Below are 60,948 nucleotides of genomic sequence, written 5' to 3' on the forward strand. Positions count from 1 at the left end.
AATTAAAGATGCATTTTTTTTATTAAAAGGTCCTTGGGGGTAGTGTGAATGTAATTTGCGAAAAAGTATGTTTCTCAGTGTCTAACTGTCAATGGAAAAACATAGTATTATTTAGTCATACCAAACGAGAAAGAACGTGTTGAGTCCTCCATAAGGACTTTTCCATTGGCAGCTGAGAAACAAATGAGAATTCATGGGTGGGTCTCTAAACGTTCTTTGAAGTTGGACTGTGGAGGGTTACCTTTCAAAGAATGTTTGACTGCAGATGAGCCTCTTTTCTGATTGGTCGATTCATGTATGTTAGATTTTATTTGGATTCTGCTCATAAGATAAATATATTTTTGAATTGACTAAAAGTAATGGGGGAAGACCTAACATATTGAATTGACATAATTTGAGACTATTTGAATTGTTTAAAGGAAAGAAATGAGTAAGCAGCTAATTTTTTAGAAAACCACCGTATTTAGAACCTTTGGTACTATGTTGGTTCTACCGTATTCAGAACCCCTTGATACCACTATTGGGTTATCACGAGAGGGTAGCCGAGGATCATCCATATTGGGCTCAAGAACAATACAAGTGAGTCTGACACCACATATTAATCCAAAACCTTAAGGTGTTAAGTTTATGTGTCAACCTCCAATTTCTGCTTTTTTGCTTCAAATTCTTGACAGCCTGTTGTTAAACCTTCACCATGGGTTTTCACCTTATTAATTCATATCTTTGACAACCTGTAATTCTTAACAAGATTATATCCAAGATCTGGAAGTCCCCATTTTTTTTTTCTTCTCATTCCCCCATTCTGAAATCTGAAATTTATTTATATTAAAGTTGTATTGAAAAGTTGAAATCTAACTTTTGTTAAAGGACAGTACAGGTTAAGATCGGTGAAACTAAAATATCTAATGGTAAATAATTGTATTTCATTATGCACTACTTGTTCCACTTGTGGACAGTAGCATTCGCCATGTTCCATAATTATTAATATGAAAAGTTGATGAAGTTTAGTGCACGTTTGAATTTAACTTATTTAACTTATATGTTAATTTTATCAAACATAGTCTAAATCATAGATCTTTATTTTATAGGTAATACTAAAAGATGCCTCCGAGACAATGGTTAAGTAAACATAAATGGTATAATATACTCCTTCTGTCCCAAAATAAATGATCTAGTTGACCACTTTCACGTTTGCCAATGCATAACTTTAATCATTAATATATTAAATTATCTATTATTAAAAATTATAAAAATTATATATTTTGAAAACTCCTCGAAACAAATCAAACATCTCATATGCTAATACTTGCATATACATATTAGTAGAAAAATATAGTCAAAGGAGATCATATGAATAGTAGACAGTTAAAAATAGGTCATTTATTTTGGGACGGATGGAGTAATTTTGAAAGTAACGCATTCAATGCATTAAAATTATAAAACGAAAGGCAAGAATAAATCATGACCCTTGCATTAATATCCCAAACCAAACATGTAATTCTTGTGTTTCGTTTACAAACCCGATAAATGGCATAGTTGTTTACCAATTGAGCTAGTACTTGTGGATTACCATAATACTTATATATTACATGTTCTAAATATATATGTCATGTGTCCCATAAGTCCTAGTTCAATTGGCAAAAAATGCCGAAATTATTAGGCCGGACTTTGTGACCTGGAATCTCACAATCATGTGAGGTTTAATTTCAATGAATTATCACTTCATCTAAGACAAAGAAATATAGCATTACCATATATATATATATATATATATATATATATATATATATATATATATATATATATATATATATATATATATATATATATATATATATATATATATATAGGGGAGGGATCAAATTACACCGGTGTAACATTTGAGTAATGTTACACCGCTCAATAACGCTTTAACGAATATAAATTTTACAAAATCCACCGTTGGATTGAAAGCTTATATCGTATAGATCATCTATGTGTTGAATTGTATAAAAATCTAAAATCGTTTGATATGTTTTTGAAATAGATCAAGATTAACGGTATTCAATAAAAACGCATAAACCATTAATCTTCATCGGTCTCAATAACATATCAAACGATTTTAGATTTTTGTAAAATTTAACATGGATGATCTATACGATATAAACTTTCAATCAAACGGTGGATTTTGTAAAATTTGTATTCGTTAAAGCGTTATTGAGCGGTGTAACATTACTCAAATATTACACCGGTGTAATTTGATCCCTCCCCATATATATATATATATATGTGTGTGTGTGTGTGTGTGTGATGTAAAACTTAGTTTATTACTTATATAATTACTTTATTTAATCTAAAATATGTTCTATTTTATTAAATAAGATACTAATTACATTTTATAATATTTTCGTTTAGATTCATTAGAAACTTAAACAAAAGTCAAAGAACAACAAAATGATCACTTTCACTAGCCAGTGGTCACTATGTACCCATAGAATCTATAGTTGAGTTAAAAAATTTGGTCCGAGGTTTTCGTTTTCTTGAATGCAAACATCACATTGACTTTAGAATAATTTGAATTTAGGGTGGTACTGTAATTGTAGACGTGTGAACTTTTCTAAAATAATATTGTAATAAAATAATTGCATGTAGATGGCTTGACCGGAATGAAACGACAAAGTTGATCCCCACAACACGATTTCTCACTAGTTCACACTTGCTTTTTTTTGTTGGATTCATACTATGATACTAACAATTACCAACCTTCGATTTGTTTGTTTTTGGAAACTTTAAATCGGTTAAAGAAACATGTTAAACGGTGCACTCGTTAAACATACTAAAAATAGAAATAAAACATAAAGTTAATGTTGATGAAAACAACTTTTTACACTTTCAATGCATTGAATGCAAGAGTTTTAAGATAAAATTTTCTTATTTATGTGTTTAACTAGTGCACCGGATGCACTATTTAACATTTTCCCTCATTTTTATACATTTTGAATTCACTGTTTTCAAATTTTTATAGCTAGAAGGTTGGTTATGGTTAGGGATGGTAATACGGGTGTTGGGTATAAATTTGGTATTTATCAATTAAATATAATTGGTGAGTCCAATATTTATTTGAAGGTTATGTTGCTAAATAAAGCTTTCAAATATTGTGTCGAACACTCAAACATTTTTCTAAGTAAACAAAACACAAAATTGTCCTGAGATTTACTAGTTGATCTCGCGAGTTTAAATACTTCAACTAGCGGTTGTTTACCAAATTCCTACGTAAACAACGGGCTGGGGTCAAATCCGTCGAATTGACATGTTTAATCCGTCATTTTTTACAGATTGAACTGATATTTTAGGTTTACTATCTTAAGTTGGTCAGTCCGGCTTAACCCGCATAAAAATGAGATGGGGTTGGATGGGCCGGGTTTTAAAACTGTTATTTATTTATTTTTCTAGACATGGGATAAATTTTTTTTTGAGAAATAATATAAATTTCAGGGTGAGTTTAAACCAATTATTTGTTCTCTTTTATTTTTTTAGAACTAAAAAATGAAATGGTTAAATTTAATTTCACTTGTTTTGCTTTCTTTTCAATCTTATTTGTTTTGCTTCTCAGTTGTAAATTTCACCGGAGAGAAAGTATTGTAAATTTCAACCCTTAAAACTCAATTTTTCAATATTTTTTAGTTTCTAATTTTTCAAAGGCCTAGATTCTACTAGATGGACATTTTAATGGAGAAGATCCATTCCCATTTGAATCCTATATAATAAGTAGAACTCAGAGTAAAGAAATGAGATATTTGTGCTTATGTGTATGTTTTGTACAAGAATCTATGGAGAGAGAGGGCACATGATTGGAATTGGCTTAGAGCATCTTCAATGGTGGTACTTATTATTTTAGTACTATTATTTAATATGTATTCTCATTGGACCAAAACACAAAGAGTACCTAATAGGTACCGGTTCTACAATAAAAAATGATACCTATATTATTTTTGTGAGATTTGTTTATAATGATGTAGAGTTATTGGTGAAATGTATTATTGGTGGACCTATTTAGAACTTTTTAAGAGATGCTGTGTTGGAGGGATGAAGTACTTATTAAGTACTATTATTAAAAGATTATAAATGAGTGATGTGTATACGTGTAGCTCAGTTAAGTGCTAAAAAATGAGTAGCTCTATTGTTGATGCTATTAGTAACTTTTTGACACAAACAATAAAGTCTAGTGTTCATGTGCACGGCCATGAATGGTGGATCTAAGTCTAACGATATATTTTTGAATGTAAACTTGGCTTGAAAAAGAGAAGCATTTGCATTTGCATTTGCTATATGATTAGTAGGGGAGGAGTGTTAAGAACTCTCTCTCTCTTAACGCTAAGTTTAATCTAATGATAGAAAATAGATTTTGAATTTAAGAGATTATCATGAGTTTAAGTTCCATTAATATTTTTTAAATATTTTTTTTAAGTATTTATCGAATTCTAAGATCTTTTCGATCTTAACTTGAGATACCATCCCTTTATCTTAAATTTTAAATTTATTTCCATACAAAAAATACTTTCTTTTCAAATCTCTTTCTCGTATAAATTCTTTACAACTCTCTCCAACACTCACATTTTTTAGGACAAACATAGAGTTACATTATTTCATTCATTAACTTTGGAAAATACAAGTTATTAACAAATCGAAAGCACAATAACTAGTGTATAAACCTCTCTTTGCTGCTGTACTTTGGAGTATTTGGCGAGCACATAATGAATGCATTTTGAAAAATATACAAGTGAATTCGGTTGCTACATGTAGGCTTAATTCTGACTTGATCCAAGACTTTAATTGGTGCCGCAATATGCTAAATGCGGACCCTAAGCCTACTCACGTGCTTACTTGGGAGAAACCTTCTGCAAATTGGTGGAAGTGTAATGTTGATATAGCTATTTTCATGACAGAAAGAAAATTCGGTATCGATATATGCTTTCGTGATAGCTCAGATTCCTTTGTCCAAGCACATACTATGATCTTTCCCTTTGTAGCTAGTGCTGCTAAATGTGAAGTACTACAATGAAGCATGCTCTCATGCTCGCTTTGTCTAATGGCTTTGAGAGAGTAATTTTGGAAATGGCTTTGTCTAAGTGACTGTCAACAAGTTGTGAATGCTTTGCGTAATGACTTTTTGTATGAAAATGAGCTTGATACATTGCTCTCAACTTGTAGTTCCGTTCTCAGTTCTAATGCTAATTACAACATAGCTTATTTAGGAGGCAAATCAATAGAGTCACTCACAATCTTGTTAGAGCGTATTTATTTCAGTCTTGCCCTGGTGTTCATCACTACTATCCTCCTGGTTGTTTATCTTCTATTATATTAAATGAAATGCAACGAGATTATTTTGCTTAAAAAAAAAGAACTTTGATGCCCTTACTAGTGTTTGAGCAATAACATTTGTTGTCTCTAACAATTTGTTTGGATGAGAAGAGAAAGTGAAAGGAAAGAAAGTAACAGAGCAAAAAATGTTAAGGGAAAGAAAGTGGATAGAAAGTGAATAGAAAATAAGATAATTTTTAGGTTGTTTGGTTGGAGTGAAAGTGAAAGGAAAGATAGGTTTAATTGATAAAAATAATTGTAAATATTTTTCAAATAACTTAAATACCCTTATGTATATTTATGTATTTAAGTAGTAGTTTTTTTTTTGTCAAAAAAAAAGTAGTAGTTTTTTTTTTTGTCAAAAAAAGATTAGTAGGTTTTATTAATAATTTTTTAATTATATATTTTATATCTCAAATCATCACATGCGTGTACACTGTACACCATTATGTGCAAGAGAAAGTCTTACTTGGACGCAACCCCAAATAAAAATATTTAGGCGCACTCACATAATTGAGTAAAAATAAAAGCTAAATAATTAAGTCACAACATCTAATAATAAATCATTAATTTTTTTTTTTTTTTTTTTACTTCATGTATGTGTGTCTAAAGATATGCGACTATGGCGTCCTATGTGCAATGTGCAATTTTCTTAAACAAAATGTATTTGCAACATGTAATATATATAAGTTATAGAGGGCAGTTCTGTCATTTATCAAAAAGTTCGAGTGTTTCTTCTCTTTCCGCCCATTATAGAGAGGAAAACATTTCACGGTGGATCCCACCTCAAACTTTCTTTCCTCTCCTTTTTTGAAGAATTACCAAACAATAGAAACTCAATCTTTCCACCATCTTTTTCTCCTTATTCTTTCTTTCCTACTATTTTCTGTTAAACCAAACGCAGTGTAAAGGCTTGTAAGAATTGATTTGCCCGATCACTTGCTCCAGTCTTTGGGGCCTTTGATGGGAAAAGCCACAAATGAGCGTATGTTGTTTTTTCAATGTGTCGGCAAAGGAGACTTAACCAATCTATTTATAAGATTAAAATCCTATAGCACCACCAATCATAAGCCCTAGAGGTTGGGCCTATAATTTGTTCTACATAAATCTAAATCAGTGTCCAAAACTCATTATTACTGATCACGTTTTTCGAGCTTATAAGCATCGTCAAATGGATCACATTAAATTTTATCAAACCCGTTTTTCATAAAACCAAAACTATAATTGATTGTACCCCATAAAATATTAGAATAAATTTTTAACAATATCAACAAAATGCATCTTGTTTTTTTTAGTCCATTTCTTAAGAATTCCACAATTAGGCATGTTGACTTGAAGCCCTTTTTGAATGACTAACCATTTAGAAAATTCCCAAAAAACATGTGGAAATAAACTTAAGACACTTGTTTTGTTTTGAATGTTACATCTCCTAACATAACTTATATCCTAAATTTGGAGGGTTGGCTAGAAGCCTCTTACGTACAATAATTCACAACATGACCAAACTAGGATTGATCATTACAACTATAAATCAACTATGTTGTCTACTACTAGTTTATAATAATCTCGTTCGATAAACACATTCAATTTTCCTAATTCACCAAGCCACTGGATAACCTCTTTTAATCCCAAAGCTTCCACATCTATTGGTGTTGGTACTCTATTATGCTGTTGTATTTGTCTTGATATAAAGTCCCACAATGCTTTGATAAATCAGATCTGGTGTCTTTGTAGATGCATTTTTCCATTTAAAGAATGGTTAGAGACGTGAAGATTAAAGCATAAAATGTGGTCGGGGATTACACCATCAACACTAGTGATCAACTCCATTGGTTCATACAAGAACAATTTGAATAAATGATCAATGATCATTACATCATATGAAAAATTATTAGATAATTAAGTTATCAATGAATTTCACTTACGATTTACGAACCATTTGTTTAGAAGAATTCCAGATCCAATATTGACTAGAACAATTATTTAGTCATACTTTACTTATCTTTCGATCAAATTCTTGATTAATTGTTAATATATATTTTTTTTATTTTAAAAATTGATGACTAAAAACATGAAAATTATTAAGGGTGAATTGGTTTGATATATGGAAGAAACATAATAATTAGGATTATTATTATTAGAATACTCTGCTATTCATTTTATGTGAATATGCATGTACTAGTACGTCGCTAAGGTAGACACTTATGATAGATCCATAAATAGTGTTTATATCAAATATTATTTGTTGACCTATCATAATTGTCTACCTATATATTTAAATAAAATTTGTACAGAAAATTCACCATATTATTATTGTTATTATTTTCTATAATTAAGAGTATATTTAAAAAGTCACATTAATTAATTAGATCATATTTTAATTTTTTTTTTGGGTCAAGGATCACATTTTAAACTTTATCTCTTCTTGATTGAAATTTTTTATCTCTTCTTTGGTATCACATGTGTATGTGTACAGGGAAGATAACCAATGTGCAGATGGTTTGACAATCATTGGTCTGACCATTGGTAGACTTACTATATGGAATGAGCTCCCTCGGCAGATTAGTAATTTTTTTTTTGTTGATAATAGATTGGGTAAGCCCCGTTTTAGGCTTATTCGTGCGTAAGGAGGTTTTGGTCTAGTCCCCTCTTTTTTTTCTCTCTCTTTTATGATATATATATTTTGAGGCCGTAGCACTTTGCTACTCCTATTTTGAGAAAATTTTTATTTTTTTTATCTCTTCCAAGTTCTAAATTCTAATATAGTACTTTGTATTTTTCTTAATTATTTATTTATAAATAAATATCAGATAGATGCCCTCCATTTTGATCCTTATCCAAGCATACCGTGAAGCACCCAACCTTTTTTAAACGACCCTTTTCTTGTCTCTACATCAAATTTTTTTATTTTAAGACCTGTCTTTACATCAATGGTTCTTCTATATTGCATAAAATCCCATGCCAGGGATAAAACAGTCATTTACATCACCCCAGCTAAGCCATTGGCGTCTATCACTCCCCAATGCCCAATCAAAATACGCCACATGTCACATGACGTACCTTACTACGCCATGAGGAAACGTCACCACGCCTCCGTAAGTTCAATTTCCCACGCGCAATCCTCAAATCCACAACTCTACGCGCCAATCTCAAGCTATACGCGTTACACGTAAAATATCATCCACCGGTGTGTGTTACACCGTTTTGTCCCTGCGCGTGTGCATTTTATAGCATATTAAAAGGTTGGAATTTTCATACCAAGGTTCCTCTTAATTACGAAGCATGTGCAAAAATAACAACAACTTTAGTTTCTCATTTATTTTTTTATCATAATAAAAAAATCTAAAAACACACTAAACTATAACACTCTATCTATCTACCCTATATATTATAAGAGCTCAGTCTTATGCGTATATTTTGAGATAGAAGAAAAAAAATAGTGTGACAAAAAAAAAAAAAAAACACCAAAATCTTCCTAAGATTTTATTACCAAAAATGGAAAATATTGAAAATCTAGCTCATGGTCGTGGAAAAGTAATTGATGAGTTGTTAAGGGGTCGTGAATTAGCAAATCAACTTAGACATCTTCTCAATGAAAGTGGTGATATTGATCATAATAATAATGATTCAACAACACCATTTGCTGAAAATCTTTTGAAGGAAGTGCTTATGACTTTTACAAATTCACTCTTGTTCTTGAACAATAATAATCTTACTTCAGATGTTTCTGATGCTCAACTCACCAAATCTGAGGATTCTTTGGAGAGTAATTGCAAGAGTACATCCATTGTTAAGGAACGAAGAGGTTGTTACAAAAGAAGGTAATTAATTAATTTTTTTATTTCTAGTTACTATTTTCATTTATACAATTTTTTTTTTCTGGTTACATCTAAGATCTATTTAAGAAGTTGACCTATTCAATCTCTGATAATATATCTATATCTATCTTTTTTACATCTACAATTTAAACATAACTTTTTTGTTCTTCCTTTTCTTAAGAAAATATTTTGAATGATTTTTTATTTTATTTTTCTTCTCTTATTTTTTGACTTATATAATTTCACTTATCTTTGAACTTTTAGCTAGTTAGATGAGGTAATGTATACTTTGTTATTCATAAATTTGATCAGTGACTATAAGCTAATGAATACTTTTGTTCTTTTTTGTCCTTTACATATGTGTAATATTGGACCTTATCAATTATTATTGTTCATCATAATATATCCACCACATGTCATGAAAAAGGACTATATTGTAATTAGGCATGCCCTTTTTCAATATTTTTTTTTTGTTTCTTCTTATTTTGGTTTTGGTTAATTTTGTCACAGTAAAATTATGGGATTTGAGTAACTTATATGAATATTGTACAAAACAAAAAGAGAAACTTATATGAATATGCAATCTTGTTTGCAGAAAAGTTTCACAAACATGGGAGAAGGAATCTGAACAACCAGAGGAAGATGGTCATCAATGGAGAAAGTATGGCCAAAAAAAGATCCTCCACAATGATTTCCCAAGGTATATATATTTAATTATTCATACATGTTTAATATTATTTTTTTACTCAATATTTTGCAAATTAACCACTTTTGTATTTAATTATCCAATAAAATTTTACTATTTGAAAAGTTGGCATGTTAATTAATTTTTAAAATAGTTAATTTATGTTATGATAAACTTATAAAGTTGATTTAATGATAGTGTAAAAATGATTTATAATTAATATTAATTAGTGTATATATGTTAAATTCTGTTTATATTCTAGATAAATGAAGTTAAATTCTTTGTTTATATATGTATATGAAATTATGAATTAATTTCTTTATTTTAAATTTAGAGGTTAAGTAGATCATTTTTTTTTTGAATGGCAAGTTAAGTAGGTCATTTGATTCGAGTCAATGATTAAATGGTTGAAAGAGCCTCTGAATTCTGTTAAATGAAAAAATACTAACATGATATCAATATTTTTTCTATTTCAAGAAAAAATTCCTCTATTTCTCTTTTTTTGTCAATTTTTCTTCCATATGCTATGAGCCTAAATGAATGTATATATTTATGTGATTTTCAGGAACTACTATAGGTGCACTCACAAATATGAACAAGGTTGCAAAGCAACAAAACAAGTGCAAAAAATTCAAGAAGATCCACTTCTTCACAAAACAACCTATTATGGCCATCACACTTGTAGACTCATACAAAACCCTGAAATCATAGTAGATTCACTTTCTCCTGCTCATCACTCTTCCATGTTCCTTAGCTTTGACAACTCTTTCCCAACACCAACAAAACAAGATTGCCCTTTTCTCTCAACTTCTTCTCATCCATCATCAACATCATCATCAGTGAAAAAAGAGGAGTGCAAGGAAGAGATTGTTAATCCTCCTCCTCCTCCTCCTCCCCCTCCTTCATCTTCCCACAATGATTACCTTTCTGGACTCACTTTCGATGATTCCGATAGACATGTGACACTATCATCAACACTTGATTCTCATGATCACCTTGGTGTCAATATTTCTGATATTTTGTATGATGATGTCCTCAATTGGCCTCTTTCTTGAAATTTTATGGTTAACTATGTATTTTTCAATGAACTATCATCCTTTGTCTTCTTTAGAGTGTGTATTTCCAATATGAGTTTTAGTCTAGAAAAAGTAGTGCAACTTGTATAACAATGTTATGTTGGCCCGAATGGAACTGAACTTCTTATACAAGGTTTCAAGTTCGAATATGATGGATGAAAAATATGGTTGGAATTTGAAAGAGAAAACTCTGGTCAGTCAGATTTTGCGGCAGAGATTAGTCATTGACAAATTCACTAAATAGTTCGCACCGACACATGGTTAAAAAAAATTGTGCAAGAAGCAGTATGAGAGGTTACATAAATATGGTAGTAATGTAAAATATGTACTGTATTTATCCATTTTCAATAAATGAGATGAAAACGTGACATGATATTATCAACAAAAAAATGTGTCATATTCATATATAGTAATTTTTGCTTGAGATTGTATGATGGAAAAAATAGGTCTTTAAATTAATGCAAACGTGTAGTTGAGAATAATAAAAGCAACGTGCAGAGTTATTATGTGTATATAGTACAATCCTACATGGATGATTCACTAAGAGATGAGTTTATAAGGGTAGCTAGGTTCAATGTTTCCTTCACCTTGCATGAAATATAAGGTATTGGAGTTTTCATGTTTTGTTGTGTTGGGGTGAGTGGGCTATATAGTACATACAATCAGAAAAAAGGTGATATAGTTAATTTGTTTGTGAATGCATGTGTATGAATGGCCACACACTCCTGATCCTGATCCTTCATCAATAATCATTACTTGGCTTTATGTAGAAAGAATAAAAGGAGATATAGTATCAATTTTTTTATCATTAATTTTTTTTTTATAAAACTTGTGTATTTTAAATAGGGAAGATCATATCTAACGCAAAAATGTTATTCAAACACAATTGTCTAACAAATATATAAGAATTACTAAATATTTTCTGATTTTTTAAATATTATTTGCATGTATCGGATTCGGTGCTTGTGAGTGGAAAGAGATGTTAATTTTTGTCCCAAAATATGATGTTCAAATAGCATATCTAGATGCATCAAAAGAGAAAATAGCATATCTGGATTGATTGAGTGAGTCAATATATAATGGGGATACCCGAATCCTGTTTGGATTTGGGTATGGGCCTGAAGTACTAGTTTTCATTTTCGTTGAAAATTGAGACGGGTACGTAGATACCCGAACTTTATGGGTTTGAGACGGGCAAAATTCGGCTATGCCGGTTTTCAAGTTATGAGTAGGAGAGGTGAAATATATTATGTGTTTGTTGTTGAAGGTTCGGCTGGCCTGCTCTTGTTGCTTAGTTCAATGGTGGTTTTTGGTTTCTCCCACTCTACATGGTAGGCTTGTGGCTTTGTTGTGTTTATTTTTCTCCTTGTTTTTGCTTAGTGGTGTCACTGGTGTGTGTGTTTAGAGTGCATTTGTTTTAGCCTTTTTTAAAAATAATTTTATCAAAAAACTTTTTTATAAAAGCTTTAAATGAAATTAAATATAACTTCTCTTAAAATGGCATTTTAAGTATTTCATCGTTTTATTATTAATTATTTGGGATAATAAAGTTTCATTTTTTTTTTCTTCTAAAAACAACCTATTTAAAATAGTTTTTCCTAAAAGTATTTTTTTTAAAGACGAAATTGTTTTTATGGTAATGTTGGAAAAATATAAGAATATTATTGGGCCGTGAGTGAGAGTCTCACCGGATAAGTGACTTTGACACCATATAAGTGATTTTAACACATTGAGCATTGAACAACCTTATAAGTGACTTTAATATCACATATTCATCCAAAACTTTAAGTTATTGAATTTATGGATCCTCTCACTTATAAATGGTTTAATCTCAACTCTTCTAACCAATTTGAGGCTTTTTACTCACACTTGAATATCTCAACATCTATTTTCAAGTGCGAGTCTCTCTGTGTCCGCGATCCTTTGCCACTCACTTATTACTCTCCCAACTAGGCTCTAATACCACCGTTCGGCCGTGAGGGGGAAGCCTCAATGGATTGGATCGACACATTGGACAGTGAGTAACCTTATAGTGGCTCTAACACCACAAATTCACCCAAAAACTTCAGGAATTGAATTTATGGATGCTTTCACTTATAACGGCTAATCTCAACTCTTCCAACCAATGTGAAACTTCACGCACACTTGATATATCTTATCACACATTAAATATATTAAATTAACCAACTCATAATGAAAGTCTTCCCGCTATTCAATCATATGGTCTCTACATATATGGCATTGTAATGTATAGTGTCTACATCATCAAGAATTTAGAGTGCATTTTCTCTTCAAATCTATTATTAAAAAAAAATGCAGTTTCTCATAGTAATGGCGCTATCGTATTTATATATCTACTCACATATCAATACTATATTCAAGAGAAAGTAAGAGGAAAAACATCATGATATCATATAATAAAGAGGTAGAAAAAATTGCACCACAAATCTTCGTCATGAAACCATCCAAATTATTACAAACTTTATATTGCTTAGAATCTATGTTGCCTAGGTACGGGTACGGTACCGGTATCCGATACCGGTACTGGTACGCGGTACGACATTTTTAGAAAATTTAAGGTACGGGTACGTTAGTATAAAATATTAGTAAAATTATTTTTAAGTGAATTATTATCATCATGTTTTGGATATTTAATTTTTTCTGTCTATCGTCTCAACTATTTTCATAAAAAATGAGAGATAATTGAAATATAATAAAAAATTATAATATTTTAAGAGATTTTTCAACATCCAATATGTTTTTTCCGTATTCATCATCCTAAATCAACCAAATAAAAATGGGTACGGAATCGGTGCGTACCATACGAGTACCATGGAGTATCCGGTACTGATACGTACCCGGTACGGGTACTTCTCCATTTTAGGAGTACCCATACTACATAGCTTAGAATATGTGTTCATATTGTTGAATGGGGGGACGTGGTTTACTTAAGACGTGTGCTATATATGGAAGATTGATCAATCAAAATCTTCAATACCAACTTCTTTTGTTTTTATGTGAAATTATTGTTCCTTTTTTTTTTGGTTTTTCTTTTTATAGTTTGTAGTTTATTGTTTTATAGGCAATGGAAAAATTATTAAACTACTATATTACTTTTTTTTTTTGTTGAATAAAACACTTTAATATTATTAACGATTAACAAAGCCCATGTAAGTAGGGGTGCGAATCACAAAAGGAAAAGTTGTTAAACCAAACATAATTCTAACGAGCCAAGTTGTGAGAGTAGCTATCCCCGTTAACCTTTAGTATTCGACAATACTACTTCGATTCTTAATATATAAGCAAAAAATAATGGTCAAATACATGTTTTATTCTAAACCTAAATTTTTTATTTTTCTTTTTAATATTCAAAACCGTAGAGAGTATTAACAAATTTCAAAGATGATCTATTTTTTAGTTTTTTTTTTTCGGTAGTTTTCCTCAACGAGAGTTTCAGTTGAAATACGTAAGTGCCCATATTTTTTAGTCAATTACTAGTTGTTTAAGCTTTTAATTTCTTCATTAACTAAATATTTTGTATTTGTTTCACTGATTAACCTAAACAAGTTGATCATTGAGTGAAATATTACTATACTATAATGATTGTGAAGTTATATTGATGCATTACCTAGTATAATATACGGGAGTCCATAATATACTCCCTCCATCTCTAATTTTTGATCATTTGTATATTTTGGTTCAAAACTTTAAGAAATGAAAATACAATTAATGAAGTGTTTCCATTTGTACCCTTACAAACAGTAAAAACATCAATTACATGAATTTTTCACTTCCTTAATAAAGTAAGGATAAAAATAACCTCACTTAACTTCTTATTTTTAATCTATGTGTAAAACTCTAAAATGATTAAAGATTTGGAATAGAGGGAATAATCATTAAGTTAATATAATTAATTTCAATCCTTGTTTAGAATTATTACTTGACAATTATGACACACATGTTTTTCTCAAATAAATAAATAAATTATGACACACTTGCCTAAAGTAATAGGACTGGTGTATCAGCATGTAGGCCGCATCATAACAGGTTGTAGGAATCTATGTCAAATCCAAATTTGGTACATAGAAGTGCATATTACAATTTAATAATTTTTGTTTACTTTCTAGTCATCGCAAATATGTTAACAACCCTAAACATCTCCATCCTCTACATATATATATATATATATATATATATATAAGGGAGGGATCAAATTACACCGGTGTAACTTTAAAAAAATTACACTCATTAATATTCTTTAATTTTATTTTGATCTAGTGGTTATTATAGACTCATATAACTCCAATCATAAATTAAAAACTTTCCTTTTTTATTTATATACCTTCCTTTTTTATTTTCTCCTTTGGTTATTATTTTTCTCTGTTTGGCTTATCGTCTATTATTTTTGGACATACTTTTGTACAATTTATTTTTTGTACAATTTATTATCATAGGAACATATATGTATTTATATTGCATCGCATGGGTGATTCAATACAGAGTACTACTTAGAAGCTGTAAATAATTGTTTTGCCATGTCTATATAATTTAGTGAAGGTATTATGTAAAAAATAATTTAGTTAATGTGAAGGAATGATTTGGAAAATTAGTGCATGCTACTCAAATATACAGAGTACTACTATACTAGACATTTCTTAAATATACAAAAAACTTCATTTTATGCTATTTGTAAAAAATCATAAAATTATATAACATAAACATTCTAAAAGTTCAATATATTGTACACTGCATAAGAAATTACACATTTGATTTTTAGTGAACTCAGACATAGTTATATTTGGAAGGTAAGAAAATTAAAAAGGAGAGTTTTTAATTTATTAATGGAGTAATGTGAGTCTACAATAGATTCTTTAATAGCCACTAGATCAAAATAAAATCAATGGATATTAATGAGTGTAATATTTTTAAAGTTACACCGGTGTAATTTGATCCCTCCCCATATATATATAAAGGAAAAAATATATGTACATATATGTATATTTTGAGCTGAAACCCATTTCTTATTTTATTTTATTTATTATTGAAATGCATACATTATAGTGACCCCTAGTGGGGATTCAGTTACAAGCAGAAAAAGTATGCCATCCTTCTTTATTCTGTCTTCGGTGATCAGTCTGGTATGCTGCAGTGAGTAAGGTGAAATTAACATTAATTTTCTTTACAAATCTATAACATATTATGGACGATAAAGTTCACATGTTTTTTTTCCTTAAGTCTTTTTTTTTCTTATAGGTCAAACGTTTTTAGTCCCATAATATGTTATAGATTTATCGGGGACTAAACCCTAGATAAAAAAGACTTAAGGGAAAAAAACATATTATGGGACTAAACACATGTTTTTATCTAAGGTTTTAATTCCCTTAAGATCACCTAAATAAAGTCGTTTATTATTATAATAAGAAAGAAAAAAATCTAAAAGGACAAAACCGTAGATAAATAAAATTTTCTACGATCTAAATTACTAATTTGAGATATCAAATATTTCTCAACTAGTCTCCAATATAGGGACTAAAATATTCCCATGTATTATTATAATTTTTTTTTACTTAAGATTTGAAGAATCAAATTGAAATTTTGAATTTTCAAAGATGAAATTCATATTCTTTGTTGGAATATTTTAGGGTATTTACCAAAATAAAGAGGTACGTGTGGGAAATGGTTTGCAAGCAGTCAGTTCTCAAGTAGCTCGGATTTAAATGCAGCGTTAATTTTTTAAAACATTTTAAATTCTGATGTTAAATCTAAGCTGCCTGATTTTGATCAAATGATCTTAATTCAAGTGAATGCATGCAGTCAGGGGTGCTACTGCTGACTGCACCCAATCTAGGTATGTACATGTGTGTGTGTCTATATATATATATATATATATATATGTATGAAAGCAGCTGTGTTATTGGAACACAATTTCAATAACAAAAATACAACACCGTATTATATTTCACTCTATGCATGGTTTTCAAGGCGTACAAAAAAGTGCACAGATACATATGTTTGTCACTTTTTTTTTTTTTTGAAAATATGTTGAAATAACATTTTTGTAAATGAAATTACGAAATAGAAGGTTTGATGGGGAGAGATATATACTAGTCGCAGTCCATGGCAAAGCAAGTACTGTAGTGAACTTGGAGACCACAATTGTCTGGGATGGCAGAGAAGGCAGGATCGTTGAATTCAGGCATTTTGAACATAATGAAATTGAAGCAGTTGCATAAATCTTTACAATCAGCGTCATTTATAGCCCTAACCGCATCGCAACATGGTGCAGGGACAGATGCACCTGGGTTTCTAACGTATCCAATACATGGTATTAAACTTGTTGTCATTTGATCGCATGAAAGGGTTGCATTGGCTAATGGAATGCCTAAAATCAAGCATATCACAGCCAAGCAAGTGATCTTGATGTGCATTGAACTAGCCATGATGAATTTAGAAATGAAATGAGTGAGTTTGGACTTGATGGTTGTGTTATATATATATATGAAGCATATATAGCTAAGGATTGGATTATATATTTTTGTACAGAATATTATACCAATTCAACTTCGGTTCCCACTTTTAACATTTATCGTGTGGGGAGAGTGTTACCACTTGTCAAAATCTCGAGTCAATATTTAACACCACAAAAATTCATATTTATCTCTTATGTTCTAAGCTTATTCCGATACGCTATAACCTAAACCTAATCATTTTTCCTCTCTTTTTGTGCAGTTTTATATTAAAAAAATTAAATTTATCTACGGTGGGAATCAAACCTGCATCTTTTGCTTACAATAAAGTCTTTCAACCACTAGAGCATATTTTTCAATTGTGATTAAAGTTAAAAATCCTAATATCTAACACCTATTATTAAATGCATTTATAATTATTTTTGAATGTGACAACATACAATGAAATGTGTATATGAATTTTACACGTCCAATTACAAAAATATATTTCCTCAATTTTTTTAAAATATAATTCCAAAAAAAGTCTCATTCTTTTTTTCTTTTTCGTTACTACTATTCTTTTATGCCAAACAAATCATAATTCAATTTAAGATCATAATGTGATCTTTTAATATTTAATAAAATTTAAAATATAAAGAGCAGAGACAATCTCTTAAACATGTTGATATTAGGATATCTTCTATCGCCAGTGTCTTCACATGGTCGGTTGTGTCGCGATTTCAAGAGTTACTTCTAGAGAAGTATTAACGATTTTGATTATCGACGAAGACGGTGAAAATACAAATAAAACTTTCAATGTAATCTATAAGGAAGTATTTCGTAATTTATCATAATTTCTGTTCCACTTTTTTATATATCTTTTAGTATTAAAATTTTTCTTTCGTATTTTTATTGTTTAATATTACGGTTAATTAGACCGGTGCACCGCGTGGGTCGAAGTTCTAGTTTTAAAATCAAATTTGGTACATTATGTATAAACCAAGTAAAGTCACATATTAACGGTTATTCATAGTTTCTCGGTTTTTTTGCTAAGATTAAGTGTAATATATATTCTTATCTGTTTAATATCTGATATGTGGATCACACGATATTAAATTATTTTTTATAGGAGGAAGAAATCACTTAAAAATTTGCTACTGGGGTTCTCGTGTGTTGCCCATACATTGCACTATTGTATAATTGTATAAGCTGGTGCACCAAAAAAAAAATATTAACAGTTATTTATTTCGGTTAGAGTTTGCATTTCGATTCCCACCAACTAGTAGTTATTAACTAAGTCATTAACAACTAGTTAGAAAAATAAAAATTTCATCAAATATTCATTTATTTATTTATTTTGACGAACAAATATTTATTTTCTAAATAGAGAAATATATACATCATTGTCAAAAAGAAGACGGAATGGCTAGTAGATGGTAATTAGTAGTTTCTTCTACGCTTGTTAAAATGACTCTATAACAGTCACCTACAAATTTAAGCTACAAGCCATAAAAATAAAGCGTTCACTATGTGTTTTTATATTTCATCTGTCTGACTCTTTTATGAAAAAGGTTGTTTTAAAATGAATGGTTTTTTTTTTCCTTCTAATTTATGTTTTAAAAGTTTTAAATTGGTCACTTACATTATTGATGTCAACATAATTTATCATTTTCGTTAAATTTGAAATTAATTTCGTCTAACTTTCCGTTAGATTTTTAGTTAATTTCATCTAAGACTTTCACATATAGTACCCCTCCCAAGTTGTCCGTATACTCAAAAGCTATTAGGCTAAGGATATAAATGGATATCCGTGGCCGTGGGGCATATAATATGATATCCATGTCCACTCCATATTGTGCGGGTATCCGCTAAGCGGGTAATCCACGGATATTGAGATACCCATGGATATTTACATATATTCATGGATGAATTTTTTTTTATAAAATTGATTATTGAAAAGTAAATGATTTTAACTTCTTTTTTTACTCAAAAACAAGAATATTCATTCATTCAAATTCATAGGGAATACATCAATCGAAATCATTACATATTCAATTTCGCTAAAAACTAATAAGGATGAATCTGCAAACAGGCTCACAGCATCCGAGTTAACAACATAAAACGGCCTAATGTCATTGACAAAGCCTACAATTGATTTGACAAACTTCAAATGTCCGGAATAATCATGTATCCGGATCTGCAACATTGATGCTAAAGTCATTGAATCTGTACTGAATTTGGATTGAACAACCCTGTAAATCTAAACAAAAGAACAAACACCGTACTAAGACGGGATAAACAAAAATTTCGTACTAAGACGGGATTAAAACAACACCAGATGAAATAATCACAAGAGAGAAAACTCGAATAAAATTTAAAAAGTATGTGGATATCAGATTTTAACTTCTTTTAAAGAAAAAAAATAGGGGTTTTCTATTTGTCGCTTCTTTCTACATTATATAGGCTTGCTGTCAATTTATTTTTTTATGGTGAAAGTTTAGGATGCAAGTTATACCAACCCATATTCCTAACACTGTTTTGCTAGAAATATAGGCTTTTCGAATATCCTTCATGCGGAATTATTGGCAGTGTACCATGGTTTAGTTTTGGCGTGGGAGCTGGACAATAAAGATTTGTGTTGCTATTCTAACTCAGAAATCGTGATTAAGCTGCTATCTAATCATGTAAATGAGTGTACCACTATGTAGTGATTATCTATAACATAAAAGATCTTCTCACTAGAAACTGGAGAGTTAGATTGATGCATACTCTTTGGAAGGGGAACACTTGTGCAGATTTCTTAACCAAGTTTGGAGCTCGCAACCCTGAAGTTTATTCTCCTATAGTTATTTCGCTGGATGGAATGAGTCTTCTCCTACTAGCTGATGCTAGTGAGACTATTTTTTCTAGATAATTTTCTTTTTGTCTTTTCATTTTTTTCTTTCATCTTGTACCCAAAAAAAACCATATTCCTAACAAAAACATCCACGCGCATAAATAAATAGAACATCATCTAATATTATTTGAGTCAGTACAATATTTTGGATTGCAACCAACACATCAATGTTTTCTTTAACGGAAATTAAAAAAGAAAAACAATATATATGCACCTTTTATACTATAAATGTCCTAACAGAAACAAAATGAGTAAATTGCTACCGGAAATCTTTTATATTATAAGCTTGTATACACAAGCAAACTCTAAACCCTAATTTGTTTTCCCTGTTTTCCCTCCATTTTATCTTGCAATTTTTATTAAAAAATAATACAATTTTGTCTTGACTATGATTTGAACCCGCAACCCTTCGGTGAAAGGCAATATTTCCAACCATTATGGCAAGTATATGAATTGTGATTAAAATTACGTGCAATAATTGATAAGCACCATCAATTTTAAAAGTATATCATATCAAAATTATTGTTGACTATATTATTCATCACGAAATATTTTTATGTCTTTCCTGATCAATATTTTTTTTCTACCGGATCATAAATTTAGAGAATAATTATCATGTGAGATTTGGAAAGTTATTATCACGTGTAATTTAGAAAGTTATTATCAAACTCAATTCTGCTAAATCATTTTTTTTGCAATACAACCAAACACAACCATAGTCATGTCACTAATCACATTCATTATTTTGATTTTAACATTGTAGATTTAATATTAACTGGTGATCAATTGATACAATATGCACTAGCAGACCAATTGTGATTTAAATTATGTCCACAAAGTGTTAAGCTTCATCAACTTTCATAGGAAAGATTTCATACGACAATTAAGCACCATCAATTTTCATTGCACAATTTAAACAATTAAAAACCGATAATCTCTTATATTATAAGCTTGCTGCTTGCCAACATAAGCTAACCCTAAACCAAATTTTTTCCCCTCTCATTTTCTCTTTCTTTTTATTGCAGCTTTATATTAAAAAAAATACAGATTGTCATCGAACCGACATCCCTTACTTACAATAAAACCTTTCAACCGCTAAAATATGTGCTTCAATTATGAAAAAATTTAGGAATCCTAATATGTTAACCCTATTTTCAATAAATTTGAACGGCGGAATTAATCACAATTTTTATTTATTTATGGATGTCTACTTAAGTTTATGTTCTTGATTATGTCTTTAATTTTTTTTTTAACCTTTAATTATCATCAATTTTTTAACCTTTAGTTATCAGCATTTTTTTTTTAATAAGTAAACAAAATGACGGGGTTCCAAAATTATTTAAAAAATATATAAAATATAAAATAAGCACATAAACAAATATAGAATAATTATTCCATGAAATTCCCTATACTACTCTTATTGAAAATGCTCTTAGAATTTTTGTATTTTATTTTTTATTGTTACATATTACACCTAATTAGACCCATGCACCGCATGGGTCAAAGTTCTAGTTAGATAAATGACCATAAACGAATTTTTTTTACAGTTGGCCTATTTTTTTTCCTCTCCTTTTAAGAAGCTAGGCCAACCAATAATTTTTAAAAGCTTTAGTAAAGAAAAAAAAACAACTTCTATATTTTAAGAAAAAACTATAATATATTATCAAATATATCTTTTAACCTTATTATAATAAAAGAAAAAACTTTTAACCTCATTTAAAAAAAAAAACAATTTACCAAACAACTTTAATTTTAGTTTTAAGTCAATTATTTCTAGCTTTGTGATTAAAATAACTTCTACACCTAAAAAAAATTAGGTCAATACCTAGGTATTGATTATAAACCAAGCGGGGCAAATATTTTGGAATGAAATTTCCAATAAACAGAAGATTGAATGTTATTGAATTATCAAGAATTAAAAATCCGGTATCACAACATGTATCAATCAGGTATCAATCGTAAGCCAATATTTTGGAATGAAAATCCCATAATTACCACAACAAACAAAAAAAAACTTTCAAAATATTCTTGTGACTGAGCACATTTGCTCAATTAAAGTTTGATAGAATGTTCTCGAATAAGCAAAGAATAAGCAAGAATGAGAAAAATGGGTAAGGTTCTAGATTGAATGTTCTTGACTAATAAAAAACAAGGTTGTCAGAACCGGACCGGTCATCGAACCGGCGAGCTCACCGGTTCAAGGTTCAATTGGTCAGATCGGGTTCAATCGGGGTCGAACCGTTTTTAATTAAATATATATTTTAATTAATATATAAATAAAAATATATGAATAATTGCTCAATATTTCATAATTTCACACATTAAAAAGATAAAATATCACAAGTCAAAATAAAATAAAATTTATAATTCAAACCAAATGAAAAATAGATGAAAAACAAAAATATTTCCTATTCCTACGACGTCGTTGTTTTGTTTCATATTTTTTTTTTAAAAAAAAGTTAAAACGACGTCGTTTTGCCCTATTTTTTATAAAAAAAAAAAAAAAAATCTACAAAACCGCTTGAACTGCCCGACCGGCTCACCGGTTCGACCCCGGTTCACGCGGTTTTTTGCCGGTCGGTTTCCTATCCGTTTTTTGCTCAAAACCGAACCGTTTTCATGACCGGTTCACGGTCCGACCGGTCGGTCCGGTCTGGTTTTGATAACCTTGATAAAAAATGAAAAAAATAGATATCCCATCAAGTATCAATGCAAATATATTGGAATGGAAGTTCGAAAATTACAGTATGCAAACGGGTTAATTAATCATTCAAGGCTTTTAACTAAATTAAAAGTTTTTGTCCAAAAAAAAACTAAATTAAAAGTTAATTTATCCTCCTTTCAAGTAATATTTTTTGTCTTTGCTTTTAAGTTAATTTATGGCCTTCAAACTTTTGAGCTCTAGAGAGGTTTAGAATGAGACATACCTTCATAGGTGATGATGATGCGAGGCTTATATAGTCCAGAAGAAGGTGGTATTGGGCTTCTTGGACCATCCTAACGGTCCACTCTACAACCATAGCATCAATATTCCAGTCAAGTCTCTCATCATGAATCTAATAAAAGGATGTCAAATTAATCAACTTCAGTTTGCTTAAACACAAAAACAAAATTAGAAAACATAAATAGAGAATACCTCCAAAATCCAAATTACAAGAATTTTAGCTACTATCTCTTCCTTCTTTTGGCTATAACTATTTGGCATTTTGGCTTCTATCTCTTCCTTCTTTTAAAGAACTTCATCAACTGCTTAAAGTATACAGGCCCTCAATGTTGACTGCTATGAATTTTAATCCTATCTAGTGTTACCACTTGTACGCTCAACAAGAATAATATTTTCAACCAATAATGGAACTAGCATTCACATTGTTAACTAATTATCCATATACTTATATGATGACATAAAACATTGTCATTTATCAGAGCATAAACCTATTAAAGTCTGGATAGGATTGACATGCATGGGTCTTAGGACAAAACACGTTAGGACAAATAGGGTCTTAGGACAAAACACGTTAGGTTATATTGTTTTTATCAAGCATAAGATTGAATGTTGTTGAATAATCAAAAAAGAGAAAATGAGTATCTGAATATGCATCAACACAAATATGTGGAATGAAAATAAAAATTACCATAGCAGACGAATTTTATCTTTCAGCTTCAGGGTCTCGGCATAGAGCATACCAGTTTCTTTTGAATGTGCTTGAAACAATTGTGTTTGATTGTCTAATATCCCATAAGGCTAACACTCAAACAATTATTACGAAGAAAAACATAACCTCCACTCATATCCTACAAAAATTGATAAATGACAAAATTGATACATAACCTATGTTGAAATCAAAACATAAAAAACTGAGAGGAAACATATACACCTTGATCTGACTTTTCATTTTTAAATTTGGGATAAAAAGTTGCTCTGATTCGTGCATGAAGCCACACCAACACCTGAACCATCAACCTTTCCTTTACCCACTAGCATGCTTTCAACACTAACAGTTCCATGAGATTTCAGTTTTGAAATCACCGTTGAACCTTGTTGAACCTGAACACATATGTTTAGCAATGAAAAAATTTGTATTTATCAAGCAGAAGAATGAATCTTATTGAATGATCAAGAATGATAAAAATGGAGGTTCTACCTTTTTTTTTCAGTTCCTAATTATCAACACAAATCTAGTATACCCACAACACCCAAACAAATTTTATCAGATTTTACAATATGTCTGCAGTAAAAAAGACCATCAGATACAACCTATTTATAGTTTCCTCCATTGATCACAAAGCATAGGTTTTATACAAAATGCCTTATATACCAGATAGATATTATCAGAAATAGTTTAGACTCAAAAAAGTTGGTTTTGTACTTCCCTTCAGTTGATTCGTATCTCCTTAGTAAATTCCTTTGAAACCCTTATCAGTGAACTAATCAAACACAAGGACGCATTTCCTTTTGCATTTGCAAAATCACTTCATATTGTAGTTGCAAAATTGCATTTAGGGGACTGGGGTCATCAAAGGACAATAAATAATATCCATGCCTTATATCATGAATGAAATTCTATATTAAAATTGCATTTAAGGCAACAACCTAGCTTTCACATTATGGCTTTATCCAGCATTTTTGGGCCATCAAGTATATCCATCTTATCGTCGAATTTGGAGTTGGCGAGCTCATGTATACCATACCACTAGTGACAGTTTCACAATTAGGGTCATAAAAAGACAATAGACATCATCCACATTTTGAATAAAATTTCATATTAAAATTTCTTTGCTTTGAAAGCCACCATCCAACTTTTCCAATATGAATAAAGAATTCATAATGCATTTTCCTCAAAGGTCATTGAGGCATCCATCCCTTAAAAAACTTATGTAACATTAGGGACAAGGGTCATTAAGTTCATATTATTGTAGTTGCAAAATTGAATGTAGAGAAGGGTATCAAAGCAGAATATATATATATATATTCATTCATGCATTATTATAAATAAAAAATCATTATTTTTTTTAATAGAAAAGCGGACACCGATAGAGACAATTGCTTGAGTAGCAATTAAGGCAACAACTAGCTTTCACATTCCGGGACTAGGGTCATTAAATTCATCCAACATTTTACTCTATGGTCATTGAGGCATCTATGATGCATCCGTTACAAAATTTATAAAACAAAGTCTATTCTTCGATTCCAACGGTCAACTTTCGGATAATGAATAGAGATTCTGTCACAATGATTCACAGTCTTATAGGGTTTTTGTACTCCCATCAACGTTCCCAACATGTATCGATTACAAACCAGATGGGGCAAATATGTTAGAATGAAAAATCCAAAAAATGAGTGAAACTCCCTTATCGTGACAAAAAATAGTGAAGATAGAGTAGATGGATGAAATGATTGTGTAAAGCAATACAAATTTTGTATTAAAAAGTTAACTTTGAAAGGAATTTAGGAGGTTGAGTTTTGAAGATGTGATTCAATAATCTAGCTTATGTCTTATATACTACTACCTACTGCCTACCAAAAGCTATCTTCCAATGTGAGTGGTTAGCAAAAGACATATATCTTTAAACAGGTATCAATATATAGGCAAACCTAGTCTTATATTTTGATATCTACCGGTAAGTAGCGAATGGAAGGTATCTTCCGATAAGTTCTATTAGGGGCGTTTTTGGAATTTTATGGGTGCTGTGAGCAATGAGGTGGGGTGAGGAGAAGACATGTAACTTTTGGAATTTTAATGTGTTGATGTCTTTCTAAGTTTCTTGAGATGTTTTTCAAATTTACATCCTTAAATATCAATTACTTATGTCGCACAATATAAAGACAAAATTTATTAGAAGTCTTAAACATTTGAAAGACAAAAGTTTCTTGAGTATTGTTGTTTTACTTACCTAAATTGAAGTCTTAAACATTTGAAAGACCTGTACAAACAATAGAAATGGTGGAAGAATTGGTTCATATAAAAATTGCATTGAAGGACGTCATCCACCTGTTATAGGGTTTGTATACCCAATTAAATTTTGATCCAACCAACATTCATAGAGGTTTTAGTTTTATCAAGAAACTATAGTATTTATCACAATACGTTCAGTCTTTACTTGAAGAAGAAGAAAGAAGAATCTGACAACTAAACCAAACGCCATAGCCTAAGATAGAAGCTGCATAACATAGACGTGTGAAGAATGCATATGCTTTAATATAAAGGCTATCTCATGGTCGTTCATATTTTATTTGGACAAGTAATATTTTTTGTCTTAGCTTTTAAGTTAATTTTGTCCATCAAACTTTTGAGTTAGAGAGAGGTTTAGAATGAGACATACCTTCATAGGTGATGATGTGAGACTTATATAGTCGAGGAGGTGGTATTGGGCTTGGGTCAGCCCACCAGTCCACTCTAGAACACACAATATTTGAATTCATATCCTACAACCACAGCATCAGTGTCCCAGTCAAGTCTCTCATAATGAACCTAAAAGGATGAAAAATTAATCAACTTCAATTTGTTTAAACACAGAAACCAAATTAGCAAACATAAATACGGCTTTTGGCTATTATCTCTTCCTTCTTTTGAGGAACTCAATCAACTACTTACCATTTGACCATGGGATTTCTATACAACTTTTGTTCAGTATTTAGAGATGTTATAACAACAAACAAACTTAATCTCAATCAGATTTATTAGCTTGATAATCAATAGGTCTAAGGCAACTAATTATCCATATACTTATATGATGACATAAAGCATTGTCATTTTTTAAATGACGCATTTTTAGACTTATGAGAGCATAAACTTATTAAAGTCTAAGTCGCTCATCCTTGTAACCCTCTTCCTAAATCCGAAATCAACCATACATGCCATCAAGTACCACTTTCTCTACTACTTATAATTTTTAAACAAGCATTCAAAGCATATTATAACAGAACTTCGCGTCACACAGTAACCATCATAATGTAATCTTGTTATCTCGATAATATGTGATCATTGAAATAGACCTTAACTCAAGAAATTCTCATGTTGGCCAATGTCCATGATACTTGAATTGTGTCCTTACAAATAGAAATTGTATAAAAGCAGTAGGTATATATTATTTAGTTAATAAAAGCATAAAACCCAGCCTCCAGCAAAAATTGTGGAAAAGCAGCATATCTTATAGGCTGAATAAGTTCTCAAAAACAAAAACAACATAGTAAAAAAGATCCTCTTGTTAAGCTAATTACAAAGTTGTAGTTATATAACAACATAAATTGCACGATTCGTAGTTAATTGACAGCAAGTGTTATACCAAATGAGAAACATATAAAATGGCTGAATCACTTGCTTTTCCTTCATTCCGAAGCACACTTACAGATATATCTGATTCTACACCATACATATATTATAGGGGGAAAGGCAGCTCGGATCATAGAATTACCATATTAACAAAACTTGTTCCCATAATGAATGTATCAGACAGCCTGCTATTACAGCCTCATAATGAATATATCGGACTGCCTGCTATTACAGCCTCATAATGAATCTTAAATATCTAAATAATTCAGTAGGATGACAACCCGCTATTAGAGAACCGCACTAGTGTACTACTGTTGAACAAAGTTCCTCTATATAAGAAGAATATGTTGTTATATGAATCTATATAATTCAACCAAGTTTGAAATCATAAAGCCGATACAAGCAATCATAATGAAATTAAAAAAAACTTGAATAGATCATCACCTGAGAGTTCCTTCTCATCAACTAGCTTTTCCCATTAAGGCATCAATCTGCAATTTTGGGCCATCAAGAAAATCCCTAACAAAAATCACAGAATAAAGTATATTCATCTTATTGTTGAATTTTGAGTAAGTGGGCTCATGTTTACCACACCACGCTTTATAGATAATGAAAAAAAATTCATCTCAGTGATTGTTTCAAGATTAGGGTTTTAAAAAGACAATAAATACCATCGATTAGAGTCATAATGCATTTAACTCTGAGGTCATTGTCTCATTGAGGCAATCCATTCCTTACAAAACTTATGAAACATTAGGGAATAAGGTCATTAAGAACATAATGGAAAATCACTTCTAATTGCAGTTGCAAAATTGAATTTAGGGACTAAGGGTCATCAAATCAAAATAGATATCCATGCATTAATTATCAATAAAAGTTCATATAAATATTTTTTGACAGAAAAGAGGACATCGATAGAGACAATTGTTTGAGTGGCAATTAAGGCAACAACTGCTTTCACATTCAGTGCCTAGGGTCATTTAGTTCATCGCATTGAGACATTTAAACTCTTACAAAAATTGAAAGTTCTTGAATACACAAGAATGAAAAAATCGACAACCCATCATTGTTCCCAATAGGTATTGATTATAAACCAAACAAGGCAAATATGTTGGAATGAAATTTCCAATAAGCAGAAGATTGAAAGCTCTTGGGACAGAACACATTTCCTCAATTAAATGCATCATCCAACATTTTTGGGCCTCACCAAGACTATCCCTTACAAAAATCATGGAACAAAGTATATTTATCATTTTATCCATCTTATTATCGAATTTCAAGTTAGTGAGCTCATCAAGTATACCATACCACTAGTGACAATTGCACAATTAGGGTCATAAAAAGACAATCGACACCATCCACATTTTGAGTAAAATTTCATATTAAAATTGTTTTGCTTTGAAAGCCACCATCCAACTTTTCCATTATGAATAAAAAGTTCATAATGCATTTTCCTCAAAGGTCATTAAGGCATCCATCCCTTACAAAACTTATGTAACATTAGGGATAAGGGTCATTAATTTCATAATTAAAATCACTTCTAAAGCCACCATCCAACTATTCCATTATGAATAAAGAATTCATAATGCATATTCCTCAAGGGTCATTGAGGCATCCATCCCTTACAAAACTTATGTAACATTAGGGACAAGGGTCATTAAGTTCATAATGCAAAATCACTTCTGAAGCCACCATCCAACTTTTCTATTATGAATAAAGAATTCATAATGCATTTTTCTCAAAGGTCATTGAGACATTCATCCCTTACAAAACTTATGTAACATTAGGGACAAGGGTCATGAAGTTCATAATGTAAAATCACTTCTAAAGCCACCATCCAACATTTCCATTATGAATAAAAAATTCATAATGGATTTTCCTCGAGGGTCATTGAGGCATCCATCCCTTACAAAACTTATGTAACATTAGGGACAAGGGTCATTAAGTTCATAATGCAAAATCACTTCTAATTACAGTTGCAAAATTGAATTTAGGGACTAAGGGTCATCAAAGCAGAATATATATCCATTCATGCATTACTATGAATAAAAATTCATAATTTTTTTTAATAGAAAAACGGACACCAATAGGGACAATTGCTTGGGTAGCAATGAAGGCAACAACTAGATTTCACATTCAGGGACTAGGGTCATTAAGTAATTTATCCAACATTTTTTGGGCATCAAGACATCCAATCCTTTACAAAATTTGAAATTTCACATTTTATTGAAGCAGAAGATTGAAGGTATTTGAATAATTAAGAATGAAAAAATCGAAAACCCATCATCGTTCCCAATAGTTATTGATTATAAACCAATAAGCAGAAGATTGAAAGTTTTTGGGACAGAACACGTTTCCTCAATTAAAGTTTCGTGTTTTCAAGCAGAAGATTGAATGTTCTTGAATTGTCCCATAATTAACGTAGCAAATATGTATGAATAATCAAGAATGATAAAATCGCAGCCCACAATCGTTCCCAACATGTATTGAAATTACCTTGCTTCATAGTCAACTTTGAGACTTTTTTCCCGTAACAATCTGAGATATGTGTAAGCTCCTGCTGATCCTGGGAAAAGAACTGGAGGTCTAAGATTATTTCCATCATGCAGTATCTATCTTTTTTGCTTTCTACCTCATCCCCGCAACATATCACAAACATACATTAATAATCCACTTCCAGCCACATTTTCATATCACAAACATAAATTAATAGCTCTCTTTTTTGCCTTCTACCTCACCCCTGTAACATCACACGTATAAATTTTAGAATTCATCCTAATCGAAAGAAACCACACAATGCCCCCACCAAAATCAATCACAAATCAAATTCCTCCAGCACTGCAAACATTATATGTACTAGGCAACAATTTTTGATCTATCACAACAAAATTGTTTAGAAAAACAACTAACAATCATATATAAAGAAGTCAAATATTGCAATAGTAATCATTTAGGTCACTGAAAACATGCATAAATCAAACTTGATGAGGATGAAGAAAACCCTAAACAAAGTGAAAATCGACTTAAAATCAAATATGAAATGTTAAATCCTAAACATACATAACATCAAATTAGAAAAATCAAAACCCTAAACAGAGTTAAAATCTCCTTGAAATCAAATCTTTGATGCTAAAATCACTTGAATCAGAAAATAAATGTTCAGAACCATATAATAGACGTGAAATTAACCAAAATTCATACCGCAATCAATTGATTCATAAATCGACTTGAAAATTTCTGATTGAAGAATCGCGGGATGCGGAAGATGCACACAACTGATCATTGAAGAATCGGCGGAGAAAGGAGAAACACGAGAGATTGTGAGTTCGAAGTGTGATTTTGGAAGAATCGGAAGTGTAATTTTGGGTGAGATGAAAATGGGAGAAAAATAGATTCTTGTTTCTTGAAGAAGAAAAAGAAAGAATGAGTTTTTATTCTTTTCACAAATGCACATAGCGTAAGATTCAAACACACAAATTACAATGCCTGTAACCTCTTCGCTTAACTGGTCGTTTGTTTTAGTTTCTTTTTTTTTAAAATAATTTTTATACTATATTCTTTTTTTAAAAAAACAAAATTCTTAAAATTAAATATTTTTTTTATAAGTAGTCTTAGGGCTCGTTTGAATGGTATTTTCTTTTTATTAAAGACTGTAATAAAGAGATAGAGAAAATGAGACACAAAGAATTTATATTTGTTTACCTCTTAATCCACTATAATCAAACAAGATTATAAATGTTTAAACACACAAGTCTAAGTCTTCTTACCTTACAAATAAGGACTTCCTCAATCAAAATTTACAAAGTAAATTGAGTATTTACACTTTTAACTCAATAAATAATATTTGTATATCAAATAAAAATGTAAAGAACTCTAACCTCCACTCAAAAAATATGGAGCCATGAAAGCTACTAAGCTAGCCGCATGAATTGACATGACCCTACTAGCAGCATAGACATAGGCCAAAAATAATCATGACTCAAATTAGAGGGGAGGTTTTTTTTTTTATTTTACCAAATTAGAGGGAGATCAATACTTAACTATTGGAAGTTGAATTAATACTTGTTGAAATAGAACTAAAATGAATTGTAGAGGATCAACTTTACCAAACACTTGAAGATCAAAAGTTTCGACACGATTTTATACCGTTTGCATTCGATACTTTTGGCTTTCTAGTACCAGATGTCGTAAACCTTTTGAAAAGAGTTCAAAAGATCATGTATTGTAATGTTGTGTCGCATATGTCTATCAATGTTGGTTTTCAAAGATTGAGTTTTAATATACAAAAAGGTTTAGCGGCGCAGCTTGTTACCTATCTACCTTTTGTTCATGTGTAATTATATTAATAACAAAATTTATAGGATACAAATTGGATTTATATTAATTTGCTAGCTAGCTAGATTACTTTACATTGGTACATCTTTTGTGACTTTGTGGTAATTTGGGCACATAATCAAACTCATGCAACAAACAAACCAAAGCTATGGAAGCTAAAAATACAAGCACAGGACCCAACATCCAAAGCATCAAAGGAATAGCAACACAAAACACCCTATTCCCAACAAAAGCTAAGGTAAACCCTTTTTCTATTACACTTTGTGTGTAACCACCAGACAAAAAATCTCCATAAGCATTCATCAAAAAATTTGCATCAATTAGAAATCCTATGGCCATTGAGCTGCATAAGAAACTAATCAACAAACATATTGATGCTGAACCATACTTCAAAACGAAGATTTTATCCGATTTTGAACCGAAAAATTCACTAGTAAAGAGATGGCTTGCATTGAATGCATTGTTGTTTAGAGCTGCTAAAGCCAAGTTTACAAGAATTGTTATTGTAGCTGTGAGTATTGTGGCCATAAGAGTGTTCCTTAAACTTTGTACACATAGCATAGCTTTTTTATCATCACCCTGCACCATCACAAACCAAATCAAAGGAACATTTAAAGTTTTGTTACCCAAATCATGGACAAATATATATTACTACTATGCATTAGTTTTTCTTTTTTCTCTCGCGGTTTAGACTTTCGTTATCTAGAAGTCGCATCCTCAATTAATTTGGTCGAGCTATAAAGGAAAAAAAAAGGCCCGACTAAAGTTGTTTAAACATGTTGGTACTGAGTTTCTCGGCCTTTTGACTTATAATTTGTCAATTTTTTTCTCTATAGGGACAAAAGAAGGGGTATTAACTTAGTGGTAGAGTGTCACCTTAGCGTGGTGAAATTAATTTGTTATAAGTTCAAGTCTAAATATCATGACAAAAATTCTAAATTCTAGTTTCAAGCTAGAATTGACTTCAAAGACAATCAATTATACTCACGAATATTCAAATATGTCAAAATCAATTAACGACGGTTGAATTAATTATATGCCTACTTCAAAATTGAAACTAAACATGCACTAACATGCGATGATTACCTGATTTAAGTTAAGACCCCAAGCAGTCCTCCTTAACTTATCAATTCCAAAAGTTGTGTGTGAAGGTTTGTTCTTGATTTTGTAACAAAGAAAGGCATGGTAAATTATTGTAATGAGAAAGCTCAAAGGGACTAATATGGTATCCAAGAAAATACCTTCTCCCATCTTTCTTAGTGATGAAGGAAGAAAAAAAACACCTAACTTTAGCCTTAGAGGGTGTTGGTTTGGTTGGTATGCTTGAATGATTTGAGATGCCTTCTTATAATGGAACTTCGCATGTTGAGTGCAATGGAAAGCTAGCATAACGTATAATAAAAAAATAAATAGTGCATGAGGTATATAGTTTTTTAATTGAAGATAGTGGTATACAACTTTTTTTCATATAAAGTGGAAATGATACAATGGACACTAAAGTTAGCGTGGGGATTGAGTCACTAGTCATACGTAGCTCATGTGTGTATGGATAATACCATACTCCTCCGTCCCAAAATATAAGGAAATGTTGGTCAAGAAAAGTGAATGTATTTAATCCAAATTTTTAATTAAATACATCAAATTTCTTTGACTCACTTTTGCTTATATTTTGGGACAGAGGGAGTATGCTCCAAAATAAAAAGTCAAATTTGAAGCAGGGAATTAGTGACCTAACTAAATATTCACTAGCCAATGCTATTGATTAGATACATATATAGACTTACTTGCTAATATATTGGGTATACAAATTTCACATAGATATATTTAATGGAGAGCATTCACTAAGATCCAGATTTCACGCTATCACACAGTTACTATTATTGACGGTCGGATCTAAAATCAATGGTTATATAAGATTGATTATAGTTAATTTGGTGATGTTTAATCTGAATCATCCAATCTCTTATCAATGATTATGATTTAAAACTGTGTGAAACTGCGTATTGTGATTACAGCAGACAATCTTGGTCTTCACTAATTGGTTAATAGTTAAGATGTAACAATTGAGATAAGTTGTTTCAAAAAAAAAAAATGAGATAAGTTGAGTGAAAAAATATTGAGAGAATTTGTTCTCAAGTTTAGGAGATGTGAACCATTTAATGGGTTTATATGAATTTTTCAAATTCAATTTTATATTGTTATAATATTATTAATATTTAAAATATATTAATCATAAATATTTATTTATCATTGTTTATAAAAACACTCAAAAAATGTAAAAAATTTATTGATATTAACTATTAAACTAGCTCATAAATATATTTTTTCACTTCAGATAATAAGGGTAACATTGACTAAGATTACAAGAAGAAATTGCTACCAAACATATTTATTTTGGTCATATAATTTTAAGCTAATTAAAAAGTATCCACTATATATAAGCTTGAAAATTAATCTTGTCAAATTAGAGCCATAAATATATTGGACAGATTTTACTGTCCTGTTCAAAAATAGGGATCCATCCTGTTTTGTTAATCAATAGAAATAAGTTTCAATTTAACAAAATTATGAATGCATAATTTAAGGTGATTTCTCCTCTCAATCAATTTATGGAGTTCAGATATGCTCCATTAGCTTATCCTCCATTAGCTTCCATTACCTTGCTAAGATCATGACATGTGGATAAAAATTTATCAATGGTCTAGATTTAAAAATGTAAGGAAAAGTAAAAAAAAAAAAAACATAATCACGTCAATTACATAAATTTTTCCCACTTCCTTGCAATACTCTGCATCTTCTTCCTTGTTACTGCAGTCATCTCCTCACACAAATCTCTCTCCGTCTAAATGCCGTCGTCGTCTCATCTCATTGTTAGTACTAACACAGTTGCTCACGTTGCTATCACCCTTCTCTATCCGTTCAACCTTCGTCGCCGTCATCACCGACCAATCACCCTTCTCTATCTGTTCAACCTTCGTCGCCGTCATCACCGCTACTACTATTTTTTGCCAAGAAACTATAACTTTTTGTTCTTGTTGTTATTCTTATTGTTTTCAAAACTATCTTTGTTTTGATACTATAGCTGTCTTTTGGTCAATATGGCGACACCTAAATAGCTTATGGTGGAACTGGTGATTTTGTCGGGCTGGTGAATGATATTACACTCTAAAATTAATTACAACCAAACAATCTTCAATTTCAACCAATCAGTCTTCGGTTTCAATGACAATCCTCAATTTCAATCAAACCATCTTTAACCAGAATTGAAAAGGGGAAGTGGCAGTGAGACACCGTGGCGGCAGCGGCGATGCGGTGAGGAAGAAGACGTCTTGTCGGCGAATCCTCAATTTTAATCAAGTGAGACACCGCGGCGGCAGCGGCGAGTCGGTGAGGAAGAAGACGTCTTATCGGCGACCGCTAGTGAGAGACAATGAAAATGAAACTAGAAAAACCATTACAGCATAAAATTCATAGTATAATAACAACAATAATATATTGAAAAGTAATAATAACAACAATAATACTCATTCCCAACTTTGAAAAGTAATAATGAAGGTGACGAAGGTTGAACGGATAGAGAAGGGTGATAGCAACGTGAGCAACTATGTTAGTACTAACAATGAGATGGGACGGCGGCGGCGTTTGGACGGAGAGAGATTTGTGTGAGGAGATGACGGCAGTAACAAGGAAGAAGATGCAGAGTATTGAAAGGAAGAGGGAAAAATTTACATAATTTACGTTTGTGTTTTTTTTTTTTTTTTTTTACTTTTCCTTACATTTTTAAATCTAGACTATTGATAAATTTTTATCCACATGTCACGATCTTAGCAAGGTAATGGAAGCTAATGGAGGATAAGTTAATGGAGCATATTGAACTCCAATTTATGTTATTGCGTAAAAAAATTAAATTTTTATCATTTGAATTAATTTATTGTTGGTAATGTTAAGAGAAGAAAAATACAAAGAGACAAGATAAAAAGTGTCTAGCGTTTCATTACAATTGAGAAAGCTTAAATTCATAGTCTTACAATAAGAATATATATACTAGAGAAATATGGAAATGAAAAAGTCTAAACTACCCTTACTATTAACTAATAATAACTATATTATCTAACATCTCCCATCAAACTCACGATGCAACAATAGGAAGCATCGAGAGTTTGTCGAACAACAAACGAAAAAAAAAAAAATCAATAATATAAACTTAAGATACTACCCATCAGTTAAAGCTTATTAAGCTTTAAACTTGTTACAAATTAACCCTGGAAATAAACCAACCAAACTAATAGCGTAACCAGCTAAGAGAAGCAACCAAAGTGAGTAACCATCTGAGAGAGAAGTAGCAGCCAAAGAGAGAAACCATCAAATAGAAGCATCTAAATAGATCATCAAATAGAGGCAAACCAAATCTAACAAATTCACCATCCAATATAGTCCAACCTAACCAGAACCAAACCAATAGAGAGAACCAAACAAAAGAATCGACGAACAGGCAAAGAGAAGCAACCAAACAGAAGAATCGATAGGGAGAAGTGCAATCAACAAGAAGAATCAATAGGGGGAAGTGCAATGCAATTAGAAGAATCAATAGGTGGAGAAGTACAATCAATCAGAAGAATTCAACAGGGAGAAGAAGATCAACCAATCAAAAGAATCAATAGGGGGAGACAGTCAAACTCACAGAGAAGCATTCAGACAGAAAAGAAACCATTAGAGAGAATCATCCAAACAAAAGAGAGAAATCGTCAGAGAGAAAGAAACTTCAAACATAAGAGCCAACAAAGAGAGGAGTAACAAAAAAAGAGGAATCATCGGAAAGAAGCAAACGGGAGAAACTATCAGACAAAAGAAATCATCAGAGAAAAGTAATCAAACAAAAGAATTGACAGAGAGAAGACTAATCAAACAGAACCAAATCAAATCAAACCAAACAAAACTAAATTAAACTAAATCGAATGAAACCAAACCAAGACAAATTGAAGAACCAATACCAAAGCATAGATACAACAACTCATACAATGCTTTTACGTTCAAATTGCATCAACAACAATCAACACCGTCGACATATGAAATACGACCAGGCAGCAAACATAAGTTGCAAACCGAAACAGAATTGGCAGCTCTGCTTGAACTTTCAGCAAACCATCATACACCTTTTACTTTTTTTTTACCCAACAATTCACCCAAAATTTCCAAAAGCCTACCACCGTGCCTCTCACACACCAAATAAAAAGTACCATTAACAACCTCACTTCACAAACCATAAACCCTACACACAGTATTTTGCCTCACAAGTTCACCATAACACCGAAACAACAAAAATTGTGTGGAATACTCTTTATATCAATAACACTCACAATCCACATTATGACCAACCGATAGAAATCAAATATTGACCAGAAACTAATAGAATGAACCAAGTAAAGTAGGAGGAAGAATTACACTAGAGACCAATTAAAGAAAGAAACCAACAACAAAGAAGAAACAATCAAAAGAGATGAGTGGTGGCCAAAAATTCAAATCTTCCATCAATGAGAACTTTTCACAAACACCTTGTAAGCACTAACTTAACGCACCAAACAAACAAAACCAATCTAAGCAATCCAATCAAACATAATTCCACATACATGGGAATCAAAATGGAAAAACAACAAATAGAACCGAAATCAATAAGACAAAAGCCTAGAGCCCCCACCAACACAATTCACAAGCTCGCAAAACATACCCCATAGACAAGTACGAAGCACAAAAACAGCAGAACAAGCACTACACTGAAACGACAAACATGACCCATAGAAGAAAAAAAACAGTACGTATAATCCCATAGAATGAAAAAATGTTGCAACTGGACCTAATTCAACCACGAGCTTCTAATCAAATCAACCAAATAACTAAGAAAACAACAAATCAATAGAACTAACCAGACCACTAATCATCAAAGAGCAGACCAAACATATTCTCAAACTATTGAGAACTCAAAGTGGAAGCAACAAAAGATTTAAGGCGGATCAAACTTTACTCTAGATACCATGTTAAGAGAAGAGAAATACAAAGAGACAATATAAAAAGTGTCTAGGGTTTCATTACAATTGAGAAAGCTTAAATGCATAGTCTTACAATAAGAATATATATACTAGAGAAATAGGGAAATGGAAAAGACTAAACTACTCTTACTATTAACTAATAATAACTATATTATCTAACAGGTAAATTTAAATTCATATTTACTTAAATGTGTTTTCGGAAGCTTGTTGGTATTTTCTATTAAGATTATCATATATATGAGGTACACTTTGAGATCATATATAAGGGAGATCTTTCTTTTTTTCATGCCCATATTTTATCCTTAAAAAAATACACACAACATGAAATATGTACAGTATATATGCCTACCATTTCCGGTAGATTACAATAAAAGCAAGATTCTCAAAGTGGTGTGGTGGACATATGATATTGTACAATAGTGTATGGGCACATTCATAAATAAGTAAAAATGAGCAAGGTACTTGTAGTAAAGGTACCCATTCTCAAATCCAAACCATTTAATATTTTAACAATACTTTAATGGTAGATTTGAGCTTTTCCCACCATGAGAAAATAAACAACCCTTCCCACCTTAAACTTCACCCTATCTTAAATCATTCATCGTGTGAAAGTTTTTGTTTGGCGGTAGACCAAGTCTACAGAAGAAAGAAAAAAAAAAGTCTACAGAAAATATGTTTTTTTTATGATCTTAATTTTCAGTAGATTAATCCTCTCAATTGTTTACAATTTTTAGTTTCATGTTGTTCTTTGATTTAAATTATAATTTGCTGAGTGTTTTATAAGTCGTCACGTTGTCCGTAATAATTTGGACAACAATTTTTTTTCCAACCTCTTCAACAACAATCATCTTAAAAATATTGTTCTTCCATCTTGGTTATATCAGATGCATCAACGTACTTTAGAAATAAAAATTCAAATATTTAACTCTAATTTCAAGATAAGATGGTGGTTTAAATCCTAAACCATGTTTTACGACAAATTCAAATATCTTAAGATATTCATCAGACCTTGCAACATTAAACGAAATAACATTATTGTAAAAATTACTCATTTTATTTTTGAATATAAAAAATGTTATATTTTTATTTATCTCTAGTACAGTATAGTTTTATTCTATCTTGTACTATCTTATTATGGGCCAAGTCTATATCAAGTCTTTCACAGTGCACCACTAAAAAATAACACTATAACAAATACGAATTTTACAAAATCTAACTTTACATTATAAGATTAATGGTATTCAATAAAAACACGTCAATATATAAAAATTAAACTATGAAATATTAACTTTTTAAAAAAGAAATTAAACTTTAAATAAAAAAATCATTACTCGTGTCACTATTTTTTTTAATAATTAGTCATGTCACTATTATTATTTTATTTTTTTTATAGAGTATGTCACTATTATTATTATTATTATTTTGATTGACATGTTAACATTTTCCTTATTATGGAAAAAAAAAATTGACAAAATTATTATGCAAATTGATCTTTAGTGGTAGTAGTAGTTGTTTATTCTGGGCGACAATTTCAATTACAGTTGAACTCTTAACCAACACGTTTCATCCCATTATTTCGACACCTTTAGGGCCCGTTTGGTGCACAGAATAAGAGACAGGATAGGATAACTGTATCATATCCTGCCGCAATCCAGTGTTTGGTGATACAGCAGGATATGATAAGTTAATCCTGAAGCTTATCCTATCCTGTCTCTCTAGTTATAATTCTTATCCTGAATTTGAGCTGGGTTACCAGCAGGATAGGATAAGAAGAAAAAAAAATTACTGATTTATTTTATAAAATATATTTAAAATACATAAAATAAAATTAATAAAATATAAATAATTAAATAATTAATTTTTAAATATATATGTGATTTTCTCACAGGGGTAATTTTGTAATTTATATATTCTAAAAAATCAAAATTTTACTAAAATTACAATATTTTAAAGTAAAATGATTATTAAAAAATTGACAAATAGGGATATTAATTTAAATTTTATAAAAAAATAAATATAATTCTTTTGCAATAATAGTTTTATTATTTACGTATGAGATATATCATATATTTATTTGGCTTATCTAACATGTATATATTATTGAGTTATTTATTTGATCATGATTCATATAAAAAATTAAACTTGATTATTTTCTCATGATTTTTATTTTAAATTATATAAAGTTATTTGATTACTTATTTATATTTTTTATTTATAAAATTCAAAGTATTACAAAATAATTTTAAAAAAATAACAATTGTTTTACAAGAGTAATTTTGTCAATTAAATATGTTATATATCTTATCATATTATTATGAGCAAGTATGTATTAAAAACAAAATATAATAGTTATCCTTTGTTATCCTGTGTGCACCAAACATAGGATATGATAACTGAGTATAACTGTTATCATACTGTTATCCTATTCTATCCTTATCCTGTTTTATATCATATCCTGTCACTATGCTATCCTGCGCACCAAACGGGCCCTTAAGATTTCGATGCTTTTCCTTTCTTACGCATCATCATCACTATTCTGATCTGACCCACAAAACCTTAAACCTTCTTCAACAAAAAAACCTACTATTTTGGGTTCCAATCTTCAATTTCCTCATCTGGGTCACTTTCCTTTTCATCACAGTTGCATTAATTGCACTTCAAAATTTCAGTTTGAAGTGTACGAGGTTTATGTTCTGTAACAGGACAGCAACATGATGAACATTAAGTTGAATCTTTTGTTGTTGTTTGTTTTGTTTTTGTTTTTGGATTGTTGTTTTGGTAGGTTTTTGGTGGAGAAGAATAGTTTGAGGATTACTTCTCCAAAATCTTTGAAGGGTACATATGAATGTGCAATTGGGAATTTTGGGGTGCCTCAGTATGGTGGAACATTGGTTGGTTCTGTGGTGTATCCAAATGTGAATAAGAAAGGATGCAATAACTTTACTGATGTTAATGCTTCGTTTCAGTCTAAGCCTGGAAGTTTCCCTACCTTTCTTCTTGTTGATCGTGGAGGTGAGATTTTTATTGGTTCTATTAAACTCTTACTGCATGTTTGAATTGGCAATGAGATTGGTGAAAACACAGGTGGTGTGGTACTGTGATTTTGTTGAAGCTTTAAAGTGTAGTTCTTGTCTAAATTGCACGGTTCACTGTAATTTTGTCAAACTCATCGTCAATCGAAAACTGTGAAACTCACAATAAGTATTAAAAAATAGGGGGTCAATGTTTTGTAAAATGTTTGAGATTTTTTAGGTTGTTTTTGGTTGCATGACATGGATTCTTAAGGAAAGGAAGGAAGTAAACTTGTACTGAGATAGTTAGTGTATATGAAGTACATTGCTATATTTTGATTGTGGTATTTTGAATATGTTTTTCATTGGATTTGCTTTCTTTTCTTTTATGTTATTTATATAGTGAAAATTGAAAGCTAGGATTACACATTCTATTAAATGAATGTAAGATTTTATTCTGGTAGGCTTTTGAAAATGATGTTATACATGTTTGAAATCACGGTGAGTTTGATGAAATCACGTTTGCATCATGACTTTGTTGGTGCTCCACCGTGATTTTGCCAAACTAACCGCCAATGCATGTTGGGCCGTGAGGGTGAGGGGAGCCTCAGTGGGTTGGATCAACACATTGGGCAATTGAGCATACACACAAGTGACTTTGACACAACTCTCACCCAAAACCTTAGGCATTAGATTTATGGGTTAACTCACTTGATAGATCTCAACAATGCACTTAACCAGTTCATTGGAAGTTGTTTTTTAAGATTTTGTAGATGTTGCATTGTTTAGGTTAAGGATGCAGAGTTTCTATTTTCTTTTGGTTTAAGTGAAGAATATTTATTTACTGGGTATGGATGATGGTAGTATAGATAACAAGTACACTATTGTAGCAGAACGATAAAAGATTAGAAAAATGTTTTGTTGTTTTATTACCTATTCTATCTCTAGATTGTATGATGCTATACTAGACATTAATGCATAGGTTGTTAGGAACAGAACCACACAAAAGTGGCTCAAGTTTTCTAAATGGAAAATGCTAGTTATTACGAAATCTCAAAGTACAAAACATACAAAGACCAATTGAGGCTCCTTTCAGAGCATATATCAAGTATCAACCTTGATTTTCACCTAAAGACAGAAATAACCGCTCCTTGTCTTTCAAACTTAAGACACGTTTACATATTTACAATTCGTTTGTAAAATGTTTCGTAAGATATGTCACTTCTCTTTTTAAACTTATTCCCTGGTCATTTTGGTAGATTGCTATTTCACTTTGAAGGCGTGGAATGCACAAAATGGTGGAGCAGCAGCTATTCTCGTAGCTGATGACAAAGAAGAAACGCTAATCACCATGGACACTCCTGAAGAAGGTCATGTTGTAAACGATGATTATATTGAAAAGATTAATATTCCTTCTGCTCTTATCAACAAAACTTTGGGGGATAGGATCAAAGAGGCTCTCTCAAATGGGGAGATTGTTCACATAAATCTTGATTGGAGAGAAGCTCTTCCGCATCCTGACGACAGAGTCGAGTATGAATTATGGACGAATAGCAACGATGAATGTGGACCAAAGTGTGACAATCAAATTAATTTTGTGAAGAGCTTTAAAGGAGCAGCTCAACAACTTGAGAAGAAGGGGTTCACTCAATTTACCCCTCACTATATAACTTGGTTTTGCCCTAAAGAATTTCTCTTAAGCAAACAATGCAAGTCTCAGTGTATAAACCACGGAAGATACTGTGCTCCGGACCCTGAGCAAGATTTCAATAAAGGGTATGATGGCAAAGATGTTGCTGTTCAGAACTTACGCCAAGCATGCTTCTTTAAAGTGGCAAATGAAAGTGGAAGGCCTTGGCAATGGTGGGACTATGTGACTGACTTTTCAATCCGTTGCCCCATGAAAGAGAAAAAATACACAGAAGAATGTTCAGATCAAGTTATTAAATCTCTTGGTAGGTTGAGCATTTTGCGCTTCTACTTAATTAACTTACCTTTATTTTCTCAAATGTTCATGGAAAAATGGTGCATCACATCATTATAACAAAATATATGTCTGTCCCTCCCTCTCCCTCATCTCTTCCATTTGCAGGTGTTGATCTGAAGAAGATTAAAGACTGTGTTGGGGATCCTCTTGCTGATGTTGATAACCCTGTTCTCAAAGCAGAGCAGGATGCACAGGTTGGTTTACTAAAATGCAAACTTTTTTGCGACATTCTTGTCCAATTATTTGGCGATTATGTTGTTTGATAATTGTGTTGCATTTTGTTCCAACTTCGTTTTCAGATTGGCAAAGATTCTCGCGGTGATGTTACTATACTGCCTACTCTTGTGATAAACAACAGACAATACAGAGGTATAAAGAAGCTATTGTAGAAGATATTGAGATAGCTATTTAATCGTATTCTATTTCATAATTGAAGTTCTTAACTGCTTTTAGGTAAGTTGTCAAGACCAGCAGTTCTGAAGGCAATATGTTCAGGTTTCCAAGAGACCACTGAACCATCAATTTGCTTAACTCCAGGTCTTCCTTTCACTAAGTCTCTAATTTCAATTTTTATTTATTTTAATTTGGTGTTTTATATTTTCAATTTTTATAAAAGGATTATCGTGACTCCTTCATATTCAATCTTGTTCAAAAGCTAAAGATTTTACTGGTTATTATTTGCAGACATGGAAACAAACGAGTGTTTGGAAAACAACGGTGGTTGTTGGCAGGAAAAATCTTCTAACATTACTGCATGCAGGGTATTAATTTAACTGAACCACGTCAGGCACATTATTGCGAGAGCTGTATTACGTTTTTGGTTCTTTTGATTTTAACGATCTTCATGTGTTTTTCTAATTATAGGACACTTTCCGAGGAAGAGTATGTGAATGCCCTATTGTAAAAAATGTTAAGTTTGTTGGTGATGGATATACCCACTGTGAAGGTAAATTGGTGTGCTTGGGGGTCAAAACTTCGTTCTCTTTCTTATTTTTCCTAATTATTTTCCGGTCCTTGAAGTTTTTGTGTCAAGGAGCTTATGATGTATCCATTTATGTTAATTTTGATTAAAAAAAAATTCTTGTTTCTTTAATAGCTTCAGGAACCTTAAGCTGTGAATTCAACAATGGAGGTTGTTGGAAAGTATCCCAAGGTGGAAAACTTTACTCTGCTTGCCATGTAAGTTATCTTGTGTGTCTTTTTTTTATACATCATTTTGGTTACGAAGGACGGAAGTAAGATCAATATGCTAGATATTAATTGTTCTTTGTTTCCTTGTTTAATTGATAATGCAGGATGACTATAGAAAAGGTTGCGAGTGTCCCTCAGGGTTCAGAGGTGATGGAGTCTTGTCATGTGAAGGTACTTACTGTCCCATTTTTGGCCGTTAATTCATGCAGTTGTTATTAAACATGTTATTATGAATTCTACAAGTATACTGGCTTTAATATATTTCTTATACTGTCATCAGATATTGATGAGTGCAAAGAAAAGTCAGCGTGCCAGTGTCCAGACTGCAAATGCAAAAATACCTTTGGAAGCTATGAGTGCAAATGCAATAGTGGTTTGCTCTACTCGCGAGAAAATGACACGTGTATTGGTGAGTCTCTTTTAGATTTGTTTCCCTCCCTTTCTATGCCACTCCCAAAACCAATGTTGTGCAAATTGGACCAGTCAATTCAACCTGTCAAACTGGTTAGCTGCAAACTGGTAAAAAATCAGTTACTCGGACCAATTTGAATTGGGCTTTTTTTAAATTTATTGGTGATTTTTAGTTTTAAATTCAATACTGTATATTGATTGGCCAAATATGGGGCCGATGACAAGGTCCAAATAGTCATGTTCGTGAATTTGTTTAATTGTCATTTTATTATTGTTTTTTATCTTATATAATATAATCAATATACATTGATTAAATATTTGATGTATAATAAAATTTCTTAATATATTATATAATGTTGAAAATATGATTAACTATCACATTCAACTACAACTGAACCACAATCAAACCGTTGAACCGTGAATTAATATATTCACCAATTCAATTATTAGTCTGATTTTAAAAAGTCCAAAATTATCGTGTGGAATGGGTAGTTTTTGAATAACCATATAAATAAACTACGACTCCTAACTTTTCCCTCGATAATGCTCATTTAGCATTGAATTTTTATTTGTGCTTGTCAGACTTAATGTTGTATTTTGAACCATTATGGAAATATCTAGATCATTTTTCATCCAAAATTTGTGGTCCAATATCTTGATTGATGTGTCTTAGATATTTGTAACATGCTACTAAGGTTTTTTATTCTATTTATCAATGTTTAATGTTTAATTTCTAAGGTTACGGCATTTTATTACATCAGTTTTTCTGACTTTCTATTGTATATTATTTGCATAGTTATTGGGATTTGAGGAATAATTGTTTTATAAATGCAGGTAAATATACTTCTTCTTCAGTGGCGAGTATTTGGATGATTATTGTTATCTTGGTTGTTACTCTTTCCGGAGGATATGCATTTTACAAGTACAGGATCCAGGTATGATTGCTGCAGGCTTGATGTTTTGTCTTTTTAACAATATATCATACCAATCCCACATTGAGAAAGCACAATAGTTGAGCATATTTTGGTATAAAACGAGTGTCGCAACCCTCAAGTCAAGTAGAACCACACAAAAGTTTATGCTGCTTCATTCCTGGGGTTTTATCTCGATCTTGAGAACTATATATAAGTTGAAAGAGAACCGTGTCATTTCATCCAAGCGATATTGAGAACTATATATTAATTGTTTGTTTATTTTGTGCAGCGATACATGGACACCGAGATACGTGCAATTATGGCTCAATACATGCCCTTGGATAATCAACCTCTTATTATTCCCAATAATCAAGTTCATCATGATATCTAGAAGATCTTGGTAATTAATCTTTTTCTGAGGACAATATTTTAGTCTTTAACTTAGGACAATCGATTTCTACAGCTAAACAAAGGTGCTGGTGATTTGTTTATTTAGGTATTTATCTTTTGTAAAGTTCAATAATGTAGTTGTGATCTATATGAAATTTATGTTCTTTTATCTCCTGATTTGGTTTCTCAAGTTTGAGCTATACTTTGTTAAGGGGGGACACACTACTTGAATAGGGTTCCGTCGTCCAATTCTTTTACGACACTTAAAAGTAATTTTAAATGTCCCTGTGAACTTAGCTCAGTTAGTAGGGGCATTGCATTATATATGCAGGGGCTGCTGTTCAAATGTCGAACACTCCACTTATTCAATCGAATTCTAAACACTAAAAAAAATTAAATAAATACAAAATTGGAGTAATTTGATCACTTTAAAGCACCACCAAACCTGAAGTTTAAAATAAAGCTAGTCAGCTAACTATTTCAACATATTTCTCACACGCACTTTAAATTTCAATTTAAAGCACCATCAAACCTGAAGTAGGTTTGATATTATGAATTATGGAATCTACTTGAAACTTTCGGATAAAAACCCGTCATTTGTGAGAAATATGTTGAGATAATTAGCTGACTGGCTTTATTGAAATGGATAGCATAATGCAACTTAATGATGAAAAATTGTGCATTCAAGGTTCTGTTAAAATCACGAGGGCAATGGAATGAAGTGTGTTAATAGTGGTCGTGAAAGGTACTTATCAAAGTCTACAAGTGTATTTTTTTCTAGTTGACAGTGTTGGGGAGCACTTGGCAGTGGTGGTAATACAACTATATACAAGTCTACAAGTGGTGTGGTGACTTGTGAAATAGATATTGAGAGCATTGCACAAGTTGAAAAGAAATTGAATTTAAGGCACTTACAGTTTTTATGCATTTCTTGCAATGCACCATCCAATCAAAATTAGCCGACTCATATTTCACTTGAAATATATACAATACAATTGAAATATGAGCTACCTTATTTTGATCAGAGGATCTGCAGTTTGCAAAATGAGGACAATACGTGAAAATGCAACTGCATAGAATCTTTATATGTTAGAATATTTATGCACCTATATTGTCATATTAATTTTTATAAAATTATTTTATCACACCGACTTTTAAAATACTATTTTTGTTTCTTATTCTTTAAAACTAAGACCATTTTACTCAACTCATTTTATTAATGCAAATTTTAATTGATAAATTGGTAAAGGAAGAAACAACTGAATATAGTAACTTTATTATTATTATTATTATTATTATTATTGTTGTTGTTGTTGTTGAGTGAAGCATGCAAGGAGTTACTACTTTTCAAAAAATTAATACAACCAGTTCATAAAATCCCATCTAAAATAGATTTCATTCATAAAATCATCATAGTTATACACTAGAGTACTATATCAAGATTTCCCATGCTCTGATTTTTTTCCATCCATGACTTCAAAAAGAATATTCATGGAGCAGTGCTCATTGTTCTTTTCACCACAGGAGTACGTTCTGCTACCAAAAATATTAATGCATATTGCCATTAATCGTTTACCAGTAACCCTAACCACCATCAGCAACGAGTCTTGACCATCCAGCCAGTGAATATCAAAGAAATAAATAATCACCTAAATCTACTATGTCTTCACGCAGAACTTCAGTTTTTATCTGATCATCACACGGATCATCCACTTGACGCTGAATTGCAAATAGAAAACGATTACATTCTTGCTGCAAAAAGGACTTCTGTATGTTGAAAATAATATATTTTTCATGTATGTTCAACTGAACTTTTGTTAGGACTAAAATATGATATGTATAAATTGAATAGGCTAACCTTATCACTGAACTAGTTTCCTGCTTCACCTTCCAAGTTTGAACCTTTTTGTGTTTTACCATCCAAAACCAGTCTATAGACATAAAATGCCACTACCGCGCCACTGCAAATGCTAAACAATGTTATTATACAGCTAAGTATTAATTATTGTGAAAGATCGAATTGGACAAAAGAATGAGATTATGAGAATGAGCCAAATGACATTCACTTTACGATCTGCATTTCTGCAGGTTATATAGAAATCCGATTATGCTAGCTGGGTTTTCTGTTTAGTCTTTTGCAAAATCCGTTGTTTTATAAGCTTCCGACAGAATTGCAATTTTCCAACATTCTTAATTTCCAATTAGCAATTATTTGTCAGCCCAAATGCAATGTCACGACACCACCGTTTGTAACTAATAAAATCTGATCAAGGTCAGCGTGGGAAAACATGAAATAGAACCGCTGAAGTTTGACTTGAACATGAAACAGCAGCAAGAGGTTGACATTATCGGTGAAGGTCAGCGTGGGAAAACGAAAAATGCTAGAGATTCAAGAACCTGATCAAGGCAGTGAAATAAGTTGATCCCTGGGAAAAGGAAACGAGAACAAGCAATTATTAAAGTTTGAAACATATAGCATTTTTATGAGCAGATAATTTAGATTTGTTTTGACAAATGTTAAATAAAAACTATCTCTTACTCTGCCAACTGAGCCGATCTTCCGCAGAAACAAGATACTTGCTATTGCTGCAAGCCCAACAAGTAGTTTAAAATCAGCATAAACAGACATAATTGAAAAAAGAAAACCACCCATCAATTACAAAAAATAGTTGATGTTTAAAATATCAGAGATGGAAACATCATTATCTAGAATAGAACAGCGCATTTTAAGTATCATTGGAATGTAAATAATGTATTGTTTAATCTTCTTATTATAATATATTTGATCACAATTTGCTGAGTATTTAAACTTTTGCTAACAGAAGACAATTAAAGCAGATAATAGGCACCAATTTAAACCCTAAAATATGCAACACTTTCGTGAAACAATTGCAAGTCAGCATTACAATGTTTCAGTTCAGTAGGGCTAATTTGGTGTTTCCAACCCATACTTTTCATATTTTTTAAAAGTAAACACAGATCAAATAAGTAAAAGACAAATAGGAAACGGTCAAACCCAATAAATCAATTGGAACTTATAACTACGATTTTTGAAGAAAATATAAACAATGTCGGCATATAAAATTCATGCTAACATATTTGTTACATTTACAAATATTTTAAAATTAAACCAATGATAATTGGTTGCGTGATCCCATAGTTCAACACTGTTGCGCACAATCCTGTGCACACCTAAAATCATGTCTTGGTGTGATTGATATAGGATCACATAGAAAACTTGAATACTTGGGAGATTGGCAAGCTTCTGCAATTCAGATGCTCACACCTCTAATGTAAATTCCATCCCCATTGTGACCTAATCTCACAACCTTCCTCCTTAGATTGAATCTTATGTTTTCTCTATTTGGAGTTGTTAACTCGCAACTTTAAGTTAAGATGCGACCTTGTGACTCATGATTTTGTACGCAACCTATTTTAAGTCCAATTAATTGTTTGTTGTGATTCAGAGATGGTCATATATATAATTTTGCAATTTCAGTAAGGTCTTCCAATTCCTCAATTTAAATGTTTTCTCACCCCTTCCAATCCTAGGTGGGAGATTTCATTTTTGCCAATCATGTTGTGATATTATTGCAAACTACTATTTAATTTTCTTATTCATATAACCCTTTTTAAAATTTAAAATAATATAAAATTGATTCAGCATTTTTTGTTACATATAAATCATATGATCTTATCATCCCCTTGAGCATAGCTCAGTTGGTAAGGATATTGCATTTTATGTGCAGGGCCAGGGTTCGAACCCGGGATCTCCCACTTATTCACCTCAAGAGGTGAATTTCTAGCCATTAGACTACTTGACCAAAAAAAAAACAATCATATGATCTTACCTGTCTGGCCTATCAAAGCTAGAAAAGAGGGCTTTCCTTTCCTATATGATTTCAGACTTAAAATGCTTAAAGCTAATAGGGCACCACCTAAAACCAGCCCAAACCTTATTGCTGCAATGCTTCCGGTTATCATAAAGGAAAGGAAGCCACCCCAAGATAGTATGTAACCTGAAAAATAATACCAGTATCATATCACACATAAATATTGGGAAAGGAGAACAAAATGTTTCCAGTCAGCATAATAAAAGTCATACAATTAATGTTTATATATGTTTACAAAATCATTTAATGAGATGACATATGTACAATACTGATATTGAGGTCAATGAGCCGGCCCTATTATGGATGTCAAAATCGATACCCAATGTATGAATGGTAATGTGAGCAAAAACATAAATTGTGTGATACAACATCATAACACAAATCATAAGATATGTCTGGAAAGCAAAATTAAATGCACATTGCACACACTATTTCTTTAAATCAAGACAATGAAACTATATATTTTTTTTTTTGATATTAATGAAACTATATTTTATCTATGGAAAAGATTGAGCACAAAGGCTCTACAATGGTAGAAGCACAAACTGAAATCATAAACCAGAGTGTGAAACACTCCTCCCATAGCAATCCTCCTAGATCAGAGAGATATCTCTCCTAAACAAATTCTTATCAACTTTCTGAATGCCTTCCTCACTACCCTTCCATCCCTTTTCTAACAGATTTATTCCCATAAAATGTCACTAACTCCCATAAAATACCACTAACTCTTCTTCTCCCTCATTCTAATTACTTCTATAAATAGTGCTCATGTAAATACGGGATCTTGGTGTTCTATCACTTGCATTGAAAATGCATAACAAGGTAATATACAGCTCACAAAAAAAAAATTCACTGCATTAAAAGAAACAAGTTAACAACACTAAATATATAAAAAATTTACAACAGATAGAACTTAAAAACCATAAGGGTGTACAATAACAATCCAGCGAGGAAAATTGCAATTTGAACTACCATGGGCCCTATTAATCAGCCCAACATTCAGAAAGACACCAATAACATCATTCCTTATAAGGACCAGTGTTGCCAATTTGCCATCGCAATGGCACCATGGTGTTATGGTATAGCGGGTTCTGTCTCAGCCGCCATAGGCCACCAAGCCTATTATATCCGCTGTGATTCCACCATAGGCAGCCGTAACGCCATATTTATATGGCAGATTTTAGGCTGGAAACCATAAATATATCATCCGCCATTGATAACAACTTTACCTCTCTTACATGATAATCAACAACATCAATAAATAAACTAGTCCATGATTTCAATTTACGGTCCACAGCCACAATTTCTGCTGCAATATCATAGTTTGAAAGGTTTCTGAAACCACATCATAACCACAATTGCAACCACATTTATTCACAATTGTACGTTATATTAATGATTGTTGTGTTTTGTTTTCACCACCATTATCTTATCCGGTCAACAGGACCGCCTAATCTGGTTCGGGGGTCAGCCCCCTCCTGATCGCAATGATTGTTGTGTTAGTATGTAACCACAACTGCAACCTTATTAAATTTAAATGCAACTCAACAGTTTCTGCATTATGTAGGCAACAAATGATTCATAAAAATAAATTCCCATTTAAAAATTCATTTACAACACAACAGCCAGAATTACATACCGTAGGGTATACCAACATAAAAGTCCCGAATTCCAGAAACATTGCTGAAGAGATCATCAACAGGGATGCTAAAAGTCTCAATAATTTCCTTCGCGGTGGTATAAGAAAAAGACTCGTTTCCTTCTTCGGTAATAAATTTCTTTGTCACAGCATCCAAAGCATGAGTTACCTTATCAACCTGTATCTTCAACTGTTCCAACATATTCCCCTTCTCCACCTCAACTTCACCATGATCCTATATAGTTCAAGTTCACAATCAGCATTAGCAAATTCAACAATTTCGAATAATTCTAACTAACTACCACTACTACTACCTATCTTCCTAATTATAAGCCCCTTTAGAGTTGGAACATGCATTGATTGAGAAACGAATGGTGTATTGAGTATAGTAGAAAGAGGATAACGCCATTTGAGAAAACAACTTACAGAGTCATGTTGAGGTGCAACGAAAGTGACGGTTAACGGTTTCTGAAGGGAGGGTTTGAAAGTGCGGTTTTGTTTGAGAAATGGGTGAAAGGTTGGAGAATGGAGAAGAGAGTGACGAGCATTATGATGATTGAGTTTAGGGTTTAACGCAGAAACTGAATTGATAGTGAAATTGATGGAGGTCATTTAGTACAGAGAGATTGAAGATGGTGAAGGTAACGAGAATTTTGGTGAGGGTGGAGGAAAGAGTAGAAATCAAACCAAGAAGAAAGAATTAAAGAGAAGAAAGGGTTTATGAAATGAGATCGGGACCTCTGTCAGAAGTTTGATGATTTATAGGCGAGCTCTTTGGATAATATGCATGACATTCGATCTTCAGCGCCGATATAAATAAAAATAAAAATAAATATTCTTTACGTAAGTATACTTTAGTTGGTAGGAACATGTGCAGCAGTACGAATTTGAATTCGGAATACTCCACTTAGAGCATCCACATTGGAGATACTCATTTTTTAGTACTTAACTGGATCTCACGTATACACATCATTCATTTATAATTTTTTTAATAATAGTACCTAATAAGTACCCAATCCCTCCAACCCAACATCTCTTAGACCATCTCCAATGGTGGGTACTTATTTTTTTAAGTACTAGTACCTAATAGGTACCCTCATTGGAGCAAAACACAAAGAGTACATAATGTGTATTGGTTCTACAATAAGAAGTAGTATCTATTTTGTTTTTCTGGGTCCCATTTATATTGATGTATAGTTATTGGTGGAATATGTTATTGGTGAGACCCATTTAGAACTTTTTAAGAGATCTGAGTTGGAGGGATTGAGTACTTATTAAGTACTATTAATTAAAAAATTATAAATGAGTGATGTATACACGTGGGGTTCAGTAAGTACTCAAAAACGAGTATCTCCATTGTGGATGCTCTTATTCACCTTTAAGGTGAATTTTCTAGCCACTAGGCTACTTGACTAAAAAAAAGAGTATATAATCATTCACAATTTTTTTTATTAATCTCACATTAAATTCTTGAATGTATCAATATTCAAAACACATTCTAATTTCTCTTTTCTAGTAATCATATTAGTAATTATATAGACCAAATTAATCGACAAAAAATACAAATAAGAAATAAATTAACCGCTCAAAATTATATTTGAGCAGTTAAATCAAACAGTGAGAGCCATAATGGAATTTCGTATGTAGTGTAAAATTGGATCTGAAACTCTTTACTAGGATTGGAACAAGTGAGGAACGAGTGACCACGAGAATTTCGTACTTTTGTCAGATCCTTCTATCTCCTGATCGAACTTGTGTAGGTAGATGTTGCTTGATCGAGCTTGTGTGTTCCCGAGTTACACCGAGACTAAAATTATGGTTTACCTTCTTGTTTTACCTTTCTATAGACCAAGTATCATTGAAACTAACAAAAATAATGGTAAGGTCTCGAGATTGAACTTAAGTGATATATAATGAATCTAACCTAATAATAATATTGGTAATATGTGTTGAATTAGTCTTATAGATGTCTTGGATGTCTTTGGGAGTAATTTTTCTTACAATAAAATAAACTTAATTTATTTATATGCTAAAATAGCAATAACAGAAGAGATAAAAATAGTTAAATACTCCCTAAAGATACCTAAAATTTTCAGCTAAAAATATAGCATTAACAAACCAAATCTAAATCTTAACAACCATACTCAATTCTTCCACATATGACCAAAGATCAATAATTTGAGATTCACAATTTTTTATGACATCCAACTCAAAAAAAAAAAAAATTGCATGCGTTCGCAAAAGTAAATCGACTATATGTCGTTTCTAGGATGACCGATTCTGCTACATATTGACAAGATATTTGCCTATTCTGCCTGACAACAAATGAAGGTCTTCATGCAGATCTTCAGTTTTTATCCAATCATCACACGGATCTTCCACTTGATACTGAATTGCAAATAGAAAACGATTACATTCATGATGCAAAAACGACGTTTGTATGTCGAAAAGAATATCTTTTTCTTGTATGTTCAACTGAAATTTGTTAGGACTAAAATATGATATCTATAAATTGATTAGGCTAACCTTATCAATGAACTAGTTTCCTGCTTCACCTTCCAAGTTTGAACCTTTTTGTGTTTTACCCTCCAAAACCAGTCTATAGACGTAAAATGCCACTACCGCACCACTGCAAATGCTAAACAATGTTATTATACAGCAAAATATTAATTATTGTGAAAGATCAAAGAATTGGACAAAAGAATGAGCCAAATGACATTCAATTTTCGATCTGAATTTCTGCAGGTTAAATAGAAACATAATATGCTAGCAGAGTTTTCTGTTTAGTCTTTTGCAATTTTCCAACATTCTTAATTTCCAATTAGCAATTATTTGTCGGCCCACATGCAATGTCAGGACACCGCCATTTGTAACTCTAATTAAACTGATTTCAATTCAATATCGCTGAAGTTTTACTTAAACATGAAACAGCAGCAAGTGGTTGACATTATCGGTAAAGAGCGGCGTGGGATAACGAAAAATGCTAGAGTCTCTAAAATGAAGATATATGTAAGTAAAATAATAAAGTTTCAAGAACCTGATCAAGGCAGTGAAATAGGTTGATCCCTGGGAAAAGGAACAAAGAACAAGCAATTATTAGAAGTTTGAAACATATTGTGTTTTTATGAGCAGGAAAATTATACTTAATTTGACAGATGTTCAATACAAACTATCTCTTACTCTGCCAACTGAGATGATCTCACGCAGAAACAAGATACCTGCTATTACTGCAAGCCCAACAAGTAATTTAAAATCAGCTCCACAAGGGATAAACAGACATAATTGAAGAAATAAAACTACCAATGAATTACAAAAAATAGTTGATGTTTAAAATATCAGAGAGATGGAAACATCATGATCTAGAATAGAACAGTGTATTTTATGTATCATTGGAATGTAAATAATGTATTGTTTAATCTCTTGTTATAATATATTTGATCACAATTCGTCGAGTATTTAAACTTTTGCTAACAAAAGACAATTAATTTAAAGCAGATAAGAGGCACCAATTGTACAGGAAAGCAGAATTTAAACCCTTAAATGCACAAATATTTGTTACATTTAGGCTAAACACAAATGGCATATAAAATTTAGGCTAACATATTTGTTACATTTACAAATATTTTACAATTAAACCAATGATAATCGGTTGCATGAATGCTGTTGTCAAAATTGCAATTTTTTGTTTTCTTTTAAACAGCCAAAGTTAGTAATTAATTGTTAATGTTAGTACTTTTTCGCCTTCATGAGGACTTGAACCCTGGTTCTTTAACTCCTTAATTCATTTAACCCTTAGCTCAAAGCAATTGAGTTACCCCTCTCCTCATCAAAATTGCAATTAAACTTGTATGATTGCACGATCCAACAGTTCAACACTGTTGCCCAATCTTGCGCACACATCTTGGTGTGATTGGTAGAGGATCAATTTGAAAACTCGAATACTTGGGAGATTGGCAAGCTTATGCAATTCAGATGCCCACTTTAATGCCATTCTAGTGGGTTAACTGTAAATTATATCCCCATTGTGACCTAATATCACAACGTTCCTCCTCAGATCGAACCTTATATTTTCTCTATTTGGAATTGTTAACTCATAACTTTTAAGTTAAGACGTGACCTTGTGTGACTCATTACTCATGAGTTTGTACACAACCTATTTAGGTCAAATTAATCGTTTATTGTGATTCAAAGGCGCACATACGATTTTGCAATTTCATTAGGTTAGGGTCTTCCAATTCCTCAATTTAATTTTTTTTTTCACCCCTTCCAACCCTCGGTAGGAGATTTCATTTTTGACAACTTGGTGTGATACTGTTTCAAAACTTAAGGACTAATATTTAATTTTAATATTCATATAACCCTTTTTAAAATTAAAAATAATAAAAAATTGATTCAGCATTTTTTGTTACATATAAAGCTTATGATCTTACCTGTTTGGCCTCCTTTCAAACCTAGAGAAGAGGGCTGTCCTTTCTTATATGATTTCAGGCTTGAAATGCTTAAAGCCAATAGGACACCGCCTAAAATCACCCCAAACCTTATTGCTGCAATGCTTCCGGTTATCATAAAGGAAAGGAATCCACCCAGAGAGAGTACCAAACCTGCAAAATAATAGCAGAATCATATCATATCACATATAAGTCATGCACACACTCTCTCTTCCATAATATAAATAACAACGATAATATAAATAACACAAATCATAAGATCATGCCTAAAATGAAAAATTTCATGCACACTCTGTCTCTTACATAATATAAATAACAACGATCAAATGTAAATCACCACAAACAGTTATTTAGAACTTGCATTGAAAATGCATAACAAGGTAATATACAGCTCATGAATTACAAATTCACAATTTTAAAGAAACAAGTTAACAACATGAAATATACAAAAAAAATAAAATTACAAAACATAGAACTTAAAAACAAAAAGGGTGTTCAATCCAACGAGGAATATTGCAATTTTAACTACCATGGGCCCTATTAATCATCACAACATTCAGAAAGGCACCAACAGCAACACGGCGCCATGGTGCTATGGCATAGCGAGATTTGACTATTAGAATTTGAGAGGCCTATACTCAACCACAAAAGCTAGCTTGAGAGTTGAGGGTTGCACTACACTTATAAAGGCTATCTTTGTCATATCTCTAGCCAATGTGGGACTTCTAACACACTCCCACACGTCCAGGACTGAACAAGCTGGAACGTGGAATCAACAGCAACGGGTGGCCCAATTATGGGAGGTCTCCACGACAAACAACAAATGGATCTAGGATAGGCTCTAATACCATATTAGAATTTGAGAGGCCTATACTCAACCACAAAAGCTAGCTTGAGAGTTGAGGTTTGCACTACACTTATAAAGGTTATCTTTGCCATACCTCTAGCCAATGTGGGACTTCTGACACTGACTCAGCCACTATAGGCTATGAAGCAGGGACACAGACAAGGACATCGGACACAACACAGACATGTCGACACCGAGAATTTGTAAAAATGACATGTGCCGGTGTTGTGCCGGTGTTGTGTCGGTGTCCGACACCAGGACACGCCTAATCCAAAGAGTGTATGTCAGCTTCATAGGCCATACGCCATCATGCCTATTATATCCCCTATGATTCTGCCATAGGCGGCTGTGATATGGCAGGATTTTGACTGGAAATCATAATATGTCATCCGCCATTGATAATGACTTTACCTCTCTTAGAGAATAATCAATACCAATCCTTATTAGCATATATAAGTCATACAAAAGGCTAATCCTTACAGGCATAAATTATAATCCCCATTAGTAGGAGCACTACTGCCTTATAGAGACTGAGCCTGAATGTGTCAATAAAAAATCTAACTTCAGTTTCCTTAGTTTTTCCAGTCCCCCCACAATTGCAGCTGCAATATCATAGTTTGAAAGGTTTCTGAAACCGCATCGTAACCACAATTGCAGCCACATTTACTCACAATTTTCCGCCATATTAATGATTGTTGTATTAGTGCTTAACCACGACTGCAACTTAAAACCTTATTAATTTTAAATGCATCTCGACAGTCTCTGCATTATGTTAGGCAAAAAATCATTCCTAAAAATAAATTCCCATTTCAAAATTCATATACCAGACAACAGCCATAAATACATACCATAGGGTATACCAACATAAAAGTCCCGAACTCCAGAAACATTGCTGAGATCATCATCAGGGGAGGTAAAAGTCTCCACAATTTCCTTCACATCAGGTGAATTCTCGGTAGCAGAAGAAAAATACTCTTTTCCTTCTTCAGTAATTTCCTTTGCCACAACACTCAAATCTTGTTTCGCCTTATCAGCATGTATCTTCAACTGATCTGCAGTATCCTTCAAAATGACAACGGCCTTCTTAGAATACACTTCATAAGCCTCCTGAGAAACCCCTTGAACCTTCAAAGCTTGTTCCTTGAATGTATCCAAAGCCTGCTTCCACGCTTCTTGTGATTCCTCCTCTGAACCAACATCATTCCCCTTCTCCACTTCAACTTCACCATGATCCTACACAATTCACAATCCACATTAGCAAATTCGAGAAACATTGAATGATTCTAACTAACCACTATGTTCTTAATTATATAAGCAGCACCTTCTAGAAAAATAATGTGTCCCTAAATATATGTTTCATTTCAAATTACTAGATACATTCTTTTTTTATTGTTTTTAACATATACCCCTTATCAAGGCCACTAATTTTTCTTAGAAGACAAAAATTCAGAGTTGAAATTGAATATATCTATACTATGAAGCACACACTCCAACACGGATACCGCAACATGACACTGACACGGACACGGCGACACCGTTAATGTAAAGAATATAAGACACTGAAACCGCTACATATTTATAAAAGATATAAATTGAAAATCAAAATATATACATGTAAATCTAAGTTTAGCAAGTTATTTCTTAAAAAAAGTTTTAAAACAAGATGTAATAATATTTTACCTTTATTTATCCATCTACTATCGAAAAAACTATAATTATTGTAATCAAAATGCAATGTCTTCAATCCCTCATTAATCAATATTGTTGTTTCGACGCATCTTTAACTCTTGTAGATATGTAAAAAATAATTGTTTTTGGGACACTTGTCCGACACGTGTCGTGTGAGTCTCTTACACGTGTCGGACACTGATCAAAGGAGTGTCAAAGTTAAGGAAAAATTGACTTTTTTTGGACACCGGTCTGACCTATCCGACACGTGTCGTACGAGTGTCATAGAAGTGTCGGACCCCGACACGTGTCGGACACCGCGACACACCTAATCATAGAGATGTCCGTGCTTCCTAGTATCTATATATAAAAGGATATGTTAGTAATATTCATATACAAAATGGACACATTAAATACAACAGCTTTTGAAACCAAACTGCACACGTTCACTATGGTTTGGTTATTTTGGCAGTTTGATCCCAGTTTTACCATTACCTGTGGCATCCGGTTCGTTGTCCGGTTCAGTTTCTAAAACATTGAAATACCTATTTTTCTTAATACATCTGAAAATGGCAAAAGGAAGAGTTCTGGATTAATATCCATCCATCTATCTACTCCTTATGTTCCTTGTTATAAGCAAAAGTTCAGTAGTTTTTAGATTCACAGAACAATTGATGTATCTGGTCTATATTATATATAGACCAATGCATCAGTTATTTAATGAAGTGGATTTTTGCTTATAACATGGGACACAGGCTAAATTTCCCCAAAAAAAAAATCCATTTAACTTTTCACTACAGGTGGTTCGGGATCATTTCTGACATCCGGTGATTCCAGCCCCCTCCAGATTTAAATTGAAATTTGGTACATACTCTCTACCGGCTTAATTATAAGCAAAGCAAATATTCAAATGTATCCGGTCTATATTTAAGATTAGATACATCAGCTATTCAATAAATCCAAATATACAATATTAGCTTATAATTAAGGCAGGAAGGAGTACATTGATTGAGAGCAATGAATGTACTGAGTTTAGCATAGAGCATAACCCCATTTGAGTAAAAATAAATAAAGTGAGTTCCTTTTGTACTTACAGAGTCATGTTGAGGAGCAGCGAAAGTGACGGTTAACGGTTTCCGTTGATTGAAAGGAATGGAGTGAAGGGAGAGTTTGAAAGTGCGGTTGTGTTTGAGTAAAGGGTGAAAGGTTGAAGAATGAGGAAGAGATAGACGAGTATTATGATGATTGAGTTTAGGGTTTAACACAGAAACTGAATCGATTGTGAAATTGATGGAGGCCATTTGAAGAGGGCGAAGGTAACGAGAATATTTTGATGAGGGTAGAAGGAAAGTGTTGAATGAATGAGTAGGAATCAAAGTAAGAAGAAATAATCAAAAGAAAAAGGGTTTATGAAATGAAATGAAATAATGTGATTTTATTTTATATATATATGATATGATGAAAGGACTAGGTTGTTCCGAAAATTCAGAGCAGGTTTGGAATAATCGGTGTCTTTGTCACGTGTTGCTGTTGCTGTTGCTGTTGCTGTTATTGTTGGTATCTTTTTTTTTTTTTTAAGTACCGTATCACTAAATTCACAAAGATTATGATTTTAATTAAAAATTGCAAAATATCGTTTTCGATACGTATTTGATATTTATATTTATTCGATATTTTTTGATACACGTATCGGAGAAGCATCGACAATTAATGTTCTTTGATAATTGAAACGTCAGAGAGGAGACGGATACATTTCGTATTTTCTCTTAAGTATTGAATGTTAGAGTATGATGTTATCAACTATGTCTTTATTAGTTTTTTTCCTTGTCATGACTTGAACTATGGACCACCAACTCCTTAACTCTTAGCTCAACTAACTTGACCAGTTAAGCTACCCATCCCACCCCCTCCTTTTGGGTAGTACTTAACTTAATATATGTAATTGTTACTTGTTTTCTTATTTTGAGTAAGTTGAATGTTAATTTTTATCATTATCGATTTTAGTTATGTTTATATATTGTGCATTTATATATTTAATTTTAAATTTAATTTTTAAATAATGTATCCCAGACGTATCGTATCGGGAATTTTGAAATTTTTTCCGTATCGGTGTCGTATCGTATCGGTATCGTATCACATATCATGGCTTCATAGGTTTTAATACGAAATAACGATTGTTTTCTTTTTGATAAAAATTAAAACAATATTCATGACAAAAAAAAACAATATAAAAATTAAATTACCCCTGACGTGGACTCTGAATGTTAGTGACGAATTTTAAAATTTCAGGAGGGTATTTGACAAATTTTAAAATTTCAGAGGGGTATTTGACAGTTTACTCAAATATAAAAATTATAAATTTTTATGAGAGATGTTCTTATAATACAAAAAACCATTCAAAAATATAAAAATATACAAGAGTTTGATTAAAAGTATGAATTAAAAGTTGTGATAAATAATATTTGAGAGATCAAAAGTTGTTGAAGAATTTTATGGGAATTAAAAATAAAACTCATATTTACAGGACAAAAACTTATTTAAGCTATTTTTTTTATAATATATATAGATATATTTTTTCTTCTTATAAAAAGAAAAGATTTTTTTTTGAGCAACTATATGTCATTGTACTACATAACCG

General features: G+C 31.7%; 5 protein-coding genes, 1 long non-coding RNA gene and 1 other non-coding gene across 12 annotated transcripts; 3 read left to right on the forward strand and 4 right to left on the reverse strand.

Annotated features, from left to right (window-relative positions):
- Positions 1 to 8,663: 8,663 nt before the first annotated feature.
- On the forward strand, positions 8,664 to 11,254 carry LOC123892864 (WRKY DNA-binding transcription factor 70-like). Its single transcript, XM_045942745.1, has 3 exons — positions 8,664 to 9,161; positions 9,754 to 9,858; positions 10,409 to 11,254. The coding sequence occupies exons 1-3, from the start codon at positions 8,836 to 8,838 to the stop codon at positions 10,896 to 10,898; spliced, it is 921 nt and encodes a 306-aa protein (XP_045798701.1). The 5' UTR covers positions 8,664 to 8,835; the 3' UTR covers positions 10,899 to 11,254.
- Positions 11,255 to 18,394: 7,140 nt separating this feature from the next.
- LOC123893401 lies at positions 18,395 to 18,588 on the forward strand. The gene has a single exon (XR_006803497.1). It is a non-coding gene; the product is annotated as a U2 spliceosomal RNA (small nuclear RNA).
- A 741-nt stretch (positions 18,589 to 19,329) lies between these two features.
- On the reverse strand, positions 19,330 to 30,171 carry LOC123893012. 4 transcript variants are annotated; one of them, XR_006803327.1, is made up of 6 exons: positions 30,029 to 30,171; positions 27,977 to 28,051; positions 26,583 to 26,731; positions 23,894 to 24,306; positions 23,189 to 23,271; positions 19,330 to 19,625 (listed from the first exon to the last, which is right to left on the reverse strand). It is a non-coding gene; the product is annotated as an uncharacterized LOC123893012 (long non-coding RNA). The 4 variants fall into 4 exon arrangements; XR_006803324.1 differs by having other exon boundaries at positions 19,343 to 19,625; positions 23,189 to 23,317; XR_006803325.1 differs by having other exon boundaries at positions 19,391 to 19,562; positions 23,189 to 23,317.
- A 1,715-nt stretch (positions 30,172 to 31,886) lies between these two features.
- Positions 31,887 to 33,220, reverse strand: LOC123889678. Its single transcript, XM_045939117.1, has 2 exons — positions 32,954 to 33,220; positions 31,887 to 32,446 (listed from the first exon to the last, which is right to left on the reverse strand). Exons 1-2 carry the CDS (start codon positions 33,116 to 33,118, stop codon positions 31,934 to 31,936), a joined length of 678 nt encoding a protein of 225 aa, XP_045795073.1. The 5' UTR covers positions 33,119 to 33,220; the 3' UTR covers positions 31,887 to 31,933.
- A 7,187-nt stretch (positions 33,221 to 40,407) lies between these two features.
- LOC123888598 (vacuolar-sorting receptor 1-like) lies at positions 40,408 to 45,992 on the forward strand. Its single transcript, XM_045937675.1, has 12 exons — positions 40,408 to 40,923; positions 42,182 to 42,877; positions 43,015 to 43,103; positions 43,209 to 43,278; positions 43,363 to 43,446; positions 43,594 to 43,670; positions 43,774 to 43,855; positions 44,006 to 44,088; positions 44,205 to 44,271; positions 44,381 to 44,509; positions 45,346 to 45,446; positions 45,715 to 45,992. Exons 1-12 carry the CDS (start codon positions 40,623 to 40,625, stop codon positions 45,814 to 45,816), a joined length of 1,881 nt encoding a protein of 626 aa, XP_045793631.1. The 5' UTR covers positions 40,408 to 40,622; the 3' UTR covers positions 45,817 to 45,992.
- A 1,191-nt stretch (positions 45,993 to 47,183) lies between these two features.
- On the reverse strand, positions 47,184 to 52,144 carry LOC123888600 (protein FATTY ACID EXPORT 3, chloroplastic-like). Of its 2 annotated transcripts, XM_045937677.1 has the most exons (7): positions 51,774 to 52,143; positions 51,348 to 51,582; positions 49,667 to 49,834; positions 48,355 to 48,401; positions 48,213 to 48,241; positions 47,674 to 47,776; positions 47,184 to 47,534 (listed from the first exon to the last, which is right to left on the reverse strand). In XM_045937677.1, the coding sequence occupies exons 1-6, from the start codon at positions 51,957 to 51,959 to the stop codon at positions 47,686 to 47,688; spliced, it is 756 nt and encodes a 251-aa protein (XP_045793633.1). In that variant the 5' UTR covers positions 51,960 to 52,143; the 3' UTR covers positions 47,184 to 47,534; positions 47,674 to 47,685. The 2 variants fall into 2 exon arrangements, with proteins under 2 accessions (XP_045793633.1, XP_045793634.1); XM_045937678.1 differs by lacking the exon at positions 49,667 to 49,834 and having other exon boundaries at positions 51,774 to 52,144.
- Positions 52,145 to 53,436: 1,292 nt separating this feature from the next.
- Positions 53,437 to 59,895, reverse strand: LOC123888599 (protein FATTY ACID EXPORT 3, chloroplastic-like). 2 transcript variants are annotated; one of them, XM_045937676.1, is made up of 7 exons: positions 59,405 to 59,895; positions 57,491 to 57,875; positions 55,778 to 55,948; positions 54,528 to 54,574; positions 54,385 to 54,413; positions 53,874 to 53,976; positions 53,437 to 53,735 (listed from the first exon to the last, which is right to left on the reverse strand). In XM_045937676.1, exons 1-6 carry the CDS (start codon positions 59,609 to 59,611, stop codon positions 53,886 to 53,888), a joined length of 930 nt encoding a protein of 309 aa, XP_045793632.1. In that variant the 5' UTR covers positions 59,612 to 59,895; the 3' UTR covers positions 53,437 to 53,735; positions 53,874 to 53,885. The 2 variants fall into 2 exon arrangements, 1 of the variants encoding a protein (XP_045793632.1); XR_006802218.1 differs by having other exon boundaries at positions 53,874 to 54,413; positions 59,405 to 59,809.
- Positions 59,896 to 60,948: the final 1,053 nt, after the last annotated feature.

This window comes from Trifolium pratense, linkage group LG6 (assembly GCF_020283565.1).
Source record: "Trifolium pratense cultivar HEN17-A07 linkage group LG6, ARS_RC_1.1, whole genome shotgun sequence".
NCBI lineage: Eukaryota > Viridiplantae > Streptophyta > Magnoliopsida > Fabales > Fabaceae > Trifolium > Trifolium pratense.

What these genes read in the sequence shown, in the direction of transcription:
- LOC123892864 (XM_045942745.1), top strand. Translation starts at nt 8,836, where the DNA reads ATGGAAAATATTGAAAATCTAGCTCATGGTCGTGGAAAAGTAATTGAT. An exon ending in AGAGGTTGTTACAAAAGAAG is followed by an intron (nt 9,162 to 9,753) that starts GTAATTAATTAA and finishes TCTTGTTTGCAG; the next exon opens with AAAAGTTTCACAAACATGGG. An exon ending in CTCCACAATGATTTCCCAAG is followed by an intron (nt 9,859 to 10,408) that starts GTATATATATTT and finishes TGTGATTTTCAG; the next exon opens with GAACTACTATAGGTGCACTC.
- LOC123889678 (XM_045939117.1), bottom strand. Translation starts at nt 33,118, where the DNA reads ATGGGAGAAGGTATTTTCTTGGATACCATATTAGTCCCTTTGAGCTTT. An exon ending in GGGGTCTTAACTTAAATCAG is followed by an intron (nt 32,447 to 32,953) that starts GTAATCATCGCA and finishes GTGATGGTGCAG; the next exon opens with GGTGATGATAAAAAAGCTAT.
- LOC123888598 (XM_045937675.1), top strand. Translation starts at nt 40,623, where the DNA reads ATGATGAACATTAAGTTGAATCTTTTGTTGTTGTTTGTTTTGTTTTTG. An exon ending in TGGAGTCTTGTCATGTGAAG is followed by an intron (nt 44,272 to 44,380) that starts GTACTTACTGTC and finishes TACTGTCATCAG; the next exon opens with ATATTGATGAGTGCAAAGAA. An exon ending in AGAAAATGACACGTGTATTG is followed by an intron (nt 44,510 to 45,345) that starts GTGAGTCTCTTT and finishes TTATAAATGCAG; the next exon opens with GTAAATATACTTCTTCTTCA.
- LOC123888600 (XM_045937677.1), bottom strand. Translation starts at nt 51,959, where the DNA reads ATGACCTCCATCAATTTCACTATCAATTCAGTTTCTGCGTTAAACCCT. An exon ending in TTGCACCTCAACATGACTCT is followed by an intron (nt 51,583 to 51,773) that starts GTAAGTTGTTTT and finishes TGAACTATATAG; the next exon opens with GATCATGGTGAAGTTGAGGT. An exon ending in AGCTTTGATAGGCCAGACAG is followed by an intron (nt 48,402 to 49,666) that starts GTAAGATCATAT and finishes TTGGGCTTGCAG; the next exon opens with CAATAGCAAGTATCTTGTTT.
- LOC123888599 (XM_045937676.1), bottom strand. Translation starts at nt 59,611, where the DNA reads ATGGCCTCCATCAATTTCACAATCGATTCAGTTTCTGTGTTAAACCCT. An exon ending in CTGCTCCTCAACATGACTCT is followed by an intron (nt 57,876 to 59,404) that starts GTAAGTACAAAA and finishes TGAATTGTGTAG; the next exon opens with GATCATGGTGAAGTTGAAGT. An exon ending in TATTTCACTGCCTTGATCAG is followed by an intron (nt 53,977 to 54,384) that starts GTTCTTGAAACT and finishes TAGCATTTGCAG; the next exon opens with TGGTGCGGTAGTGGCATTTT.